Source organism: Salmo trutta, chromosome 21 (genome assembly GCF_901001165.1).
Source record: "Salmo trutta chromosome 21, fSalTru1.1, whole genome shotgun sequence".
Classification (NCBI taxonomy): Eukaryota; Metazoa; Chordata; class Actinopteri; order Salmoniformes; family Salmonidae; genus Salmo; species Salmo trutta.
The window spans coordinates 33,374,353-33,433,077 of NC_042977.1; the positions used below are offsets into that span (position 1 = coordinate 33,374,353).

Sequence of the window (58,725 nt, forward strand, 5' to 3'; positions counted from 1 at the left end):
ACATCATATGTTTACAGTAATTGATCTCTACTTCCCATTTACTGTACAAAGAATCCACCCTAGGATGAACATTTTCTGTGATTCTTCTATGGCCCTAGATATGATTAAACTGCTTCCTCTTGGTCAGGGCTTTCTAGAAAAGTACATGATTATCTCAGTCTCAGCACTAGGGTTGCAAAATTCCAGTAACTGGAAATGCTGCTTGGAGGAATCCAGATTTCCCGCTAAGTCCCTCCTGATTTGGTTAATGATTCAACTGGGATTTCTCGAAAGCAAGTACATTTTGGGTAAGTCATCAGAATTTGCAACCCTACTCGCCTGGATAAATAAAGGAGTTGAAAAATAGAATACAATTGGAACTTTTCACCCTTTTCACATTCTCCAGGTTCAGGGTTTATCGTTAAAGTAGACAGTGATTATTCACATACACTGAACCACAAGTGCATTGTTGGTTTTAGTGCAGTTTGCGTTTATGTCAGGTATCATGGGCATAAACCAGTCCATCACCACAGACACGCCAACAGGTGAAGTCCATAACCTTTAGTTTAATTTTGCAGTGGCCCAAATGTGACAAAAGGGCGATTACTGGGCTTTTCTCTGTAAAATTGATCAAATAATATATATATATATATATATATATATATATTTCTAAAACGCTCTACAACAAAGCTTTCTTAGTGTCCAACAAGCTTTCTCTACCCTTAACCTTGTTCTAAACACCTCCAAAACAACGGTCATGTGGTTTGGTAAGAAGAATGCCCCTCTCCCCACAGGTGTGATTACTACGTCTGAGGGTTTAGAGCTTGAGGTAGTCACCTCATACAAGTACTTGGAAGTATGGCTAGACGCAAGACCCACTGGTTGATGCTTATTTATAAAACCCTCTTAGACCTCACTCCCCCCTATCTGAGATACCTACTACAGCCCTCATCCTCCACATACTGTTAAAGGTCCTCAAAGCACACACATCCCTGGGTCGCTCCTCTTTTCAGTACGCTGCTGCTAGCGACTGGACCAAACTGCAAAAAACACTCAAACTGGACAGTCCAGCTGTTCATTCAAAGACTCAATCATGAACACTCTTACTGACAGTTGTGGCCGCTTCGCGTGGTGTATTGCTGTCTCTACCATGTTGTATTGTTTTTACTGTACCATGTTTTGTGCTGCTACCAGGTTGTGCTGCCATGTTGTGTTGCTACCATGTTGTTGTCATGTTGTATTGAAACCATGCTGTGTTGCCATGTGTTGCTGCCATGCTATGTTGTCTTAGGTCTCTATGTAGTGTTGTGGTTTCTCTCTTGTCGTGATGTGTGTTTCGTCCTAAATTTGTATTTTATTTTTTATTTTTAATCCCTGCCCCCATCCCCGCAGGAGACCTTTTGCCTTTTGGTAGGCCATCATTGTAAATAAGAATTGGTTCTTAACTGACTTGCCTAGTTAAATAAAGGTTAAATAAATAAAAACAAATATATACAGTACCAATCAAAAGTTTGGACACACCTACTCATTCAAGGGTTTTTCTTTATTTTGACTATTTTCTACATTGTAGAATAATAGTGAAGACATCAAAACTATAAAATAACACATACGGAATCATGTAGTAACCAAAAAAGTGTTAAACTTCAATTCTTCAAAGTAGCTACCCTTTGCCTTGATGACAGCTTTGCACGCTCTTGGCATACTCTCAACCAGCTTCACCTGGAATGCTTTTCCAACAGTCTTGAAGGAGTTCCCACATATGCTGAGCACTTGTTGGCTGCTTTTCCTTCACTCCGCGGTCCAACTCATCCCAAACCATCTCAATTGGGTTGAGGTCGGGTGATTGTGTCATCTGATGCAGCACTCCAACACTCTCCTTCTTGGTCAAATAGCCCTCACACAGCCTGGAGGTGTGTTCGGTCATTGTCCTGTTGAAAGACAAATGATAGTCCCACTAAGCGCAAACCAGATGGGATGGCGTATCGCTGCAGAATTCTGTGGTAGCCATGCTGGTTATGTGTGCTTTGAATTCTAAATACATCACTGACAGTGTCACCAGCAAAGCACACCCACGCCATCACACCTCCTTCTCCATGCTTCATGGTGGGGACCACACATGCGGAGATCATGCGTTCCCCTACTCTGTGTCTTACAAAGACACAGTGGTTGGAACCAGAAATCTCAAATTTGGACTCACCAGAACAAAGGACAGATTTCCATGGGTCTAATGTCCATTGCTCCGGTTTCTTGGCCCAAGCAAGTCTCTTCTTCTTATTGGTGTCCTTTAGTAGTGTTTTCTTTGCAGCAATTCGACCATGAATGCCTGATTCACGCAGTCTCATCTCAACAGTTGATGTTGAGATGTGTCTGTTACTTGAACTCTGTGAAGCATTTATTTGGGCTGCAATTTTGGAAGCTGGTAACTCTAATGAACGTATCCTCTGCAGCAGAGGTAACTCTGGGTCTTCCTTTCCTGTGGCGGTCCTCATGAGAGCCAGTTTCATCATAGCACTTGATGGTTTTTGCAACTGAAGAAATGTTCAAAGTTCTTGAAATGTTCCGGATTGACTGACCTTCATGTTTTAATGAAGGTTGTTTCTCTTTACTTATTTGAGCTGTTCTTGCCATAATATGGCCTTGGTCTTTTACCAAATAGGGCTACTGTATCTTCTGTATACCACCCCTACCTTGTCACAGCACAACGGATTTGCTCAAACGCATTAAGAAGGAAAGTAATTCCACAAATGAACTTTTAACAAGGCTTTTAACACCTGTTAAATTGAATGCCTTCCAGGTGACTACCTTAGGAAGCTTGTTGAGAGAATGCCAAGAGTGTGCAAGACAATGGGTGGCTACTTTAAAGAATCTCAAATATAAAATATATTTTGATTTGTTTAACACTTTTTTGGTTACTACATGATTACATATGTGTTATTCCATAATGTTGATGACTTCACTATTATTGTACAAAGTAAAAAATAGTACAAATTAAGAAAAACTCTTGATTGAGGTGTGTCCAAACTTTTGACTGGTACTGTATATTTTTTTATTTTTTTTATTTCACCTTTATTTAACCAGGTAGGCAAGTTGAGAACAAGTTCTCCTTTACAATTGCGACCTGGCCAAGATAAAGCAAAGCAGTTCGACACATACAACAACACAGAGTTACACATGGAATAAAACAACATACAATCAATGATGCAGTAGAAAAAAATAAGACTATATACAATGTGAGCAAATGATGTGAGATAAGGGAGGTAAAGGCAAAAAAAAATGCCATGGTGGCAAAGTAAATAAAGTATAGCAAGAAAAACACTGGAATGGTAGATTTGTAGTTTGAAGAAAGTTCAAAGTTAAAATATAAATAATATGGTGCAAAGGAGCAAAATAAATAAAATAAATAAATACAGTAGGGGAAGAGGTAGTAGTTTGGGCTAAATTATAGATGGGCTATGTACAGGTGCAGTGATCTGTGAGCTGCTCTGACAGCTGGTGCTTAAAGCTAGTGAGGGAGATAAGTGTTTCCAGTTTCAGAGATTTTTGTAGTTCGTTCCAGTCATTGCCAGCAGAGAACTGGAAGGAGAGACGACCAAAGGAGGAGTTGGCTTTAGGGGTGACCAGAGAGATATACCTGCTGGAGCGCGTGCTACAGGTGGGTGCTGCTATGGTGACCAGTGAGCGGAGATAAGGAGGGACTTTACCTAGCAGGGTCTTGTAGATGACCTGGAGCCAATGTGTTTGGCGACGATTATGAAGCGAAGGCCAGCCAACGAGAGCGTACAGGTCGCAGTGGTGGGTAGTATATGGGGCTTTGGTGACAAAACGGATGGCACTGTGATAGACTGCATCCAGCTTGTTGAGTAGGGTATTGGAGGCTATTTTGTAAATGACATCGCCGAAGTCGAGGATTGGTATATGTATATATATGTATTGTGCACCGGATTTAAGTTCACCCACGTATTCCAAAACATACATAAATGAAGGTCTTCATGGGTGGCCTCTTATGAATGTGAGGTATGCCCTGGTACCAGAAAGATAAACTGATATCTATAGGAATTCTTACTTCAAAGACCAGTAGCTGGACCCACATGAAGCTGTCTGACTGATTGCCTGCTCTGAGCATGATGAGTACAAAGAGGTCAGTCTTTGCTAAACTGACTAAAGGTTAAGATTTATTCAACAACATTTAACAAAGCTTTGCTAAGTGTTTCTTCACCATTGTACAGTTTCCAGAATGTGACATTTTAATTCCATGAAAATAAAGACATAATTATCCTATGTGTCTGATTGCTGATATGAGCATGATAAATTCAAGGTCATTCATTACTAGAATGACTAAAGGGGAACGTTTATTCTACATTCAATAATATTTCAATTTTAACAGCAGAGCTTCGCTAAGCAACAGTTGTTTCTTCGCTATTGTACTCTATGTGCATGCGACCCATAGGAATGGGACATTTTATAACATGAAAATAAAGACAAACATATCAAATGTATTTTTGTAAGAGACCAAACAAGAGCCTGATTCGGATGGCCCGTGTTTTCCTATTTTCTTCCATCAAGTCCAGTCTTACAATGGCAGGATGCCGTGTTGAAACAACGCTCCGCCACTACACTTTCCATATTTTGAGTTCAGACTCAGTGTTATGTTAACGTTTATGCGAAAGCTTTTGTCAATAGTTTCCTTTAAGCCTCGTTTCCTCCATCATCCGTTTTCACCAGAACGCCACCACCCCAAGCAGCTTGTTAACCACTTCTAAAGGAGAAGCAGCTCTATAGATGAACAGGCCAATTTGAATTATGATATGGAGCAATTGTCTTTACATAGACAATAATAGTGAGATGTCGCATGATGGATTACTATACTGCTGTGTTTCCCACCAGTCCTCACAGGAAGTTATAAGATGATTCTGTTAAAAGAAGTGCTGACTCCATATATTTACATATTTTGGCCAAAGACATGCTGAGCCATTCAATCATCACAGAAGGAGAAATCATGCCCTTACAGTAAAACGTTATTCACCATAATACACAAATCTCTAAATCATACAGATTCTATAGACTAATTGCACCTAAACATTTGGGATCTAAACCATCTTGAATAAGTAAAATATTACATGTGCACTACTTAGAGGGGAACTATGCAGTGTTCACCCCACCACTGAGGGATGGGGCTGGAGAAATGTAATCACTCTTAAACTCATGGACAAAGCAATGGATAAAAGGACTGACCATCCATGATAATATAATTACAGTTGTGACCATGTTTTTATGCTACGCTATACAGTGTTTAATTACATTTACATTTTTTACAAACAAAGAGGTAAAATAAGCATATATTTTGTGGTCTGATGGGGTGACAGTTGAACTAAGCTCATGAGACATCTATACGTTATATTCATCAAGAACCAATGGGTATATACAATACATTTAAAAGTCAGGAAATTGATGTAGCAACTGCAGATTGCCCCTTTAACTCTTTCAGTCATTGGCTAAATAAATCTGCCCCTGATATTTCACTTCTTTAAATGCATACATTTCTTTGTTTGCCTGGTTTGTTCTGGTGAATGGATGTTTGCTCAGACTGTACTTTAGTTAGAGAACTTTCCAGAGTTGGAGAGAAAGCTTGAGAAGCCCTTATCTGTCTTGAACACATTACAGAACCATGACATCTACTATAAGTATAATGTGTTGACATGTCCACCTCATATGACACCGTCATAACCCTGTTGACTGCCAGAATGTCAAATGAATGTCAATAATTTTTTTACTGATTTGTCTTTGTTTTCCAACTGTCTTTTATAAATTAAAAGCACTCGCACATCTGAGGGTTGCTTTAGTCGGGAGGTGCTTCAGAAATGTTCATATGTCATTCCAACCCTACAGTCTCTGGCAGGTGACATGATACATATGAACATTCACACTTCATATTCATTAACAAAAACATTTAAAAAAATGTAAATCACGTTTTATTGGTCACATACACATATTTAGCAGATGTTATTGCGGGTGTAGCGAAATACTTGCGTTCCTAGCTCCAACAGTGCAGTAGTATCTAACAATTCACAACAATACACACAAATCCAAAAGTAAAATAATGGAATTAAGAAATGTATAAATATTTAGGCGAGCAATGTCGGAGTGGCATTGACTAAAATACAGTAGAATAGAATACAGTATATATGTAGTAAGCCCCCCCCCCACAAAAAAGTGTTAAACAAATCAAAATATATTTTAGATTCTTCAAAGTAGCCACCCTTTGCCTTGATGACAACTTTGCACACTCTTGGCATTCTCTCAACCTTCATGAGGTAGTCACCTGGAATGCATTTCAATTAACAGATGTGCCTTGTTAAAAGTTTGCTGTGGAATTTCTTTACTTCTTGATGTGTTTGAGCCAATCAATTGTGTTGTGACAAGATAGGGGGGGGGGGTGTATACAGAAGATAGCCCTATTTGGTAAAAGACCAAGTCCATATTATGGCAAGAACAGCTCAAATAAGCGAAGAGAAATGACAGTCTATCATTACTTTAAGACATGAAGGTCAGTCAATCCTTATTCCCCAGAATACTGTTTTTTATTTGGTATTTATTTATTATTTGTAATAAATGTGCAACCATTTGCTTTGTCATTATGGGGTATTGTGTGTAGATTGATGAGGACATGTTTTTACTTAATCCAATTTAGAATAAGGCTGTAACATAACAAAATGTGGAAAAAGTCAAGGGGTCTGAATACTTTCCGAATGCACTGTATGTGTGATGGGATGTATAGACATTAAGGACAGTATATGGATAGATTATATAGTATATCTGAAAAATATGTGGATAGAATAGTGTATGTACAGCAATAGTTGAATAGGATGGCCTTGACTAGAATACAATATATACATATGAAATGGGTAAAACTGTATGTAAACATTATTAAAGTGACCAGTGTTCCATTATTAAAGTGGTCAGTGATTCCGTGTCTATGTAAATAGAGCAGCAGCTTCTAAGGTGCAGGGTTGAGTAACCGGGTGGTAGCTGGCTAGGGATGGCTATTTAACAGTCTGATGGCCTTGAGATAGAAGCTGTTTTTCAGCCTCTGTCCCAGCTTTGATGCACCTGCATTGACCTCGCCTTCTGGATGATAGCGCTGTGAACAGGCCATGGCTCGGCTGGTTGATGTCCTTGATGATCTTTTTGGCCTTCCTGTGACATCGGGTGCTGTAGATGTCCTGGAGGGCAGGCAGTGTATTTACATGCAACATGGCAATTAAATTATACTTACATGATAGCGCAACCAATTGTACTATTATGTGTTTTTTTCACGTTATTTGTAACGCGATCACTCACCTCGGATTAGACAAAGATTTTTTCTTCAACAAGATAGACGCACAGGACATTCTCCAAACACCCGACAGGGCCAACATCCCCGTTATTTTCAAGAGGAAGCGACGCAGGTACAGAGGACAAAGAGCCGGATGCCTGGTCAGGACCCGGAGAAGGCGAGTGGGAAAGCTGCCGTTACCGTCAATATTACTCGCCAACGTGCAATCATTGGACAATAAACTAGACGGGGTACGATCACGAACATCAAAAACTGTAATATCCTATGTTTCACGGAATCGTGGCTGAATGACGACATGGATATTCAGCTAGCGGGATATACGCTGCACCGGCAGGATAGAACAGCACACTCCGGTAAGACGAGGGGGGGGGGCGGTCTGTGCATATTTGTAAACAACAGCTGGTGCACGAAATCTAAGGAAGTCTCTAGATTTTGCTCGCCTGTAGTAGAGCATATTGTGATAAATTGCAGGCCACACTACTTGCCTAGAGAGTTTTCAGCTATACTTTTCGTGGCTGTTTATATTCCACCACAGACAGACGCTGGCACTAAGACCGCACTCAGTCAGCTGTATAAGGAAATAAGCAAACAGGAAATCACTCACCCAGAGGCGGCGCTCCTAGTGGCCGGAGACTTTAATGCAGGGAAACTTAAAACAGTTCTTCCAAATTTCCATCAACATGTTAAATGTGCAACCAGAGGGGGAGAAATTCTAGATCACCTGTACTCCACACACAGAGACGCGTACAAAGCTCTCCCTCACCCTCCATTTGGTAAATCCGACCACAACTCAAGCCTCCTGATTCCTGCTTACAAGCAAAAATGAAAGCAGGAAGCACCAGTGACTCGGTCTATAAAAAAGTGATCAGATGAAGCAGATGCTAAACTACAGGACTGTTTTGCTTTCACAGACTGGAATATGTTCCGGGATTCTTCCGATGGCATTGAGGAGTACACCACATCAGTCACTGGCTTTATCAATAAGTGCATCGAGGACGTCGTCCCCACACTGACTGTACGTACATACCCCAACCAAAAGCCATGGATTACAGGCAACATTCGCACTGAGCTAAAGGGTAGAGCTGCTGGTTTCAAGGTGCGGGACTCCTCTAACCCAGAAGCTTACAAGAAATCCTGCTATGCCCTGCGACGAACCATCAAACAGGCAAAGCGTCAATACAGGGATAAGATTGAATCATACTACACAGGCTCCGACGCTCGTCTTATGTGGCAGGGCTTGCAAACTTCTATAGACTACAAAGGGAAGCACAACCGCGAGCTGCCCAGTGACACGAGCCTACCAGATGAGCTAAATCACTTCTATGCTCGCTTTGAGGCAAGCAACACTGAGGCATGCATGAGAGCATCAGCTGATCCGGACGACTGTGTGATCACGCTCTCCGTAGCCGACGTGAGTAAGACCTTTAAACAGGTCAACATACACAAGGCTGCTGGGCCAGACAGATTACCAGGACGTGTGCTCCGGGCATGTGCTGACCAACTGGCAGGTGTCTTCACTGACATTTTCAACATGTCCCTGATTGAGTCTGTAATACCAACATGTTTCAAGCAGACCACCATAGTCCCTGTGCCTAAATGACTACAGACCCATAGCACTCACGTCCGTAGCCATGAAGTGCTTTGAAAGGTTGGTAATGGCTCACATCAACACCCTTATCCCAGAAACCCTAGACCCACTCCAATTTGCATACCACCCAAACAGATCCACAGATGATGGAATCTCTATTGCACTCCACACTGCCCTTTCCCACCTGGACAAAAGGAACACTTATGTGAGAATGCTATTCATTGACTACAACTCAGCGCTCAACACCACCTCAAAGCTCATCACTAAGCTAAGGATCCTGGGACTAAACACCTCCCTCTGCAACTGGATCCTGAACTTCCTGACGGGCAGCCCCCAGGCGGTGAGGGTAGGTAGCAACACATCTGCCACGCTGCTCCTCAACACTGGAGCTCCCCAGGGTTGCGTGCTCAGTCCCCTCCTGTACTCCCTGTTCACCCACGACTGCATGGCCAGGCATGACTCCAACACCATCATTAAGTTTGCAGACGACACAACAGTGGTAGGCCTGATCACCAACAACGACGAGACAGCCTATAGGGAGGAGGTCAGAGACCTGGCTGTGTGGTGCCAGAATAACAACCTTTCCCTCAACGTAACCAAGACTAAGGAGATGATTGTAGAATACAGGAAAAGGAGGACATTCTCATCGACGGGGCTGCAGTGGAGCAGGTTGAGAGCTTCAAGTTCCTTGGTGTCCACATCAACAACAAACTAGAATGGTCCAAACACACCAAGATGGTCATGAAGAGGGCACGACAAATCCTATTCCCCCTCAGGAAACTAAAAAGATTTGGCATGGGTCCTGAGATCCTCAAAAGGTTCTACAGCTGCAACATCGAGAGCATCCTGACTGGTTGCATCACCGCCTGGTACGGCAATTGCTCGGCCTCCGACCGCAAGGCACTACAGAGGGTAGTGGGTATGGCCCAGTACATCACTGGGGCTAAGCTGCCTGCCATCCAGGACCTCTACACCAGGTGGTGTCAGAGGAAGGCCCTAAAAATTGTCAAAGACCCCAGCCACCCCAGTTATAGACTGTTCTCTCTACTACCACATGGCAAGCCGGTACCGGAGTGCCAAGTCTGGGACAAAAAGGCTTCTCAACAGTTTTTACACCCAAGCCATAAGACTCCTGAACAGGTAATTAAATGGCTACCCGGACTATTTGCATTGTGTGCCCCCCCAACCCCTCTTTTTACGCTGCTGCTAATCTCTGTTTATCATATATGCATAGTCACTTTAAATATACATTCAATTGGCCCGACCAACCAGTGCTGCCGCACATTGGCTAACCGGGCTATCTGCATTGTGTCCCACCCACCACCCACCACCCGCCAACCCCTCTTTTACACTACTGCTACTCTCTGTTCATCATATATGCATAGTCACTTTAACCACATCTACATGTACATACTACCTCAATCAGCCTGACTAACCGGTGTCTGTATGTAGCCTCGCTACTTTTATAGCCTCGCTACAGTGTATAACCTGTCTTTTTACTGTTGTTTTATTTCTTTACCTACCTATTGTTCACCTAAAATGTTTTTGCACTATTGGTTAGTGCCTGTAAGTAAGCATTTCACTATAAGGTAAGCATCATGTAAGCATACTGTAAGGTAACCTGTTGTATTCGGCGCACGTGACAAATAAACTTTGATTTGATTTGACATTCTTACTGTGAATTCCATGATTACACATTGATAACTGGAACATTTCTATCCTGGTCAAGCAGGCTGACCGCTGCACTCATGTTTCATTTTCCCTTAAACAGAATGTGAACTATAGCAATATCAGGCTGGTTTAACAAGGCTTGGACAGCATTTTCTCTTTAGACTACACTGAAAAGAGCACATTCAAGATATTTTTCTGATTTCATATATACATCTGTGTGAATTATGTCACCACCTGATGACCATCAAGACAGGACGCCTTGATAACGCCATAGCCAAACAAAACAACCCAACCCTGATAGACCCTTAATTTGTGGTGTAAATCTGCTATGTTGCTATATCTCTGCTGCTATTGTCCACGTATGGCCTTGTCCAAACACTTTACTGGAAATGGACTGTCTGTGACTCATTTCTGTAACTCAGTGAATGTATGGCCTTTTTATCACACTGACCAATGTGTTGCCTGTTTGAGTCATGTGTACTGTGTATGGATGATCACCCAAAGAATGGTAGCTATACCGCAGGTATTACATATGTTTGGAGAAAATGTTGTGAACGGAGTAGCAATTGTGCAGGTACATACTGTGAGTGATTCAAACCCTCGCCACCCACACAGTTGACACATATCAGAACAATTAGATGAGGCATAAAGGTTATATGGGAAGTACTAGATGTTGGAGAGCGTATGTGCTGACTCAACAAGACCACGGAAATGTGCAATTAAATAATGTTACATTTCTGAAGTAATAGTACAATAACTGGACTGTAACTCCCTGAATGTGGTGCTGACTAACACAGAATAATCCTGAGAAATAAAGGAGTCACCACTCTTCTATTGGTTGAAGTTTGTCTGTGGCTTCATCGTGCTGTGAAATTGAGGCCAGGGGATGAAATAACTCACAAACAAAAACTAGGGTGCTCAATTTCAACTCAAAATGTGCTTATTTCAAGATTTCAGACAGCATCTCTTGTCCACAATCAGAACCTCTGAGGAAGGAAGCATCATGGCTGTGGACTCCGATCACACTGGATGTTTGAAATGGCCTCTTACCACACACACACACACACACACACACACACACACACACACACAGACACACACACACACAGACACACACACACACACACACACACACACACACACACACACACACACACACACACACACACACAGTGGTGTAAAAAGTACCCAATTGTCATACTTAAGTAAAAGTATAGATACCTTAATAGAAACTTACTCAAATAAAAGTGAAAGTCACCCAGTAAAATTCTACTTGAGTAAAAGTCTAAAAGTATTTGGTTTTAAATATACTTAAGTATCAAAAGTAAAAGTATAAATCGTTTAAAATTCCTTATATTAAGCAAAGCAAAAGGCACCATTTTCTTGTATTTTAAATTACGGATAGCCAGGGGCACACTTCAACACTCGGACATAATTTATAAAAGATGCATTTGTGTTTAGTAAGTCCGCCAGCCCAGAGGTTAGTAGGGATGACCAAGTGTTCTATTGATAAGTGAGGGAATTTCATAATTTTCCTGTCCTGCTAAGCATTCAAAATGTAACGAGTACTTTTGGTTGCCAGGGAAAATGTATGGAGTAAAAACTACAATATTATATTTTGGAATGCAATGAAGTAAAAGTTGTCAAAAATATAAATAGTAAAGTAAAGTACAGATACTCCCAAAAAATACTTAAGTAGTACTTTAAAGTATTTTTACTTAAGTACTTTACACCACTGCAGACACACACACACACACTCTCTCTCTCTCTCTCTCTCTCTCTCACAAGACCCTTCTCCATCATGGGGCTTGCACACAAACTCTACTCAAACAGCACCTGCAATGCTGTTTTTCTGCTTCTCTGTAACTCACTGATACATTGAGAGATATTTTTCTGCTGCTCTGTGGCTTAGTGATACATTGAGAGATATTTTTAGTGGGTCTGTGTTTTGAAAGGGGATTACAGACAGAATCTTAATTTGAGCCAGTTTGCTACAGCAGGAAAATAATCCTGCAGCAACGGGAAATGTGAATTATTATGGAGATTATAATTAATGGACATTTTTGTAGGGGTTGATATATTTTTGGGAAATGTTTTCGTAAAATCAAGTCTGAAATTTAAAACTGGAAATTAGAAAACTACAGAAGCCTTTTTAAACCTCAAATACTCTACAAATATCAAATGTCCTGCATTTCAGGAATGTTCTCCTGCAACATAGTGATCAAATTAAGATCCTACAGCTGTATGTAGGTGCAGCTGGAAACATGATACCTAGATGACGGATGTTATCTGGTACAGTATAGGAACATCTGCGGCTAGGTTGAAGATACAAAATTTAAATTTAGGTTCAACTTGGAAAAGTTTGTATTTTTAAACGGTTTCTAAAAGGCTTGTCAGTCCATCAATCGTTCTGTCTTTATGTTATGGTGCACATGTTGAACATATTTACAGTAATGCTCTAGTCTTACTTTTCTGGTAGGTCAAATTTCTGTTTGCAAACATAATGCTCAACGGGTAAGCATTTGTGTGTTACCAATAAAGCATTTACTTTCATTAAACTACAGAAATAAGACAGATACATTTTCAACTGGATAAAAATCTAAAGATAATATAATTACAATATGTATGATTGACTGCAACCAGGTTTAATTGATTTTCCTATCCTATCCCAACATGCAGCAGAATACATAGATAGATGTGTTTTATTATCAACCACCATATAGGTGCAGTGAAATGTGTTTGTTTACGGGGTCAGACATAGCAGTACGGCGCCCCTGGAGCAAATAAGGGTTAAGTACCTTGCTCATGGGCACATCGTCAGATTTTTCACCTTGTCAACTCAGGTATTTGAACTAGAAACCTTTTGGTTACTGGCCCAACATTATAACTGGTAGGCTACCTGCCGCCCATAGCTTGTGTGGCTATAGATCCTCTTTACATTAAGAAGGACATGTATTAATATGTTATGATCATCTGGGCCTGATTTCCAGATGTTGCTCTGAACTCCAAATTGCATTACCAATAAGATAGGAATTTCCCTCCAGCGTAGCATAATCTAAGACCTTGAGATAATATACGGTTGAATGGAGACACTAATTCAGGAATTTGATACAGTATATCAGATTTTTGGCTCAGAAGAGTATTCCCCCCTCCTACAAAACTGTCAAAATATTTGTCCATATGGGTATAAATTATATCTATCATGTATTAAAGATATCTCTAAATGGAATATGTGGGGTGTGAGGTACGTAATGCTAGCTCTACCATGGTATCTGCCAATGATAACAATTCTGAACAGAGTTAGAGGTGCTATGTTCGCTGAGACTAAATCAAGACGAATTTGCTCGGTGACAGATTTGGCAGACAATTATGGAGATGGCACCACATAGATGCCACCTTGACCCAATTGATAAAGGTGTCAACAGTAATCATTTGAGGGTGGTTTGAAATATGAACATCTACTATCTTCGACCACATGGAGCTCTCTGTGTGGATATCCCTGATGGGGTACTTTGTCTTCTTGGTCAAAGAGCTTGTAAGAGGAGAGAGAGAAGTCTACTCTGCATCACACTGGGTTGAAAAACTCCCAGGCCCAGGGACTGATTGACAAACACAGACAGACAAACAGACAGACGGAGGGACCGTGTGGCCGTTCATGACTTCTACACTTTCTTCAGGTTTGTTGACGACACGGTGCTGGTAGGACTGATCACTGACGACGATGAGGCATCCTGTAGAGAGGAGGTCAGAGACCTGGCAATGTGGTGCCAGGACAACAACCGCTGCCTCAACGTCAGTAAAATAAAGGAGCTGATTGTGGACTATAGGAAACACTCCCCCATTCACATCGATGGAGCTGTAGTGAAGCAGGTCGAGAGCTTCATGTTCCTTGGTGTCCACATCATTAAGGAATTAACATGGTACACACGCCAACAGAGTTGTGAAGAGGGCACAACAGCGCCTCATCCCCCTCAGGACGCTAAAAAGGTTTGGTATGGGCCCTCAGGTCCTCAAAAGGTTCTACAGCTGCACCGCTGAGAGCATCTCGATTGCAAGGCGTTACAGAGGGTGGTGAGTACGGTCCAGTACATCACTGGGCCCAAGCTCCCTGTAATCCAGGACCTCTATACAAGGCGTGTCAGAGGAAGGCCCAAGAAATTGTCAAAGACTCCAGCCACACAAGTCATAGACTGTTCTCTCTGCAACCGCACGGCAAGCGGTATCAGTGCACAAAGTCTGGAACCAACAGGACCCTGAATAGCTTTTACTCCCAAGCCATAAGATTGCTAAACAAGCCTGCTAAATAGTTACCCTGACCTGACTACCTGCATTGACCCTTTTTGAACTAACTCTCCAGTACTGACTGTATGCACACACCCTGACTCTACCCACACTCTCACACATACATACACTGACAACCCAACACACACTCACCACATACGCTGCAGCTACTGCTCCACATACGATGCTACTAATGCTCAGCCTATTATCTATCCTGTTGCCTATTCACTTTACGCCTACCTATATGTACATAGCTACCTCAATTACCTCGTACCCCTGTACATCGCCTCAGTACTGGTACTCCCTGTATATAGCCATGTTATTACCTCGTACCCCTGTACATCGCCTCGGTACTGGTACTCCCTGTATATAGCCATGTTATTACCTCGTACCCCTGTACATCGCCTCGGTACTGGTACTCCCTGTATATAGCCATGTTATTACCTCGTACCCCTGTACATCGCCTCGGTACTGGTACTCCCTGTATATAGCCATGTTATTACCTCGTACCCCTGTACATCGCCTCGGTACTGGTACTCCCTGTATATAGCCATGTTATTTTTACTCTTTGTTGTTATTCGTTATTCACTGTGTATTTATCCCTCGTGTCACTATTTCTATTGTTATGTTATATGTTATAACTCTGCATTGTTGGGAAAGGCCGCCATAAGTAAGCATTACACCTGTTGTTTACAAAGCGTGTGACAAATTACATTTGATTTAATTTGATTAGGGAGGGAGGGAGGCTGAGTAATGTTGTAGTGCTGCTTTCCAAGGAAGTGTTTGTGGAGTGAGTGTTGGCTTGACAGCGCTCCAGGTCTGTTTTGTGAGACGGTAGCTAGGCCCCCATTCAGGGCCAGGCAGCCAAACAGAACAGTGGCTCAGGGTGTCATTAGAGGGGGCCACTATAAAGACGCTGCCATAGCAGCCACCATACAGAGACATTGTTCTGCAAGCTTACTAACCACCTCAATACCTCATTGTTAACCGTTTCATAAAGGTCTATTTATCCACACAGCTGTGGATGATATCATGATAAGGAGGATATGTATAGGATAATAATGTCGTAGATAGATAGGCTTATAGTTTTAATGCAGCTTGACAATGTAATGTGTATTGTATATGTATAAAAACGGTTGAAACGGGCTAAGGCTCTCTAAAAGGCTGTGCTCTGTCCTATTGCAAAGTTGTCAGTATGTGGCATTAGCACAACCCATTGCCAAGTCGAGTGAAAGGGCAGTACTTTTACTATGCGCACGCACAACTCAACTATTCAATGGATTTCATGTAGAAGGACACAGGGCTGGTACTAAAGCTTGCCGAAGCCACCAAGAGAATTACCTTGGCACTAACTCTCGCAACTGTAGACCAAAATGCATTGAAGCTGTCTTTCGCTGCCATTATGGATTTGTTATAAGGTCAGTGAACGTAATGCAGCTCTTTAAGGTACAACAAGTAGGCTTTTTATTGCAATGGTTCATTTATGAATTTGAATCCTATTTTTTACCCTCAGTTTCCATATGAAAATATCCGTATGAGTTGTTTCTTAACTTATCCATAAGAACAACTCCAGAAGTCCAGAGCTCATACTACAGATGATATCCCCCAGGGCACTGACACAGCCTTACCTTGAGCTTACCTTACTGGAGCATATTCCCATGTCTCAGTACCAGTCAGTGATGAAGACCTGTTCTCACTTAAGGAAAGATACACACAATGAAAGGAAGCAGCTCCCAGATTGCTTCCTTCCTAACATAAGGAAAGGCAGTGATCACCAGAGGAGGGACACAGACATGAGAGTCTCTGTTTCCCCATGGTGATGATCCGTGTGAGAAGATCCTGTACTTTCTCAGCCGACACCACCATCGGCGGTAGAGTCCAATACATCACATCGCCTTTTACTGAACAACTATTTCCCCCAATCCACCCCCCGCTGATTACTCAGTAACCTTTCCAACACGGTCCTTGTCAGGATGTGCACTCTGTGTTCTTTGCTTTGTACTTCAGATTAATGAGGTGGTATTGGCTTCAGTAATGTAAACTACAGGTCAAAAATAAAGTGTCTTAATAGGGCGTTGGGCCAACATGAGCACAAATAAATATATTTAAATATACTTAAATCACGCTTCATTAATATATTTTAATATGTTTAAACAGGTCTGTGATAAATATACTAAAGTATATTTAAAATTATCTAAATTGGAACAATTTGAAATACATTTAATGCATTTAATGTCAATTTATTTGTATTTTATTAGCATTTAAGTATATTAAATACAATTAATCACTTTTTTGTATATTCCTAGTATACATATAGTATATTTAATGACTGAAAAACAATGACTTTTAAAGTACACTTTTAATAAGTGTATTGAAAGTTGATGATAGTATATTTATGGTATACTAAAAGACAAAAAACAATTAATTTAAAGCACACTTTTAACAAGTGTATAGAAGGTTGACTATATTATATTTATATTATACTAACTATGAATTTAAAGTACACTTTTAATAAGTGTATTGAAGTGTGATGATATCATATTTATAGCATACTTCAAAATACTAGAAAAGTACATGTCGTATTTAAAGTATATTATTAATTTTTATATTTAAGTATACTTTAGTATACTTGTAATATATTAAAATATACTATTTTTACGCTTGGGCAGCTTCAATGCACCTTGGCATAGATTCTACAAGTGTCTGGAACCCCATTGGAGGGATGCGACCCTTTCTTCAATGAGAAATTCCATCATTTTGTGTCTTGTTGATGGTGGTGGAAAATGCTGTCTCAGGCGCCGCTTCAGAATCTCCCATAAGTGTTATATTGGTTTGAGATCTGGTGACTGAGACGGCCATGGCATCTGGTTTACATAGTTTTCATGCTCCTTCAGTGACCACTCATGCCTTGTGGATGAGGGCATAGCCATGGTAGCCAAAATAATGGATGACCCTAAGCACGACGGGATGATAATTTCTCAATTAACTCAGAAACCATACCTGTGTGGAAGCACCTGCTTTCAATATACTTTGTATCCCTCATTTACTCAAATGTTTCCATTATTTTGTCAGTTACCTGTGTGTTGGTGCGACCAGCGGCTACTATATGAGTGAAGCTGGAGCCAGCGTCTAGATGAAGCCTCATTGATTAGTCAATTAAGGGGTGTGGAAGCTGACCGGATGCTGAAAGCTGTTGATAGTTGTCTTGGTTACATAAACACCATCATTAAAATGTCATCCATTTTATCAATAGCTCAGATCTTTGAGAGTAACCGTCAACTGTGAAGTGCATGAGTAAATTAATTTTGAACACCAAAGTATTCATGGCCATTTCTATGAGATAGTGTAGAGCATGTGAGACTGTGTGATATTTGATGCAAGCGTTCCAAATTGCCTTTCACAGTGTTTTCAGTTCGTCCATAGCTTTCCCATTGATCACAAGCCGTAGGTGGTAGACATGTTCCATTGTCGGCCTTCCCAACACTCATCTAGTGTTTCTCTCTCCACATTGTTTCAGCAGCTCCTGGACAGGGTGGCCACATCAAAGTGTTTGATCACCACCGAACACCTCCTCACATCCAGCCATGGTTTCTCAGGAGGCTGTTCCTCTTGGTCATGGGAAGGGAAGCCATTGGGCTCTCATATGGCTGGCGGCCTCCGTTCTCTGTGGGTGTATGGAAGGTCACGATCTGCCAAGTCTCATAATATTATATGACTGCAGAGTGGATGGTGATGGTTTTAGTAAAAGGAGGGGATTCCAATTCCTTGAGAGGATTTTCAATATTACAACTATTTCCCTGAAACGAATCAAATTTTATTTTTTATATTAACACCAAAAAATATATGATTAGTGCTTGGAAATGTGAGCTGTCTGCTTCTGGACATCTCTATAAATTGACAAATTAAGGAAAACCTACATTTCGTAGCTAGTGATTAAATCATTTTGGGACATTTTTTTCAGTCTGTATATTTCCAAGGTGTCAATGTCTTCAACAAACCATTTCTACAGATCGTTGCTGGGCTGCAAAGGTTAACGAGTCGAGACAAGATCAGTGTGACCAAAAGAGAAACCAAAACCTCACCTTAAACCAAATCCCTTGTGAGTCTGTACCTACTAAGGAATCCCAAATGTCTCTTTGCTTGTCTGACAAGCATTTTCAAGTGTGTCAATCCATATTCCTTTTTGTTGCAGATAAGAATCCTAACATTGTGTAGTTTTGTGTGGTTAGACTATTACGTCAGCTTGTGTGGCACCGTCAAAGACAATTCTCTTGACTCTCTAAGAATCCATTCAATCTTAAAATCCGACTGTTCGAGTTCCACTGTATCTGATGCTATGCTTCTTATAATGTCACAAATGCTTTACAATGTTTCATGCATGCATTTCTGTTTCTGTGAAGGTTTTTCCCACATAGCTTCTTTTTCATAAACATGTTGTTTTTGACAACACATGAATGAGTGCGAAAACCATATGTTGAAAAGATATCACAGGATGGACGTTCAGGACAAATATTGTCCAGAAGATATCTAAACACATGTAGAAACACGTGTGGATCATCTCTCCTTTACCGGTAGCCTATACTGTTGTAGAGCAGGGAGTTGAAGAGATACATTGTGGGATAAACATGTGGTTTTTGACAGCACCTGAGGAGTGAGAATGCCATATACAGTATTGAAGAAATGTTCAGGAAAATATTTTCCAGAAGTTATCTAAACACATAGTGTGGAAGCCCATTTCCTTCTGAGAGAACCAGTAGAATCCCACTGGGCAAAAACTGGTTGAACCAATGTTGTTTCCACAACATTTTAATGCAAAAAATCAATGTGATGTCATTGAATCAACGTGAAAAACTGATTGGATTTGCAAAAAGTCATAAACATAAGGGCATTTAGTCTTCCCCCCCAACTTTCAACCTAAATCCAATGACATGGTGACAATTTTTGTTGATTTAACATTGAACTCACATTCGTTGACAACTCAAGCAAATGTAAATCAAAACTAGACATTGAACTGACATCTGGGCCCAATGGGATTGGTTGTAGAATGGGATGGAACAGGGAAAAATGAAATAGGGAGTCCCATACAAAGACCACTGTTGTCAGAAAGATGTGCACGGTGTGAAAAGTTATTTTTACCCTGGGAACTCTATGGGATTTAATTGATAGCCCCTTGGCCCTGGGTGTGCTTCCGAGCAGAAATCCAGAGTTTCTTTGTGTAATCAGAAGCAAAGAAAAAAGAGAACCTCTGTGCTCAACTATTGTTGTCTTTCCTGCCTCACTATCTACTCTAGGAAATCAAAGCCAGTGTCAGAGGAGCATGTACAAGAGGAGGCCAAGGTTGGGACTACTGGGATCAGTGTATTCCTCTTTGATTGAAGCATTAACGTGTGTGGTGACGAAAGAGGATGTGTAAGACATATACTGTATGACGTTTGGGAATGTATTATTAGCAGTTAGACAATGAGGAGTCAAGTTTTATGGCTGTTAAGTGACCTCTGTCTCTGGTGTGGCCATGTTGTTTCCCTTGTCATTCTGTCAACACATCTAGTACACGCATATGACAGAGGGAATTAGCCATCCACGTTACACATGACATGCCCATGCAGACATACAGTATGTTACTATACAGTACATTCTCACACAACACATGTTGTTTACTCTTGATTGCATACCTTTTGATTTAGATTCTTTCCAGAAATAGTTTAACAGGATCTATTTGATAGACAAGTAATTAACCCAAAGTGTTATGAGGACACATTTCCTCCATATAATGTGCTTTTGGCAATCCTATCTATTCTAACTTCAGAAGAAGAAAATACATATATAAATATGATTTTGTACGTTTGCCACTGACAAAGAAATGATCAGTCTATAATTGTAATGGGGATGCTTGCAAGCCGAAGAACACCATTCCAACCGTGAAGCACGATGGTGGCAACATCATATTGTGGGGGTGCTTTGCTGCAGGAGGGACTGGTGCACTTCACAAAATAGATGGCATCACGAGGTAGGAAAATTTTATGGACATATTGAAGCAACATCTCAAGACATCAGTCAGGAAGTTAAAGCTTGGTCGCAAATGGGTCTTCCAAATGGACAATGACCCCAAGCATACTTCCTAAGTTGTGGCAAAATGGCATAAGGACAACTAAGTCAAGGTATTGGAGTGGCCATCACAAAGCCCTGACCTCAATCCTATAGAAAATTTGTGGGCAGAACTGAAAAAATGTGTGTGAGCAAGGAGGCCTACAAACCTGACTCATTTACACCAGCTCTGTCAGGAGGAATGGGCCAGAATTCACCCAACTTATTATGGGAAGCTTGTGGAAGGCTCCCTGAAACGTTTGACCAAGTTAAACAATTTAAAGGCAATGCTACCAAATACTAATTGAGTGTATGTAAACTTCTGACCCAATGGGAATGTGATGAAAGAAATAAAAGCTGAAATAAATCATTCTCTCTACTATTATTCTGACATTTCACATTCTTAAAATAAAGTGGTGATCCTAACTGACCTAAGACAGGGAATTTTACTAGGATTAAATGTCAGGAATTGTGAGAAACTGAGTTTAAATGTATTTGGCTAAGGTGTATGTAAACTTCTGACTTCAACTGTATATATGGAAACCTTGATGTGTTTGATACCATTCCACTGACTCCATTCGAGCCATAATTATGAGCCGTCCTCCCCTCAGCAGCCTCCACTGAGATAGATTAATATGGAGATAGGCAGACCAATAAGACAAGACCTATTTTGCACTTATTTCATAGTAAGACAATACGCGAAGGCAAGTTAGAACAAATAGTTAATTATAGCAAGTCCATACCTTTGTCATTAGCCTTTTATTATTTTAAATAGTGTAGTTGTTTTTGTAAGAGTGATACCAGGATCATAAAGGTATGATAAATGTAAAGTTATATTGTGAGATGAACACCAAAAGAATGTTGAGCATCATTGAAACATTGCCTTGTATTAAACAGCATATCAGATCTTTTGGAAACTAACTTGACTGCCTCTTTGGTTAACTAATGTTAATTTGTTGTGACTAAGCTGACACCAGTGTTGTGAAGGGAAGATTGATTTCCTTAAAAAGTAATTCTGTTGGTTTGGTGCCATGCCAAAGAAAAGGTTTGACCAGGCTGCATTTATAAACACACCCTACTACAATCTGGCTCAAGACAGGGGGTGTTTACACAGCAGAATTTTCTAGAGATTTATACCTTGTACCTAGGTTTTTCCCAGCCACCGTGCTTCTTTCACATGCATTGCTTGCTGTTTGGGGTTTTAGGCTGGGTTTCTGTACAGCACTTTGAGATTTCAGCTGATGTACGAAGGGCTATATAAATAAATTTGATTTGATTTGATTTGATACCTACAGGCGTGTGTAGGACTGTGTCTGTTGTAAGACTGGAAGTCTTACAACAGACACATCTGGGGTGTGTATATTGGGGCCCCAGACCCGCTCAATTGTCATGTGTGGCCCTTGGCTCTTTGTCTCTTAATCACTACAGTGGGGAGTGGGGATCCCATGTGTCTGAAAGGCTTGGTCGGGGGTCCTTGATGCCATGACGACTGCTCCAACAATATAGACTTCTCCCTCTCAGCTTGGCAAAACCCTATCATGTTTAAGCATATACTCTCCGATGAGATCACCCAAGTAGACCTGGGTTCAAATGGTATTTGTTTTAATTCAAATATGTTAATGTTTTGATGGAGTCTGCCTGGAGTACCAGGTGGGCGGGTTTTGACTTTTTGGACTATTCTATTAGTTTGATTGTGCCAGGCAAGCTCAACCAAGCCCAGACAAAGTTTTGTAATTAAAACACATAATATTTGAACCCAGGTCTGACTTGGCACCGAAGAGGCCTCAATAGCTATCCATCCACAGTGGGAGAGAGTGTAGAAGCACAGGCTGACTTGATCATGTCAATGGCTGGCTCTTGTGGAGACATTTGTGATGGATTGTAAAGGAGGTCAATTGAGGATGTGAAGTTGCCCGAAAAATCCTGCAGAATAATGTTTAGAGCCGTGAAAGCTCTGTTTCAAAATGTAGATAAATTGACGCTGTAAAAGCTGAATGTGATAGGTAATACTAGCGATACACTGTGTTTCAACCCCTCACAACACTGGTGTCAGCTTAGTCACAACAAATATACATTAGTTAACCAAAGAGGCAGTCAAGTTAGATTCCAAAAGATCTGATATGCTGTTTAATACAAGGCGATGTTTCAATGATGCTCAACATTCTTTTGGTGTTCATCTCACAATATAACTTTACATTTATCATACCTTTATGATCCTGGTATTTGTTAAGTACAAAAATGGTTGGTATTTTTTGTAAAATTGAGTCGGGAAAAACTTTAAAGATAAGGATTAGTGAATGTTTATGGCTGTATATAAACACTATCAAACAGACATGATTATATTTTACAAAGCTATTTATGATGAATGCAGATTTATCTTTGCTAATACCGTTACCTTCTGATTACATTTACAGGGGTCCATGAGGACATAGAAAGAATAATAATATACTGTACATACAATATGAATACTGTATATCATTTAGTTTGAGCAACCTCACAAAATCAGAAGAAATCCTAAAATAAATAGCACTATAGCTCCCTAATTGCATTCACCTCGTGGATGTCCGATAAGCAAAACACCATTTAAAAAAGCATTAGGATTGTTAATACCTTCCTGTCCTGAACAGCCACAACAAACCCCTATAGCTAGGAGGATGTTTTGTAAACAAAATGGTGAGGGGAAACACCAGAAGGAAATCCTTTGGACATGAAATTGGTCTGTTCTGCAACACAATCTCTAAAGAAAATGCCATACCTGGCCATAGCTGCAGCAACAGAGATATGGCATGGCTGACCGTTTGAAGACTGCTAGTTCAATTAAGAGTCGCAGCTTGCAGTTTAAGGCCATCCTTTAACCCCCTAGCTCATCGCAAGCCTACCGATCGCTGCAGCTGTACATAGCCCATCTGTACATTGCCCTCCCTATCTACCTACCTCATCCCCTTACTGTTTTTATTTTATTTACTTTTCTGCTCTTTTTGCACACCAGTATCTCTACATGCACATCTTCATATGCTCATTTATCACTCCAGTGTTAATCTGCTAAATTGTAATTATGGCCTATTTATTGCCTACCTCCTCATGCCTTTTGCACACACTGCATATAGACTTTCTTTTTTTCTACTGTGTCATTGACTTGTTTATTGTGTTATTGGCTTGTTTATTGTTTACTCCATGTGTAACTCTGTGTTGTTGTCTCTGTCACACTGCTTTGCTTTATCTTGGCCAGGTCGCAGTTGTAAATGAGAACTTGTTCTCAACTTGCCTACCTGGTTAAATAAAGGTGAAATAAAAAAATAAATAAATGGTAATATAGCACCTGCATTGCCCCTAGTGGGAAGTAGGAAATTGTCATGGAAATAAAATGCCATAATTTTACAATGTCAAATGTGCCTAAATGCGCCATAAATGATCAATTTTTCAAAATAAAGCGTATTTGACTATTTTCCAAAAATATAGTAAGAGTGCAGTGAATAGCACTCGTCGCGTCCATTTATATCTTTGATTCGTTTTTATTGGTCCCACCCAGGGGTGGGAATGGGTTGAACCAGGCTCTGGAAGGTTTTTTAAGTGAATTCAAGGATTTTACATTGGTGTGTTCCCTGAGTGACTTTTTTGTATTTCCACCTCTGGTCCAGTATATCTGGACCCTGACAGTTACATAAGTTTCAGTACTGTCTGGGTCAGCCCAGTCTGCACCGACATGAACCCTCATTAAGAGCTAGCCGACGATTGTAATTGGAACCTTTGAGGGAGACTGCTGGGTTCCAGCCATCTTATTGATGTGGAATGCATTAAATACCATCCTGTTCCTATATTGTGCACTACTTTTAATGGGCTATGTTCAAAAGTAGTGTACTCTAAAGGGAATAGGGTGCTATTTCAGACGCAGCCATGGTCTTTATCTGTGAGTTCTGTACTCTTTGTGACATGTCATGATTTGGCAGCCCATTCTGACATGAGGTATTTTTAGAGAGGTTTCTTTCTGATTTTGTAATCAAGTGGATCTACTCTATTCATTCGGGTCTTTGGTCTCTGTCTCCTTTTACACACTTGGAGTCCCGGGAGTGTGAAGTCCCGGGAGTGTGAAGTCCCGGGAGTGTGAAGTCCCGGGAGTGTGAAGCCCGGGAGTGTGAAGTCCCGGGAGTGTGAAGTCCCGGGAGTGTGAAGCCCGGGAGTGTGAAGTCCCGGGAGTGTGAAGTCCCGGGAGTGTGAAGTCCCGGGAGTGTGAAGTCCCGGGAGTGTGAAGCCCGGGAGTGTGAAGCCACTGTGAAGAGTGGCCGATCCTAGTCTTAAATTGTACTCTCTAAACATCATATTTTGAAGAGAATCAGTATTTTTGCCTTGTTTTTCTGTTTGTTTTTCTATTTGTTCAACTTGTTAAAAATGAGTCTCTATCGTCCTTTAAAAGAAAACATTGTTAATGACTGGACTCTTAGTAGATCACTGTCTTTGCTTTGACACAAAAACTACTAGGGTGTTGTAGGAATTTCTCTTTGAGCACCAAATGCCTCCCAACAAAATTTCTATGAACCAATTAGATAGGTTTGAGCAATTAGTCAAATTAGTTCCTCCACTGTCACAAAACGTTTCATGGGTCAGTAAGTGTCTGTGTTGCCTGTCTCACAACCCCTAACCCCTCAACATGTAGGTTCAGCCATCAACAAAAACATCTATCCCACCAGTACTCAGATTATGGTTTGACACCACTTCCCTCGACAGTAACCTTTTTGAATAAAGTATAAAGTCTCAAAAAATATGATCCTGGTCAGCATGGATAGGTAGGTTACATTCAAAATGTAATTCATTACAGTTACTACCCACTGGGCGCAAACTGGTGGAATCAATGTTGTTTCAACATAGATTTCATGTAACAATACACTGACAAATTATGTCAAAAATACATTGGATTTGAAAAAAGTAATGAAAGTAAACTGTTGTTTTGAAGGTGAAATTTAAACCCACAGGATTGTCATCATGGTAACCAATTTTCAACATAAACTCAGCAAAAAACAAACGTCCTCGCACTGTCAACTGCGTTTATTTTCAGCAAACTTAACATGTGTACATATTTGTATGAACATAACAAGATTCAACAACTGAGACATAAACTGAACAAGTTCCACAGACATGTGACTGACAGAAATTGAATAATGTGTCGCTGAAAAAGGGGGGGGTCAAAATCAAAAGTAACAGTCAGTATCTGGTGTGGCCACCAGCTGCATTAAGTACTGCAGTGCATTTCCTCCTCATGGACTGCACCACATTTGCCAGTTCTTTCTGTGAGATGTTACCCCATTCTTCCACCAAGGCACCTGCAAGTTCCCGGACATTTCTTGGGGGAATGGCCCTAGCCCTCACCCTCTGATAAAACAGTTCCCAGACATGCTCAATGGGATTGAGATCCGGGCTCTTTGCTGGCCATGGCAGAACACTGAATTCCTGCCTTGTAGAAATCATGCACAGAACGAGCAGTATGGCTGGTGGCATTGTCATGCTGGAGGGTCATGTCAGGATGAGCCTGCAGGGAGGGTGCCACATGAGGGAGGAGGATGTCTTCCCTGTATGGCACAGCGTTGAGATTTCCTGCAATGACAACAAGCTCAGTCCAATGATGCTGTGACACACCGCCCCAGACCATGACGGACCCTCCACCTCCAAATCAATCCCGCTCCGGAGTACAGGCCTCGGTGTAACGCTCATTCCTTCGACGATAAACGTGAATCCGACCATTACCTCTGGTGAGACAAAACCGCAACTCATCAGTGAAGAGCACTTTTTGCCAGTCCTGTCTGGTCCAGCGACAGTGGGTTTGTGCCCATAGGCGATGTTGTTGCCGGTGATGTCTGGTGAGGACCTGCCTTACAACAGGCCTACAAGCCCTCAGTCAGCCTCTCTCAGCCTATTGCGGACAGTCTGAGCACTGATGGAGGGATTGTGCGTTCCTGGTGTAACTCGGGCAGTTGTTGTTGCCATCCTGTACCTGTCCCGCAGGTGTGATGTTCGGATGTACCGATCCTGTGCAGGTGTTGTTATACATAATCTGCCACTGCGAGGACGATCAGCTGTCCATCCTGTCTCCCTGTAGCGCTGTCTTAGGCATCTCACAGTACAGACATTACAATTTATTGCCCTGGCCACATCTGCAGTCCTCATGCCTCCTTGCAGCATGCCTAAGGCACGTTCACGCAGATGAGCAGGGACCCTGGGCATCTTTCTTTTTGTGTTTTTCAGAGTCAGTAGAAAGGCCTCTTTAGTGTCCTAAGTTTTCATAACTGATAATAACTTAATTGCCTACCGTCTGTAAGCTGTTCCACAGGTGCATGTTCATTAATTGTTTATGGTTCATTGAACAAGCATGGGAAACAGTGTTTAAACCCTTTACAATGAAGATCTGTGAAGTTATTTGGATTTTTACAAATGATCTTTGAAAGACAGGGTCCTGAAAAAGGGACGTTTCTTTTTTTGCTGATTTTATTTTATACAAGGTTTGTCTATGTTGGATTTGTACCTTTGTCAGATCTTCAATGTTATATTCGATATTAAAAACAAACAAATGATAGGATGGGCAGCACCTCCTACTGGAGAGTTGCTCTATCTACAGCTATCCATTTGGTCTCTCATCCAGTTTTAATCAAGCCCTGCTTTGATATTTTCCAATGACTACCAATATGCTATCTTGAGAATGATTATTTCAGAGATCTCTTAATAACTAAATAGATTCGTTTTGGTTTAGACGGAGACGTGAATCCAACATTTCAATTATTAATTTGTAGACAAACTGGTTATTGAATTTCTATATCAACATCAAGATTTGAAGGAGATGTATCTTCTGCTTGGGTAGTTCTATCTGTGCCACTGACTTAGTCTGGCTTTAATTCTAGTTTGTCTACAAATTAATAAATTATACTGTAAATTTGATTCCTGTCTCCATCTCAACCAGAAATAAAGAATAGGATTAAGCCAGTAGCTCAGATGAAACGATTTAAGCATTAGATACGCTATCTCCTTTGTAAACAATTCAATGTTACTTTTGTAATACAGTAAATAGGCTAAAGTTAAGGCCATTTTACAAACTAATGTAACAGTATTTATTCAACCTTCAAATGAGTAAGACAGGTTACTGTTGGTAAATGTTTTATGTAATCATAAAAAACGTGCATGTTCAAGATAGCATGCAAGGTCACAGGTCTGTGGAGATCTTCACAATTGCTATAATAATCTGTGCAGAATCTTGAACAGCATTGATCATTTGCACTATGTACTTTTAATGTAATCTCATCTGCAATTCAGGTCATTTAGTTGTGCTATTAAAAGATGCACAGTGATAACACATTAAGTGGTTGTATAAATAAATACAAATCTGACATTGTTTTCCATTTGAAATGTGTTGTGCTTTTAAATGGTTGAAAGTGCAGTGATAACATATTTAGATGACAAACCAAAAATTAGACGTTGTTTTTCCATTGGAATTTGGTTGTGCTTTTAGATGACTAAAAGCATAGTGATAACACATTGTGAATTCAACAAACTTCTCGTTTTCTTTTTAAGTGGGTGAATAAAGATTGAAATCTCATTGATCAACATCTCAACCAAATATTACCAAAATGTCCACGTTGAAATGACATGGTGTACCCAGTCGGTAGTTACCTGTCCAAAATTGTAATCAGTAACGTAACTTCTGGATTAGCCAAACCCAGAAACGGAATCTGATTTACTTTCAGTACATTTTGGATGACTTTCCCCTTAAGAGGCATTAGAAGAAGACAAAAAGGATCCATCAGACATTTGGTGTGTCATCATAGTTATCTCTGAAAACAGAAAGGTGGCCTGAACTCAGTCACTGTCACTAGCCGGCTACCTCCCAGTTACTCATCTCTGCACCATAGAGGCTGCTGCCCTATGCACATAGACATGGAACACTGGTCACTTTAATAATGTTTACATACGGTTTTACCCATTTCATATGTATATACTGTATTCTAGTCAAGGCCATCCTATTCAACTATTGCTGTACATACACTATTCTATCCACATATTTTTCAGATATACTATATAATCTATCCATATACTGTCCATAATGTCTATACATCCCATCACACATACAGTGCATTCGGAAAGTATTCAGACCCCTTGACTTTTTCCAGTTTTTTTTATGTTACAGCCTTATTCTAAATTGGATTTAGCAAAAACATGTCCTCATCAATCTACACACAATACCCCATAATGACAAAGCAAATGTTTGCACATTTATTACAAATAATAAATAAATACCAAATAAAAAACAGTATTCTGGGGAATAAGGATTGACTGACCTTCATGTCTTAAAGTAATGATGGACTGTCCTTTCTCTTTGCTTATTTGAGTTGTTCTTGCCATAATATGGACTTGGTATTTTACTAAATAGGGCTATATTCTGTATACCAACCCTACCTTGTCACAACACAACTGATTGGCTCAAACGCATTAAGAAGGAAAAAAATTCCACAGCAAACTTTTAACAAGGCACATCTGTTAATTGAAATGAATTCCAGGTGACTACCTCATGAAGCTGGTTGAGAGAATGCCAAGAGTGTGCAAAGCTGTCATCAAGGCAAAGGGTGGCTACTTTGAAGAATCTAAAATATATTTTGATTTGTTTAACACTTTTTGGGGGGGGGTTATTTCATTGTTCTGATGTCTTCACTATTCTACAATGTAGAAATTAATAAAAATAAAGAAAAACCCTTGAATGAGTAGGTGTGTCAACTTTTGCCTGGTCCCAAGCTGCGCCCCTACCCAGTCATGTGAAATCTATAGATTAGGGCCTAATTTATTTAATTTTACTGACTCCTAATTTTGAACTAACTCAGCAAAACCTATGAAATTTTAGCATTTATATTTTTGTTCAGTGTGTGTGTATGTGTATATATAGATTTTATTGCACATAGATTTCTATCAAATCATGTTGAATAGCATTTATCCAGATGTATTCCCAAGAGGTTAGCAAGCAGTTGCCAATATGATGTGCACACTGAATCTCTATTTTTTCCCACTATGGGAACAAACTCACGTGCATGTCTTTTGAGTGACAGGTTAGGGACAGACTCTGCCCTCTTTGGAGGCTCTGCTGTGACCAAGTCACTGCTGAGTTAATGTGGAAATTCAATTATTGATGCTGTTCACTGGTATAGAGACATCTTAACAGATAAACATATCGACGAAGCGCACACTATAATATTTGAAGATGGGACTTGGAAATATGTTTCAACAACACCATAGTTAGAAATCCCAAGCAACAAACCTTGTGGACTCTCACCTTATACTGTAGTCATAAAGTCCTGCTACTGTAGATGTCTTTATGAATGGAGAAACAAAGTGCCTCCGAGTACAACTTCCCCTCTGTCCTACTACAGTCTGTTCTACACCACTACTTCTGAAAGTCCAGAGAGAAAAAAAAGAAGTAAGTGCAGGGAGTATGGGAAACGAGAGGGATAGGAGGGAGGAAAAGAGGGAGAGGGAAACCAGTAAAAGAGTGAGGGAAAGGGGGGTGAAGAAGAAAAAAAGCCTTTTGGATTTCTCCCTTCCCTTTCACTTTTTAGAACCCGCCTCCCTTCATTATCAGCAGCAGCCTTATAAATGCAGCCTGTTGATGTTGTTTGTGAGTTCCACTGACACCACTCTACATCATCTCAGATAAGACCACCATACGTCCAGGCTGCAGCCAAGATGAGAGAGTTCAAGAGCAAGGCATTCTGGAGGGCCGTACTGGCCGAGCTTGTGGGGATGACCATGTTCATATTTCTCAGCATCTCAGCTGCCATTGGGAACTCAAACAACACCGCTCCTGACCAGGAGGTGAAGGTTTCTCTGACCTTTGGTCTGGCCATCGCCACGCTGGCCCAGAGTTTGGGCCACGTCAGTGGAGCCCACCTGAACCCAGCTGTGACACTGGGCATGCTGGCCAGCTGCCAGATCAGCGTGTTCAAGGGGATGATGTACATGGTGGCTCAGATGCTGGGCTCTGCTCTGGCCAGTGCTATTGTCTATGGAACCCGGCCAGAGGCAAATCCTGCACTGGGGGTCAATGCTGTGAGTGGCTCATTTTGGCTAATTTGTTTCAGAATGCAAATTTGAATATATATGGTTTATGTGTGTCCTTTTCAATTAGAAATGTTGGCTTTCAATTCCATTTTATGGGAAGTGTTTGAACTTTGTGTGCAATTTCTTGATAAATGTATATTGCATCTCATAGTTGTTGGCGAACAGTAATGCATGTGAACCTGCGTGCACTGCATTGATAAAATAGTTGATTGAACTTAGTTTAATTTAGTTCGACTCAATGATTTTTGAAGGGACTCAAATGGGATCTCATTCATGTTTGATTAGAGTGAGCTTGGATGCACCGGCTGCAAACTATTGACTACCAGAATCATGTGATGGTTTTTTTGATCACACTAACTCATATTAAGCATAGGGGCTTCTGCTGTTCTCTAGTGAATATAGGATGTACAGCTGCATGGTAGTTACTTTCCCATGCCATAAAAATCCCTCACATGCCTCCTATAGACCCCAAGTTAAATGGTATTTTAAGCTGTTGATACAGAGGATCATCACATCTATTGCCATTAATGGAATTCTAAATTATGTAAATTGCACATTAGCAAAGTCTGTAAGAATATAATCAATTATCAACATCTTTCAATCATTTACAATTTCAATGAATGAATAAACTAAGACTTGCTCAGACTTTGACAAATTATAGTTAGACTATCAGCCTGTTGAAAGTTTACATTAGATTTCAAATTAGATTTTTTTCTCCTCACCCTGCACTTCACAAGGGAAGCCTTTGCTTTGCCAGCTATTTAGAATAGCACATAGTAGTTGAGAAAAACATCCATCACGCTGATGCACACTGACAAATTGTTTTTGTTTGTTTCCCCCTCTGCCCCCTCCTTCCCCCTCGTAGCTAAATGGTGTCAGTGCCAGCCAAGGCGTTGGCATCGAGCTCCTGGCTACCTTCCAGCTGGTCCTGTGTGTCATAGCAGTAACTGATAAAAGGCGGCGTGATGTCACCGGCTCTGCCCCCCTGGCCATCGGGCTCTCTGTCGCTCTGGGACACTTGGCAGCCGTAAGTTACTTATAGTAGTTTGTCAACAAGCTATCTCCTCTGACACATGCATCTGATTAACAAAATATCAATTTTGAATGTGTTATTGTGACAAATCACCATTGAATTAAAGCTTAATTTTACTCAGTGCAAATGGTGACTGTTGAATTTACCCCTCAGACCCTAGGCCTAATCCTATAACCATAAACTATTTATATTGATTTTACAACAGATCGTCTCATCCCTCATATTGTCCTAAGATATTTATCTTGTTGTTGTGTACAGATCAGCTACACAGGCTGTGGTATCAACCCGGCCCGATCCTTTGGACCTGCTTTGATCATGAATGATTATACAAATCACTGGGTAGGTGGACATGGTGTGTTTGCAGACACGTGTGTTTGCAGATTCCTTGCATTTAGTGTGACATCAATTCCATGACTAGTAAATTCAATAAACTTCTAAAATGATTACCAAAGCTGAGCTACTTTCAATAAAGTGGTTACTGAGTGACAGCATCTCTATTGTTTTATTGTAAAGTCTAATAAAACTATTGAGAGCAAAGTTAAAGTTAACCCTGTAATATGTGTCTTCAATCTGTTCTTCCATTGATTCATTGATTGACTTCTTTGCACCATGGCAGGTGTACTGGGTGGGGCCAATGAGTGGAGGTGTGGCAGCTGCTCTGGTCTATGACTTCCTCCTGTACCCCAAATCTGAGGACTTCCCTGAACGTATGAAGGTTCTTGTTGGTGGCCCGGTGGGAGACTATAATGTTAATGGAGAGGAGACTGCAGCTGTGGAAATGTCATCAACAAAGTAGTTTTGTCATAACAACACCATATAGTGTATAGGACTTTAGATTGTCTACCTACAGTATACTCCTGTAAAGAAAACATTGACATTTCCTTTAGAATGGCAGCAGTTGAATTGTTATTTCAAAATAATTATAAAGAATTTCAAATAAGAGGAGCATTTTTATTTTGTTGTGAAGTATTAGGCCTGTTTCATTGAAAATCACACCACTGAGCTGCCGATTTAGTAGAGAAATTGTCACTTGACTATCACAGGAGGTTGGTGGCACCTTAATTGGGGAGGACGGGCTCGTGGTAATAGCTGGACCGAAATGAGTGGAATGGTATCAAATACATCCAACGCATGGTTTCCATGTGTTTCATTCCATTTGCTCTTTTCCGGCCGTTATTATGAGTCGTCCTCCCCTCCTCTACTGTTGAGTATTCACTTCAATTTCTAAACGTCTTTAACAAGAGTTGCTGGAACATCTTGCTCTTTGTTAAAATATTTCCCATATCAGTATTCTATATAGAGCTATTTGTTTTTGTATATTTTCTGTATACCTGTTTATGTAAGAACTTTTTATTTCTTGATGTATATGTATTTCTGTGTGCACTCTTGAATTGTATTTCACTTTTGTACGTAAATAAAACACCAGATGTTAACAGATGTTCCCCTCTTGGCATTTGTCTCCTCATAAACTGCTTACTTTAGCAATATCCAGTCTCCACATCCAAACAGTACTCTTTTACTTTTTGGACTAGCCATCTCATTAGAACTTGACGCCTCTAACATCTCAGTGCTAGAGGCGTCACTACAGACCCTGGTTCGATTCCAGGCTGTATCACAACCGGCCATCTTTGGGCATCCCATAGGGCGGCGCACAATTGGCCCAGTATCATCCGGGTTAGGGTTTGGCCGTGGTAGGCCATCATTGTAAATAAGAATTTGTTCTTAACAGACTTATCAAGTTAATGAAAAATTTGGCTAACACAATCTATTTAAGTTTATCTCAGAAGGTGGGGAGAGCTTGAGATCCTGATATAAATATACTGCTCAAAAAAATAAAGGGAACACTTAAACAACACATCCTAGATCTGAATGAAAGAAATAATCTTATTAAATACTTTTTTCTTTACATAGTTGCATATGTTGACAACAAAATCACACAAAAATAATCAATGGAAATCCAATTTATCAACCCATGGAGGTCTGGATTTGGAGTCACACTCAAAATTAAAGTGGAAAACCACACTACAGGCTGATCCAACTTTGATGTAATGTCCTTAAAACAAGTCAAAATGAGGCTCAGTAGTGTGTGTGGCCTCCACGTGCCTGTATGACCTCCCTACAACGCCTGGGCATGCTCCTGATGAGGTGGTGGATGGTCTCCTGAGGGATCTCCTCCCAGACCTGGACTAAAGCATCCGCCAACTCCTGGACAGTCTGTGGTGCAACGTGGCGTTGGTGGATGGAGCGAGACATGATGTCCCAGATGTGCTCAATTGGATTCAGGTCTGGGGAACAGGCGGGCCAGTCCATAGCATCAATGCCTTCCTCTTGCAGGAACTGCTGACACACTCCAGCCACATGAGGTCTAGCATTGTCTTGCATTAGGAGAAACCCAAGGCCAACCGCATCAGCATATGGTCTCACAAGGGGTCTGAGGATCTCATCTCGGTACCTAATGGCAGTCAGGCTACCTCTGGCGAGCACATGGAGGGCTGTGCGGCCCCCCAAAGAAATGCCACCCTACACCATGACTGACCCACCGCCAAACCGGTCATGCTGGAGGATGTTGCAGGCAGCAGAACGTTCTCCACGGCGTCTCCAGACTCTGTCACGTCTGTCACGTACTCAGTATGAACCTGCTTTCATCTGTGAAGAGCACAGGGCGCCAGTGGCGAATTTGCCAATCTTGGTGTTCTCTGGCAAATGCCAAACGTCCTGCACGTTGTTGGGCTGTAAGCACAACCCCCACCTGTGGACGTCGGGCCCTCATACCACCCTCATGGAGTCTGTTTCTGACCGTTTGAGCAGACACATGCACATTTGTGGCCTGCTGGAGGTCATTTTGCAGGGCTCTGGCAGTGCTCCTCCTGCTCCTCCTTGCACAAAGGCGGAGGTAGCGGTCCTGCTGCTGGGTTGTTGCCCTCCTACAGCCTCCTCCACGTCTCCTGATGTACTGGCCTGTCTCCTAGAAGCGCCTCCATGCTCTGGACACTACGCTGACAGACACAGCAAACCTTCTTGCCACAGCTCGCATTGATTTGCCATCCTGGATGAGCTGCACTACCTGAGCCACTTGTGTGGGTTGGAGACTCCGTCTCATGCTACCACTAGAGTGAAGGCACCGCCAGCATTCAAAAGTGACCAAAACATCAGCCAGGAAGCATAGGAACTGAGAAGTGGTCTGTGGTCCCCACCTGCAGAACCACTCCTTTATTGGGGGTGTCTTGCTAATTGCCTATAATTTCCACCTGTTGTCTATATTCCATTTGCACAACAGCATGTGAAATTTATTGTCAATCAGTGTTGCTTCCTAAGTGGACAGTTTGATTTCACAGAAGTGGGATTGACTTGGAGTTAAGTGTTCCCTTTATTTTTTTGAGCAGTGTATATTTTCAGTTAACTTTGCACTACTATCTAAACTAGACCACAGCAACATCACTGTTTAGGTTCAGGACCCGTAGACCTTATCATCACCGTACTCATCAGTCCATTTCCTTAACTAGAATTGCTGTTAACAGGCTGGAGTTTTTTTCCTGGAATCCACTGCGTGCAAGAGCCAGTAAGTTTACGGAAAAAATATGAGTAACTTTTAACACACCCCAGTCTTATCTGCATTTTATGTGGTTACAACAAGTAAAAGCAGAGAGTATTAGAGGCATGAGTTTCAAAACATGATTAGAAACAATTGTAAAGTTTTTTTGTTTCTGTTTTCTTCTTTGGGTAGGATGAACCGTAAATCAGAGGTGTGGGCATGACTGGTTTCTCATTCTGACCAACCTTTCTGATATGTCTGTTGTATGAAGTGAAGGATTGTTAGTTGTTATTGTCATGACTCAACAACCACATCTCCCTACACAGATTCACATCAATCAGTTTGACTTACTCAAAATAGAGTGAATAATTCAGAGTGAACAATAACCATCTGATTTTTTGTAGACTACAAAGTTCCCCATTCGTAATATCTGAGTACCATAGTGACCAAAGCACAAATGTGTTGGTGGCTAGAGAGAGGATAGAGTTGTTCTTAGGTTATGGGAATTCATGCAAGTTAATCACCACAACATGGTGTATTAACAGAAACCATATTCTATGAATGTAATTATCTTTAATTTAACATTTATCAAAATAGATTGATTGCCCTGATCATGATAAATGTATTTCATATGCACAGCAGATACATCAATTGATCTGCATTTCCATTTCAATTGGCTGGCTCCTTAATAGAAGGGGCCTATACATTTGGGTTGAACATTCAGACCCTTGCAGCTAGAATGTAATTGTATAGAATGAATGGACACAACCCTCCATGGATAAGCATGTCCTTTCTATGCAACACTTTTCTATCTGCAACAATAGAGGAATGTTTCAGAAGGAAAACGAAAGAAAAGAGGTCGGGGAAATGTGATGTCTGTAGTCAATGCAATGGCCCTGTTCAAATCCTTTAAAAGTGCATCCTGCCTTCCGAGTGACACAGCGGTCTAAGGCACTGCATTGCAGTGCTAGAGGTGTCACTACAGACCCGGGTTTCAATCCCGGGCTGTGTCGCAGCCGGCCGCGACCGGGAGATCCATAAGGCGGCGCACATTTGGCCCAGTGTCGTCCGGGTTAGGGGAGTGTTTGGCTGGCCGGGAAGTCCTTGTCCCATCGCACTCTAGCAACTCCTGTGGCGGGCCGGGCACATGCACGCTGACTTCGGTCGCCAGTTGTACAGTGTTTCCTCCGACACATCAGTGCGCTGGCTTCCAGGTTAAGCGGGCAGTGCGACTTGACAGGACCGTGTTTAGGAGGATGCATGGCCCTCGACCTTCACCTTTCCTGAGTCTGTATGGGAGAGCGTCTGCTAAATGACGTAAATGAGTTGTAGCGATGGGACAAGACTTTAACTACCAATTAGGGAGAAAAAGAGGTAAAAATAAAGTACATCCTTCATTCCTAATTTCAGTGAAATAATCCCAGATTAGAAATGACTGGACAGGTGAAAGCCATGTGCTGGAGCCGTTGTATTCACTTTCCCAATCATGTCATGTCTAATCAGTGATTATTTCAAGGAATGGAGAAAGGAAATATTCATTCTAACAGGCCTACTTAGGGCTCTATTCAATCCGCGTCGCGGAAGTTCTGTTGTACAGCGTGATTGAAATTTAAAGGCAATGTTCCTGCTTTAGCGGAGACTGCATTCACGGTGAACGCTGTATACGTCGGCTCAATCGCAAATTGCTTTTACATTACTATTGCGGAATCTGTAACACTTCAGCTTTACAGATTGAATAGATCCCCTATTGTGACATGGCTCTCAGCTGATTCAATCAAACCAGACAGTTGAAAAAGCATACCTGATTCAAGCCAAACAATTTTCTCAAAATTAACTTTTGGGTAAGGTGCTAGTTGCAAGACTAAACCGTGTGAGGGTGTATGATACAAACTTAGCATACCAGCTTCATTTGTGCTCCATAATACCATTGACCTAGCGCCTATGCCAAGTTTATACTTGTTTTATATTGAACTAGCAAAACCATGGTGGCAGCTCCCACATAAAGACTACAGTTTTACTATAGAATACTGCAGTATTATCCACAGACACAAAAACACTGTAGTAAATACTACAGAAATGTCTGCAAAAACAATACAGTAAAAGCTACAGTATCATTTGCATATACCCTGCCCATTCCCCTCCCCCATATCCTAATTTGTGTCATCCATAAGAATATACATATGTTGTGTTCCCTACAGATTATAGAAAAGTCTATCTGTTCAGATCCTAGTCCAACAAACCAACGCCTACCTACCTACAGGCTATGGAACATTTGCTCTTTTAGTATTTATCCAGTAGGTTTTCTCAAGGAGAAACTCCCAGTAATGGACACCAAAAATGGATATATCACATTATCTGGTGTACAATCTTTAGCTAACCAGAACCCAGCCATCAACCTGGGTCTGCTGGTCAGCTGCCAGTTCTGTGTCCTCAGTAGCCTACCATGAGTTGATCCAAAAATAATTTACATTATACACAAGTTAACTTGGGATTTAAATGCAAACTGAATTTCAAAGTTGATGGTGTCCATTGTAGCGTATGCCGCTCCAGCTCAGGTCACTGTACAGAAGTTGCAATACATTGACAAGATTTAGATTTATAATGTCCTCGAAATGTGTTAGCCATGTATTGAATCAAGAGCGGCGCTTTCATCAAACAGCTCTATGCATTGAGTTAATGTGTTTTCCTCTGATTTCAGCCTTTAACATAAGCTCTCCCTTCCTGGCTGCGATTGTTGGAGCTGAAAGAAGCAGAGCCGCCTTATCTTTCAACTCCCTCTGCTTAAATACATCCTCTGAATGATCGTAATTCTATTGTATTTTCTGACAGTTATGCGGGGCGAGATTAACCAAATGCTTTCCTGTTCTCTTCTCTTGCAGTTGAATGGAATCAAGGATTTGGCATAGAATTTCTTCTCACCCTCCAGCTTGTGCTGTGTGTCATAGCAACCACTGATAGAAGGTGGAGTGATGTCGGAGGTTCTGATGTCCTGCGCCCTTGGTGATCGGGCCCTCAGTAGGTCTTGGAATAAATCAGAGCCATTATATTGTTTTAATCAACCCTGGAAACGATTCATGACTTGCAGTGCAGTGGTATAACACATTAATTGGATAACTTACCTCACTAGTCTCAACGCCAGCTGTAGACACCTGGGTCATGTTCAGTAGGGCACACCGTAGCAAAATGTTTTCAGACACTAAATAAAAAAAAAATACTATACGTATAAGATACCATTTTGTATTTGTCTGTGATGACTTGTACACCCTGCAGGATGTTTGACTTCTTGTAAGAAATAAAGCATGGTAATCCATTTAAATGTCCTGTTTTCAACTTTAACAAGCTTTTTATTTCTAAATTTAACATAGATATTTGACAAATGTAAATAATTTGAATTGCAAATAATGTGTTTTAAGACTTCCTGTATAGTAATGTTTCTCAGTCACTTTTCAGTGCAACAATTTCTGTTTACAACTGATGTACAGTGCGGGAAAAAAGTATTTGATCCCCTGCTGATTTTGTACATTTGCCCACTGATAAAGAAAGGATCAGTCTATAATTTTAATGGTAGGTTTATTTCAACAGTGAGAGACAGAATAACAACAAAAAATATCCAGAAAAATGCATATCAAAAATGTTATAAATTGATTTGCATTTTAATGAGGGAAATAAGTATTTGACCCCCTCTCAATCAGAAAGATTTCTGGCTCCCAGGTGTCTTTTATACAGGTAACGAGCTGAGATTAGGAGCACACTCTTAAAGGGAGTGCTCCTAATCGCAGCTTGTTACCTGTAAAAAAAGACACCTGTCCACAGAAGCAATCAATCAGATTCCAAACTCTCCACCATGGCCAAGACCAAAGAGCTCTCCAAGGATGTCAGGGACAAGATTGCAGACCTACAAAAGGCTGGAATGGGCTACAAGACCATCGCCAAGCAGCTTGGTGAGAAGGTGACAACATTTGGTGCGATTATTCGCAAATGGAAGAAACACAAAAGAACTGTCAATATCCCTCGGCCTGGGGCTCCATGCAAGATCTCACCTCGTGGGGTTGCAATGATCATGAGAACAGTGAGGAATCAGCCCAGAACTACACGGGAGGATCTTGTCAATGATCTCAAAGCAGCTGGGACCATAGTCACCAAGAAAACAATTGGTAACACACTACGCCGTGCAGGACTGAAATCCTGCAGCGCCTGCAAGGTCCCCCTGCTCAAGAATACATATACATGCCTGTCTGAAGTTTGCCAATGAACATCTGAATGATTCAGAGGACAACTGGTGAAAGTGTTGTGGTCAGATGAGACCAAAATAGAGCTCTTTGGCATCAACTCAACTCGCCGTGTTTGGAGGAGGAGGAATGCTGCCTATGACCCCAAGAACACCATCCCCACCGTCAAACATGGAGGTGGAAACATTATGCTTTGGGGGTGTTTTTCTGCTTAGGGGACAGGACAACTTCACCGCATCAAAGGGACGATGGACGGGGCCATGTACCATCAAATCTTGGGTGAGAACATCCTTCCCTCAGCCAGGGCATTGAAAATGGGTCGTGGATGGGTATTCCAGCATAACAATGACCCAAAACACACGGCCAAGGCAACAAAGGAGTGGCTCAAGAAGAAGCACATTAAGGTCCTGGAGTGGCCTAGCCAGTCTCCAGACCTTAATCCCATAGAAAATCTGTGGAGGGAGCTGAAGGTTCGAGTTGCCAAATGTCAGCCTCGAAACCTTAATGACTTGGAGAAGATCTGCAAAGAGGAGTGGCAAAAAATCCCTCCTGAGGTGTGTGCAAACCTGGTGGCCAACTACAAAAAACGTCTGACCTCTGGGATTGACAACAAGGCTTTTGCCACCAAGTACTAAGTCATGTTTTGCAGAGGGGTCAAATACTTATTTCCCTCATTAAAATGCAAATCATTTTATAACATTTTTGACATGCGTTTTTCTGGATATTTTTGTTGTTAATCTGTCTCTCACTGTTCAAATAAACCTACCATTAAAATTATAGACTGATCATTTCTTTGTAAGTGGGCAAATGTACAAAATCAGCAGGGGATCAAATACTTTTTCCCCACTGTACATATTTTCTGGGGTGACTGAGAAAAATGGATGAAAACCTGAAGTCTCTTGTTAGCGGTATTTCCTGTTACTTTGAATGTCAGTCTCCTCCCACTTTCACTAGGGATCTACAGTAACACTGTGGTATAAATGCTGCTTGGCTTGCATTGTTAGTAACACTGAAGACACAACACAAACGCCACCCAACACCACAGTGATGGGAGAACTCAGAAATTGGGCGTTTTGGCGGGCTGTTCTAGCAGAGTTGATCGGTATGATCCTCTTCATATTCATCGGTATATCTTCTGCTATCGGGAATACAAATAACTCCAAGCCTGACCAGGAGGTTAAAGTAGCGTTAGCCTTTGGTCTGGCCATCGCCACGCTGGCCCAGAGTTTGGGCCACATCAGTGGAGCCCACCTGAACCCAGCCATCACCCTAGGTCTGCTGGTCAGCTGCCAGATCAGTGTGTTCAAGGCAGTGTTCTACATCCTGGCTCAGATGCTGGGAGCTGTAGTAGCTAGTGCCATAGTGTATGGAGTCAAGCCGACAAACATTGATGCACTGGGGGTTAATCACGTGAGTGGATATCACTTTTGACTGTTTTCAGATTGCCACTAAGTATTAAAATGCTGAAAATATAAATTTGGAATGAATTCATTTTAAATGGAATTGATTCAGACATGTTGAAGACTTTTGTGAAAATTGTAATGTAAAGTAAGCTTAAACTCATCTACTTTAACTCAGACTGACTTAATCAACGCTTGAGCCGTCATACATCTCAGATCTCATCTCAGATGCCGCCTAATGTTTCACAAGCTCATCATATCCTCTCCGGTCTTTTCCAGCTGAATAACATAAGTGTTGGACAAGGGTTTGTCATCGAGCTCCTAACCACCTTCCAGCTGGTCCTATGTGTCATAGCAGTGACTGATAAAAGGCGTGGGGATGTCACCGGTTCTGCCCCTCTAGCCATCGGGCTCTCTGTGGGTCTGGGACATCTTGCAGCAGTAAGTGAATAATGCTACTCAAACATGTGTGCTGATAAAAATGTTTTCAGATTTACACTGTAGATCTACAGTATATTATAGTCTTGCTATAAACAAACTTCAGGAAAATCCATCATCTCCAGTGTAAGTGCAATATAGCGGTACAGTATAACATAAACATGCCATAAATGCTATGGTTAATTGTTTCTATCCTCAGATCAGTTTCACTGGATGTGGCATTAATCCTGCTCGCTCATTTGGGCCAGCTGTAATCTACAAACAATTTGGTGACCATTGGGTAATCTTTCACCTTTTTCACCCTAATGTTTGTGTTGTCATCATAACTATTATATCATATTAATGATAGCTTCTTGTCTATCAACTGCACATCTATCACTTTTGTATTATTATCTAACTTTTAATTATCCAGGTTGGTCTCATAAAAAAGAGACCTGTTCCACAGCAGCTCTTGGTTCAGTACAGATATTGAATTGTTGGCACCATTTCTGCTCCTGTACTCCAGGTGTACTGGCTGGGGCCGATGTGTGGAGGTGTAGCAGCAGCCCTTATCTATGACTTCCTCCTGTATCCTAGAAGTGATGACTTCAGTAAGCGGAGGAATGTTCTGGTCAGTGGGCCAGACAAGGAGAATGATGCCCCAGAGGAGGGCAGCAGTAGCCCCGGAACCAGTCAGTGGCCCAGATAGGACAAGTTGACTAACAATTAGCCTACCAAATGTTGGAAATTATAAGCAGAAAAATATCTAAATTGTGCTTAAAAACCTTGTTCTGCAGTCTCTGCCAGCCGCTGAAAGATCCATATGTAGAATTAATTTAAACTGTCAGTTTGATTTATGCAGTTATTTACTTTTATTATTGCTGTAACAGACATGTTGTATTGTGTTTCTGTTTGTCCTGTGTTGAAGGTTGAAACATTTGTACACCTAGGGGACAGTTCAAAATGTACTGTAAAAACTAAATGCGCACCCTCCCCCCTATAGAATTAACAAGAAATTATGTTTTACGACCACAAATAACTGTAGTGAGCCTGTGTTGTTTAACGTAGATATCGACTTTGCCACTTCAGCATGCTTCTGTGGTACAGTCGATGCCACGCAAGGCTACGGGCCAGAAGGTTGAGGATTTGCTGACCACCACGGACGATCTAACTCTCCCTGTCTTTCATTAGAACTACACTACGATCAGAGCCGGCTGCAGACAATGATCATCCAGGTGGAAATCAGATTTAACATTTTGATATATATATTTATATTTATAATTATAATATTTATAATATTTATAATTATATAAAATAAATGCAACAAATATATGCAACACGACAATCTGCACAGTTTGAATGCTGGAATTATATTTTGGAGGAATGTGCGCAGGTAGCCTACAGGAGACTAGTAGCCTAATCAGATTAAAACATTGTAGCTGGTTGTGTTGATGCCTGACATAACAGGTAATGCAGCTTAAAAGTGAAATTAACAATATTTAGGCTATGGGTTATTGAAGCGTTAGGTTCTAGGTGTGCGACAGCAGAGCTGTCAAGCTTTCCTGAATAACTGGGCCTGCTGGAAGCCTACTGTATGTGGCCACATTATTATAGGACGACTTGGGAGAATGAGGATCCGCAACAAACAGCGCATCTCAGTATCAGAACTTAAAATACAGCCAAACTGGCATGCTACTGTGTTTTGTATATCTTATAAACTGTTGATTAGACCCACAACTGATCCAAATTGAATGAAACATTCAAATCACAGGGTTTTTGCGCTGTAATTCAAATGACATTTTCACAGCAGTTTACAGCCTAGAGTAGAGTGTTGTACTCACTTGAAAACTATAATGCAAATAGGGAGGATAATTGTATGGTCCCTAATATAAGATCAATAGGGGAGCTTTTTGAGCTGCGTGTCTGTCTTCACTGTTCTTTCATGCTCAATGATGCACCCTGGCCTCTCCACTTATATTGAAAATTGATGCAGCTTTGAATGATTATATGAGTGGTATGATTGCTAGTTAGCATATTGCAGATCTGGACAAACGATCCACCTACCACTATTGTCACTATGAATGGTGGATAGAGGGCAGGATAGACAGCAAAAAGCATAGTGCATAAGGGAAGTACCAGTACACCTTGATATAGGAGAGGCGCATGCACGCAGATGAGGAAATTTGGCTAGGATGGAAGAAATTATATATTAAAACCTGCAAAAGGGCGAATATAAACCTGGGGGAAAAACACAATACCCTCCCGTAACCAATAAAAAAAACACACAACCCTCCCCAAAGCAAAAATATAAGTTACACAACGCTCCCCTATTTTGGACTGCCCCATTTAATATCGAACTGCCCCTACGATATTTACATTTTCTTTGTTTTAGTCTTTGCTTTGTGGAAATAAAGTATTTTTTGTTATTAAAGAATAAACTGTACCAGTCAAGTTTGGACACCTACTCATTCAATGTTTTTTTCTTTATTTTCACTAATAGTGTAGACATCAAAACTATGAAATAACACATATGGAATCATGTAGTAATCAGAAAAGTGTTAAACAAATAAAAAATATATTTTAGATTCTTCAAAGTAGCCACCCTTTGCCTTGATGACAGCTTTGCACACTCTTGGCATTCTCTCAACCAGCTTCACCTGGAATGCTTTTCCAAAAGTCTTGAAGGAGTTCCCACATATGCTGAGCACTTGTTGGCTGCTTTTCCTTCCAACTCATCCCAAACCATCTCAATTGGGTTGAGGTCGGATGATTGTGGAGGCCAGGTCATCTGATGCTGCCCTCCATCACTCTCCTTCTCGGTTAAAAAGCACTTACACAGCCTGGAGGTGAGTTGGGTCATTGTCCTGTTGAAAAACAAATGAAAGTCCCACTAATCGCAAACCAGATAGGATGGCGTACCGCTGAAGAATGCTGTGGTAGCCATGCTGGTTAAGTGTGCCTTGAATTCGAAATAAATCCCTGACAGTGTTACCAGCAAAGCACCCCCACACCATCACACCACCTCCATGCTTCACGGTGGGCACCACACATGTGGAGATCATCCCTTCACCTACTCTGCGTCTCACAAAGACACGGCGGTTGGAACAAAAATCTAAAATTTGGACTCATCAGACCAAAGGAAAGATTTCCACCAGTCTAATGTCCATTGCTCATGTTTCTTGGCCCAAGCAAGTCTCTTCTTCTTATTAGTATCCTTCAGTAGTGGTTTCTTTGCAGCAATTTGACCATGAAGGCCTGATTCACACTGTCTCCTCTGAACAGTTGATGTTGAGATGTGTATCTTACTTGAACTCTGAAGCATTTATTCGGGCTGCAATTTCTGAGGCTGGTAACTCTAATGAACCTATCCTCTACAGCAGAGGTAACTCTGGGTCTTCCTTTCCTGTGGCGGTCCTCATGAGAGCCAGGTTCATCATAGCGCTTGATGGTTGTTGCGACTGCACTTGAAGAAACTTTCAAAGTTCTTGAAATGTTCCGGATTGACTGACCTTCATGTCTTAAAGTAATGGACTGTCATTTATGTTTGCTTATTTGAGCTGTTCTTGGCATAATATGGACTTAATATTTTACCAAATAGGGCTTCTGTATACCACCTCTACATTGTCACAATGCTACTGATGGGTTCAAATGCACGAGGAAGGCAGAGTTCCTCTGTCCAGTGTCTGTGTACTTTTGCCCATCTTAATCTTTTCTTTATATTGGCCAGTCTGAGATATGTCTTTTTCTTTGCAACTCTGCCTAGAAGGCCAGCATCCCGGAGTCGCTTCTTCACTGTTGACGTTGAGACTGGTGTTTTACAGGTACTATTTAATGAAGCTGCCAGTTGGGGACTTGTGAGGCGTCTGTTTCTCAAACTAGACACTCTAATGTACTTATCCTCTTGCTCAGTTGTGCACCGACGCCTCCCACTCCTCTTTCTATTCTGGTTAGAGCCAGTTTGAGCTGTTCTGTGAAGGGAGTAGTAAACAGCGTTGTACAAGATCTTCAGTTTCTTGGCAATTTCTTGCATGGGATAGCCTTCATTTCTCAGAACAAGAATAGACCGACGAGTTTCAGAAGAAAGTTTTTCGTTACTGGCCATTTTGATCCTGTAATCGAACCCACAAATGCTGATGCTCTAGATACTCAACTAGTCTAAAGAAGGCATGTTTTATTGCTTCTTTAATCAGAACAACAGTTTTCAGCTGTGCTAACATAATTGCAGAAGGATTTTCTAATGATCAATTAGCCTTTTAAAATGATAAACTTGGATTAGCTAACGCAAAGTGCCATTGGAACACAGGAATGATGGTTGCTGATAATGGGCCTCTGTACGCCTATGTATATATTCCATAAAAAAATCTGCCATTTCCAGCTACAATAGTCATTTACAACATTAACAATGTCTACACTGTATTTCTGATCAATTTTATGTTATTTTAATTGACAAAAAATGGGCTTTTCTTTTTTTTTAAAGGACATTTCTAAGTGACCCTAATCTTTTGAACAGTATTGTTTATTTACATAAAAATATATATGGGAGATTGGTAATGATGCAGACAATTAGATTGTGGCTTCTATCAATCTATCTGCAATATTAAAGCTGATCTACACTCTAAAAAGACCAAGAAAATGTCATTTAGCAGACACTCTCTTATCCAGAGCGACATACAGTTAGTGCATTCATCTTACGATAGCTAGGTGGGACAACCACGTACAGTGCATTAGTATTCAGACCCCTTCCCTTTTTCCACATTTTGTTACGTTACAGCGTTATTCAAAAATGGATTGAATAAAAAAATCCTCATCAATCTCCACACAATATCCCATAATGACAAGGTGAAAACAGGTTTCTATAAATGTTTGAAAATTTATAAAAATAAAAAACATGAATTATTTACTTAGGTATTCAGACCCTTTGCTATGAGACTCGAAAATGAGCTCAGGTGAATCTCGTTTCCATTGATCATCTTTGAGATGTTTCTACAACTTGATTGGAGTCCACTTGTGGTAAATCCAATTGATTGGACATGATTTGGAAAGGCACACACCTGTCTGTCTAGATAAGGTCCCACAGTTGAAAGTGCATGTCAGAGAAAAAAGCCAAGCCATGAGGTTGAAGGAATTGTCCATAGAGCTCAGAGACAGGATTGTGTCGAGGCACAGATCTAGGGAAGGGTACCGAAACACTTCTGCAGCATTGAAGGTCCCCAATAACACAGTGGCCTTCATCATTCTTAAATGGAAGAAGTTTGGAACCACCAAGACTCTTCCCAGAGCTGGCCACCCGGCCAAACTGAGCAATCGGGGGAGAAGGGCCTTAGTCAGGGAGGTGACCAAAAACATGATGGCCACTCTCACAGAGCTCCAGAGTTCCTCTGTGGAGATGGGAAAACCTTCCAGAAGGACAACCCTTTCTGCAGCACTCCACCAATCAGGCCTTTATGGTAGAGTGGCCAGACGCAAGGCACTCCTCAGTAAAAGGCACATGACAGCCCGCTTGGAATTTGCAGAAAGTCACCTATAGACTCTCAGACCATGAGAAACTAGATTCTCTGGTCTGATGAAACCAAGACTGAACTCTTTGGCCTGAATGCCAAGCATCACGTCTGGAGGAAACCTGGCACCATCCCTACATTGAAGCATGGTGGTGGCAGCATCATGCTGTGGGGATGTTTTTCAGCGGCAGGGATTGGGAGACTAGTCAGGATCGAAGGAAAGATGAACAGAGCAAAGTACAGACGTCCTTGATGACAACCTACTCCAGAGTGCTCAGGACCTAAGATTGGGGTGAAGGTTTACCTTCCATCAGGACAACAGCCCTAAGCACACAGCCAAGACAACACAGGAGTGGCTTCGGAACAAGTCTATAAATGTCCTTGAGTGGCCCAGCCAGAGCCTGGACTTGAACCCATCGGACATATCTGGAGAGACCTAAAAATAGCTGTGCAGCGACGCTCCCCATCCAACCTGACAGAGCTTGAGAGGATCTGCAGAGAATAATAGGAGAAACTCCCCAAATGCAGGTGTGCCAAGCTTGTAGCGTCATACCCAAGAAGACTCAAGGATGTAATCACTGTCAAAGGTGCTTCAACAAAGTACTGAGTAAAGGGTCTGAATACTTATTTAAATGTGATATTTCATTTTTCTAAAAACCTGTTTTTGCTTTGTCATTATGGTGTATTGTGTGTAGATTGATGAGGGGGGAAGAAAACGATTTAATCCATTTTAGAATAAGGCTGTAACGTAACAAAGTTTTTAAAAAGTCAAGGGGTCTGAATACTTTCCGAATGCACTGTATCACGGTCTTAGTAAGTACATTTTCCTCGAAGTAGCTCTCAGTAAAGTCAGTGCCAGTAGGAAAAAAAAAGTAAAGTGCGAATGTTACATTAGTTCAAGAAAGAAAAGTGTGCTATTATTTTTTTTCTTTTTGTTCAATAGAGTACCTCAAATAAATGTTCACATCATGACATCATATGTCCATTAAACAGTAGGTGGCATGAATTAACCTTGACTTCATCCAATGTCATCAGAAGTATGGCACAGGTCATTCTATTCTTTTAAGAATTAACAGGAACCCCTCTGGAGTCATTCCATGGTGCCTACAGTAACTGCATCACAGAAACAACATGAGGATGTGACTCAGATAATGGGACGTTAAAACAGTGCAGTTTCCACCAGAAAAAATATATGATTACAGTGCAGTGGAGAGGATAGGGAGGTTTAATTTCCATCTCGGCTTGGCAGTATCACAATGTCATGTTCTTCCTATAGCAGCACACATTGCCTGTCTCACGTAATGTACCCCGTTATGGGTATTTAATGGTCCCTAGTCCACACCCTGGGCCTGTGCTTATCATTGTGTAACGACCGAATGACTTGGACTCACAGGCAGTTAATCTGAACAGATACGGTGACGTTGGACAGCTAATCTGAACAGATACGTTAGCGTTGGACAGCTAATCTGAACAGATACGTTAATGTTGGACAGCTAATCTGAACAGATACGGTAACGTTGGACAGCTAATCTGAACAGATACGGTAACGTTGGACAGTTAATCTGAACAGATACAGTAACGTTGGACAACTAATCTGAACACATACAGTAACGTTGGGCAGCTAATCTGAACAGATACGGTAACGTTGGACAGCTAATCTGAACACATACGGTAACGTTAGACGGCTAATCTGAACAGATACGGTAACGTTGGACAGCTAATCTGAACAGATACGGTAACGTTGGACAGCTAATCTGAACAGATACGGTAACGTTGGACAGCTAATCTGAACAGATACGGTAACGTTAGACGGCTAATCTGAACAGATACAGTAACGTTGGACAACTAATCTGAACACATACGGTAACGTTGGACAGCTAATCTGAACAGATACGGTAACGTTGGACAACTAATCTGAACACATACGGTAACGTTGGACAGCTAATCTGAACAGATACGGTAACGTTGGACAGTTAATCTGAACAGATACGGTAACGTTGGACAACTAATCTGAACACATACGGTAACGTTGGACAGCTAATCTGAACAGATACAGTAACGTTGGACAGTTAATCTGAACAGATACAGTAACGTTGGACAGCTAATCTGAACAGATACAGTAACGTTGGACAGCTAATCTGAACACATACGGTAACGTTGGGCAGCTAATCTGAACAGATACAGTAACGTTGGACAGTTAATCTGAACAGATACGGTAACATTGGACAGCTAATCTGAACAGATACAGTAACGTTGGACAGCTAATCTGAACAGATACGGTAACGTTGGACAGCTAATCTGAACACATACGGTAACGTTGGACAGCTAATCTGAACAGATACGGTAACATTGGACAGCTAATCTGAACAGATACGGTAACGTTGGACAGCTAATCTGAACAGACACAGTAACGTTGGACAGCTAATCTGAACAGATACGGTAACGTTGGACAGCTAATCTGAACAGATACGGTAACGTTGGACAGCTAATCTGAACAGATACGGTAACGTTGGACAGCTAATCTGAACAGACACAGTAACGTTGGACTGGAACTAAAGACATCCACATCCAGCAAGCGCCCCCCAGTGAATATTAGTAACCCACTGGCACACACTGGTTGAATCAACGTTTCCACATCTTTTCAATTTCAACCAACGTGGAATAAACAAAGAATTGACGTCTGTGCCCAGTGGGAAGTTATTCTTGGCAGAAGCACCAATCAGAGGCAGGAAAAGCTCTGTGTTTGAATGAACATCCTCTCTGACCACTCCTATTACTTTGCTCTGTGTGCGGGGATCATTAACCTTGAATGTTGTCAACCCAGATACTATTGGAGTTCCCTGGAGGACAGTAAAACGGACCAAGGTGTACAATCAGTAGCATTTACTGGATGTGTGTTTGTCTGTTCCACATCTAAATGGAAATGAGCAGTTGCCTACAGCAGAACCCGATATCAGTGGAATAACATAACTACAGAAAGTAGGCTAGTTTGTATAAGAATGTGAAATGATATAACTTATTTAAGTTTAAATTCAATTTTATTTCATTTATGTATAGGATACACATGGTGTACACAGTCCAATGACATTCTTACTTGCAGGTCCCCTCTCGATAATGCGACAACAATAATAAATAATAAAAAGTTCAAATAAAGCTCAGAATAGAATAAAACATTAGCATAAATATAAATACAGTAAGGCACTGAACAATATGCAGTACATTATTTACACCAGGGTTGGGGTTTAATTCAATTTAGATTTCATTCAATTCAGGCAGTACACAAATGTTCTAATTCTTTTAAATTCTTTTCAATTAGGAACATTTTTAATTTGAATTGGAGTTTGGTTAATTTTCAAAATTGACAGGAAATTAAATGGAATTGACCCCTACCTTTATTTACATGTGTGTTAGGGGAAAGGGGATTCGGAGGTCAAAGTGTTTCAATTGTGCAGTATTTTTCAGTAAAATTCTTATCATAGGATTCTTCCTCATAGGCCCTTCAGTATTACTGCAAGGGACAAGGAACCATTTGGTCATGTTAAGATATCATGATCCTAACCCCTCTGACAGACACACAAACACAGGTTAGAGAGATTGGAGGAGGTTAAAGAGGTTAATGTGTTTCACCTAAATCTATTTACTTCTCTTACATAAGTGGTCAGGGTGGACCCTAGCATGGAATCTTTCACAGATGGGACATTGTGTTCTTCCCCTTGACACGCTTGGTACATACAGTACCAGTCATAAGTTTGGACACCTACTTATTCAAGGGTTTTTCTTAATTTTTGTAGAATAATAGTGAAGACATCAAAACTATGAAATAATACATGGAATCATGTAGTAACCAAAACAGTGTTAAACAAATCAAAATATCTTTTAGAAACATTTTTACCCCTTATTCTCCCTAATTTCGGGGTATCTAATTGGTAGTTACAGTCCTGTCCCATCGCTGCAACTCCCATACAGACTCGGGAGAGGCGAAGGTCGAGAACCGTGCGTCCTCCGAAACACGGCCAAGCCGCACTGCTTCTTGACACAATGCCCGCTTAACCTGGAAGCCAGCCGCACCAATGTGTCAGAGGAAACACTATACATCTGGCGACCATGTCAGCGTGCATGCGCACGGACCGCCACAGGAGTCGCTACAGCGCGATTGGACAAGGACATCCCGGCCGGCCAAACCCTTCCCTAACAACGCTGGGCCAATTGTGCACTGCCCCATGAGTCTCCCGGTCGCGGCCGGTTACGACAGAGCCTGGACTTGAACCAGGATCTATAGTGGCTCAGTTAGCACTGTGATTAATATATTTTATTTGATAGATTCTTCAACGTTGCCACCATTTGCCTTGATAACAGTTTTGCACACTCTTGGCATTCTCTCAACCAGCTTTACCTGGAATGTTTTTCCAACAGTCTTGAAGGAGTTCCCACATATGCTGAGCACTTGTTGGCTGCTTTTCCTTCCCTCTGCGGTCCAACTCATCCCAAACCATCTCAATTGGGTTGAGGTCGGGTAATTGTGGAGGCCAGGTTATCTGATGCAGCCCTCCATCACTCTCCTTCTTGGTCAAATAGCACTTACACAGCCTGGAGGTGTGTTGGGTAATTGTCCTGTTGAAAAAGAAATGAAAGTCCCACTAAGCACAAACCAGATAGGATGGCGTATCGCTACAGAATGCAGTGGTAGCCATGCTGGTTAAGTGTGCTTTGAATTCTAAATAAATCACCAATAGTATCAACCGGCGTAGCACCCCCACAGCATCACACTTCATCATCCATGCTTCACGGTGGGAACCACACATGCGGAGATCATCCGTTCACCTACTCTGTGTCTCACAAAGGTACGGTGGTTGGAACCAAAAATCTCAAATTTGACAAAGGACAGACAAAGGACAGACAAAGGACAGATTTCCACCTGTCTAATGTCCATTTCTCGTGTTTCTTGGCCCAAGCAAGTCTCTTCTTTTTGGTGTCCTTTAGTAGTGGTTTCTTTGCAGCAATTCGACCATGAAGGTTCTGATTCACGCAGACTCCTCTGAACAGTTGATGTTGAGATATGTTACTTGAACTCTGTGAAGCATTTATTTGCCCTGCAATTTCTGAGGCTGGTAACTCTAATGAACTTATCCTCTGCAGCAGAGGTAACTTTGGGTCTTCCTTTCCTGTGGCAGTCCTCATGTGTACTAGTTTCATCATAGCACTTTATGTTTTTTGCGACTGCACAATTTTCCAGATTGACTGACCTTCATGTCTTAAAGTAATGATGGAATGTCGTTTGTCTTTGCTTATTTGAGCTGTTCTTGCGATAGTAAGGACTTGGTCTTTTACCAAATAGGGCTATCTTCTGTATACCACCCCTACCTTGTCACAACACAACTGATTGGCTCAAACGCATTAAGTAGGAAATATATTCCATAAATTAACTTAACAAGGCACACATGTTAATTGAAATGCATTCCAGGTGACTACCTCATGAAGCCGGTTGAGAGAATGCCAACAGTGTGCAAAGCTGTCATCAAGGCAAAGGGTGGCTACTTTGAAGAGTCTCAAATATAAAATCTATTTTGATTTGTTTAACACTTTTTTGTTACTACGATTCCATATGTGTTATTTCAGAGTTTTGATGTCTTCCCTATTATTTTACAATGTAGAGGTATGTCCAAACTCTTGACTGGTACTGTACATACCCCGGTTCTCAAAGTCACATTCATAGCTTGTCATGTTCCTCAACACCAGAAAATGTGGCAATATTTAATCAGTTATATCAGACAGTGATCTGTAAACAAACAAGTTAAAAATGTATATTAAATAAAGGGTCATTATAAACCATGTCTTCTGCACTACATTGTTTGTGTGACGGTGAAAAGCCTTGGTTATTCTATATTTGCTGAATCAATAAAACATTGATCACAAAAAAAGCAAGCTCCTGCTGCTCCTTTGTCTCGGTCCATGTGATTGCAGTAAATTTGCTCGCTGAGACCAACTGTTGCCTGGCATATCAAACATTACTGTGAAGGGAGTGGTGAGAAGAGAAACCTCACCTAGTATTATCACTACTCCCTATGATCTGTCTCAAAGAATCGTTGGTGTTTTCCAACGGGTAAAAGTCTTAACGATTCAATACCTTAACTTATATGAATTGTTCTAGTCTGCCACTGGAGATGTCCTGGTGCACCAAGTTAATACATTTAGCCTCTATGCCTCTGATCTGTTTGATGGCAGTATCTTCCTGTCCCGTGCCATGTGAAGGGCCCAATAGCCTCTACTTCCATTGTGTGTTTAACCTCTGAGGTCAGCGCATTGTGTTGGTCTCCTGTTTTGATGTTTGCCCTCGACGCCACGAACAATGTTGTTTTTGTTGTCCCATCTATCGTTTGTAGCAGAGTTTCTCTCATCAGACTGTTTGGCTCTCATGTAGAGGTCATCAACATTTGATTACTCTGGCTGAATGAATATGGGGGGTTGGTGATACTGTGGAGCTCTGACTGCGTCCTGTGCCCTATATCCCTTGTCCTTTGGCTTCACTTTTTCCTTCATGTAAAGTGCTGGTCCCATGTTTCATGAGCTGAAATAAAAGATCCCAGAAATGTTCCATACGCACAAAAAGCTTATTTCTCTAAAATGTTGTGCACAAATTAGATAATCCATCTACCTGACAGGTGTGGCATAACAAGAAGCTGATTAAACAGCATGACCATTATGCAGGTGCACATTGTGCTGGGGACAATAAAAGGTCACTCTAAAATGTGCAGTTTTGTCACACAACACAATGCCACAGATGCCTCAAGTTTTTAGGGAGCTTGTAATTGGCATGCTGACTGCAGGAATGTCCTCCAGAGTTCTTGCCAGGGAATTTAATGTTCATTTCTCTACCATAAGCCGCCTCCAATGTCATTTTAGAGCATTTGTCAGTACAGGCCTCACAACAGCAAACCACGTGTAACCACGCCAGCCCAGGACCTCCACATCCAGCTTCTTCACCTTTTTTCAAACCTGTTTTCGCTTTGTCAGTATGGGGTATTGTGTGTAGATTGATGAAAAACATTAATTTAATCAATTTTAGAATAAAGCTGTAACATAACAAAATGTGGAAAAAATCTATGGGTCTGAATACTTTCCCAATGCACTGTATCTATATGTTAAATTGGACATTCACTGGATTAAACAAGTTATTTCAACGTGACCCCGGAGAGTTGAAGTTTAACTAGCTGGAAGGTTGAGGAGGAAGACAACACCCCCAATACCACACACAAACAGGCACCACCCCAATCTCCATATTCCCAGTGCTGAGCGAATTTGAGCCCTTATCTGTGACAGCAGCGAGTTATCATGTTCCCTCCCTTTCTACTTCTCATCGGTTACTGGTGTGGGGTCAGAACCCGCTGTGGCAGATGGGGAGCAACTCTGCTGAGCTTAGTAATTGTGTTGTTCATTTGGCAGTGGTGTTCATTTGGCCATGGTTATCATCATCTGGGACCATAGGGGCGAAAGAAGAGAACTCTTGTGTTCATTCAAAACTAGGAGGAACTGCTTGATCAAGCAGTCATGACTTCTTCTTTTTTTGGACCACACTGACCACACAAGCAGAGTGAAAAGTTTATCAGCTCTTTTCCCTCTGTGAGATGTCAATCTTCTGGTCCACCGTTTCACACTTTTGCTGCTCAAACAGAAGCACCCCAACACCCAAAGTTCCGTTATAACAGTATCTCCTTTTTGCAGCTGACATTGCAGAAACCCAATAAAATGTCCCCAGTCTGTTAAACACATCAGCATACTGGAAGCTTCATACATGCTGCTCATGCTGAGAGCAAATATTGAGGCTACATCCAAGTATACAAATTACCTATGCAACAACAATTGGCAAGTCACATATCTCAGAGTATTTACCTCAAAGAATACATAATCTACACACCCAAACCCTTTACGGGCTACCCTGACCAGTAGCCCAGTATGGCAATGCAATATACAGTATTTCTCCTAATTTATTTGGTTTCAGTCAACATCCTCTTTGAAGAATGGGAACAGGCCTCAGCAGGGCTCCAGACTTTTGACTTGGCTGTGTTAGTTACAATTCTTATTGGTTGCACCGATGCGAGCCGCACATTCTACCTGGTTACCTCAATCAAAAATACCTATTTTGGGGTGGATAAAACCATGATTTGGTCAAACAGTAACGTGCATTATCTTCATGATTCTTGTAATGAAAGTCTCTGCCCTGCTGCTGTTCCTGTTTCGCTGTGGCCAGCTGCTGTAATGAGCGAGTCTCTAACACTCTTTAACCCTGAAAAATGTATTCTGATTGTATAAAATTTCAAAATGCAATTGTGCAGGGGAGGGACACACACACACAGCTTCATGCTAAAGAGAGAAGGTTCTCAGCTTTCTGTAGGTATAATGTTTATTTCTCCACTCTCAATAATGAGCTCAAAGCACACTGTTTAACAATCAAGACTTTGAAATACAGAGCGTGCAAAATGCGCATCAGCCATCTCAAGTTTTCTTAGGACATAAAATGTATTGTTAAATGGCTAAATCAAAGTACATTTTATTTGTCAAATGCACAGAATACAACAGTTGTAGTTTTTACCGTGAAATGCTTGCTTGCGAACTCTTCCCAACAATGCAGTTAAAAAAAAATATTTAAAAAACCAGAAGATTGACATCTCACAGAGGGAAAAGAGCTGATAAACTTTTCACTCTGCTTGTGGTCAGTGTGGTCCAAAAAAAGAAGAAGCCATGACTGCTTGATCAAGCAGTTCCTCCTAGTTTTGAATGAACACAAGAGTTCTGGGCAGCTCACTGATCCCAATCACCCGAATTCTGATCACCTATTCACACACCTGTATGTCATTATCACACACTATTTAGTTCAGTTCTTTGCGCCCCATCTTTGTGAGGTATTGTTTGTTTTTGACACACTTCTCTTTGGAGCGCTGGGTTTCCCGCCATTTACTCCTCCCGTGTATGATAGCTTTTTGCCTGCCTCACTAATGAAGCCTATTCCCTGCCTGTACCTTAGCCTATCGGAATGCCTGTTATTCACCTATTGTCTGATCTCCCGGACGACGTCACTAGCCTTTTCCCTGCCTGTACTGTTGCCTTTTGGACCCCCTGTTTATGACCTGCTGCCTGCCCCTGGACCCAGCTACCTGCCTCCTCCTGTGGTCCTTACATCAAACACCTGCTGTGCCCTGCGCTTGAAACCAGCTCTCTGTCTCCCTCGTGTTCATTACACTGACAGGCCCACTAATTCAGATTGATGTGGTTTAAGCATTGTTGTGGACTTAGACCATCACATTTTTGTATTTTTTTCTATTTTAAAAAAGGGTGATTTTTAAGAGTTTTTTTTTTTTCACAAAGGGTGCCTGCCGCCTTTGCTTCACTGGGCGGGCTGTTTGGGTACTTTTTGGCAAAATTAAAGTATACCCACTTCTACAGGCACCACTGCATAGGGCTGATGGAAAGACAGCTGTCAAACACAGCATGATACTAAAGGATAAGCTGTCCATAAACTCAGACATAATAAGCCAGTAGGTCCCAATCATAAGAATACAAAAACACAACCATTGTGCATTTCCCAACCGAAATGGACAACTAAACTCAGAAATGTCCTCTCACTGTCAACTGCGTTTATTTTCAGTAAACTTAACATGTGTAAATATTTGTATGACCATAACATTCAACAACTGAGACATAAACTCAACAAGTTCCACAGACATGTGACTAACAGAAATGGAATAATGTGTCCCTGAACAAAGGGGGGGTCAAAATCAAAAGTAACAGTCAGTATCTGGTGTGGCCACCAGCTGCATTAAGTACTGCAGTGCATCTCCTCCTCATGGACTGCACCAGATTTGCCAGTTCTTGCTGTGAGATGTAACCCCACTCTTCCACCAAGGCACCTGCAAGTTCCCGGACATTTCTGGGGGGAATAGCCCTAACCCTCACCCTTCGATCCAACAGGTCTTCGCTGGCCATGGCAGAACACTGACATTCCTGCCTTGCAGAAATCACGCGCAGAACGAGCAGTATGGCTGGTGGCATTGTCATGCTGGAGGGTCATGTCAGGATGAGCCTGCAGGAAGGGTACCACATGAGGGACGAGGATGTCTTCCCTGTAACACACAGCGTTGAGATTGCCTGCAATAACAACAACCTCAATCCGATGATGCTGTGACACACCGCCCCAGACCATGACGGACCCTCCATCTCCAAATCAATCCTGCTCCAGAGTACAGGCCTTGGTGTAACGCTCATTCTTTCGACGATAAACGCAAATCCGACCATCACCTCTGATGAGACAAAACCGCGACTTGTCAGTGAAGAGCACTTTTTGCCAGTCCCGTCTGGTCCAGCGACAGTGAGTTTGTGCCCATAGGCGACGTTATTGCCGGTGATGTCTGGTGTGGACCTGCCTAACAACAGGCCTACAAGCCCTCAGTCCAGCCTCTCTCAGCCTATTGCGGACAGTCTGAGCAATGATGGAGGGATTGTGCGTTCCTGGTGTAACTCGGACAGTTGTTGTTGCCATCCTGTACCTGTCCCGCGGGTGTGATGTTTGGATGTACCAATCCTGTGCAGGTGTTGTTACACGTGCTCTGCCACTGCAAGGATGATCAGCTGTCCATCCTGTCTCCCTGTAGCGCTGTCTTAGGCTTCTCACATGGCCACATCTGCAGTCCTGCTCATCAACATGTTCACGCAGATCAGCAGGGACCCTGGGCATCTTTCTTTTGGTGTTTTTCAGAGTCAGTAGAAAGGCCTCTTTAGTGGCCTAAGTTTTCATAACTGTGACCTTAATTGCCTACTGTCTGTAAACTGTTAGTGTCTTAACGACCGTTCCACAGGTGCAAGTTCATTAATTGTTTATGGTTCATTGAACAAGCATGGGAAACAGTGTTTAAACCCTTTACAATGAAGATCTGTGAAGTTATTTGGATTTTTACAAATTGTCTTTGAAAGACAGGGTCCTGAAAAAGGAACGTTTCATTTTTTGCTGAGTTTATTACTTCCCATTGTAAAAAACATTTCACGTTTAGCAGTTTAAAGTGGAACTGACAGCGTTTTTAACTACTTTGCAGATATGAAACAGACAAAAATATCATCAGTCAAAAGTATGAAATTCCCAGTTTATGCTTCAAAACCAACTTTATATGAGGTTTTAAGAGTATCTCAGAGTAACGGCACATCCCACGTTAGCTTGGCCAACCATTGGACAGATTATTATCCCAGGTAGTACAGTGGATCTGGGCCGATTCCGGCTGAGAGTCGGGGCACTCGGCTGAGAGTCAGACTCGGCCGACATCATGTGGCAGTATTACTTATGGCTAGGATGTGGGGATTGAGCTCGGGCCAATTCCGTTGTGAGTTACCTGGCCCAAATGTATTACTTGGGGCTCGGGCCGATTGGGCCTACTCTCTGGCAGATGATTACATGGGCTGCTCTATATAATTAACATTTCATTATTTATTTTTCCATATTTTCTTATTGTATCTGTGATTTAAAAAAATACAATTAACATTTAAATGAAATTCTTTAAGAATCATGCGTAGTATTTTAGTATTTTCATACTTTAAAATCTTTGTGGATGGAGCCT

General features: G+C 41.4%; 2 protein-coding genes and 1 non-coding gene across 3 annotated transcripts; all 3 read left to right on the plus strand.

The window, feature by feature from the left end:
• Positions 1–30,561: 30,561 nt before the first annotated feature.
• Positions 30,562–33,489, plus strand: LOC115157212 (aquaporin FA-CHIP). The gene is made up of 4 exons (XM_029705275.1): positions 30,562–31,007; positions 31,885–32,046; positions 32,311–32,391; positions 32,669–33,489. Exons 1-4 carry the CDS (start codon positions 30,645–30,647, stop codon positions 32,846–32,848), a joined length of 786 nt encoding a protein of 261 aa, XP_029561135.1. The 5' UTR covers positions 30,562–30,644; the 3' UTR covers positions 32,849–33,489.
• A 4,361-nt stretch (positions 33,490–37,850) lies between these two features.
• Positions 37,851–37,906, plus strand: LOC115157800 (U7 small nuclear RNA). Its single transcript, XR_003868555.1, has one exon. It is a non-coding gene; the product is annotated as a U7 small nuclear RNA (small nuclear RNA).
• A 2,921-nt stretch (positions 37,907–40,827) lies between these two features.
• Positions 40,828–44,102, plus strand: LOC115157213 (aquaporin-1). The gene is made up of 4 exons (XM_029705277.1): positions 40,828–41,223; positions 41,493–41,654; positions 41,851–41,931; positions 42,157–44,102. The coding sequence occupies exons 1-4, from the start codon at positions 40,861–40,863 to the stop codon at positions 42,337–42,339; spliced, it is 789 nt and encodes a 262-aa protein (XP_029561137.1). The 5' UTR covers positions 40,828–40,860; the 3' UTR covers positions 42,340–44,102.
• The last annotated feature ends 14,623 nt before the right edge of the window (positions 44,103–58,725 follow it).

Bases quoted from the DNA above. Each gene is read 5' to 3' on its own strand.
- LOC115157212 (XM_029705275.1), top strand. From the start codon at position 30,645: ATGAGAGAGTTCAAGAGCAAGGCATTCTGGAGGGCCGTACTGGCCGAG. The intron at 31,008-31,884 runs GTGAGTGGCTCA...TCCCCCTCGTAG, and splicing joins CTGCACTGGGGGTCAATGCT to CTAAATGGTGTCAGTGCCAG. The intron at 32,047-32,310 runs GTAAGTTACTTA...TGTTGTGTACAG, and splicing joins CTCTGGGACACTTGGCAGCC to ATCAGCTACACAGGCTGTGG.
- LOC115157213 (XM_029705277.1), top strand. From the start codon at position 40,861: ATGGGAGAACTCAGAAATTGGGCGTTTTGGCGGGCTGTTCTAGCAGAG. The intron at 41,224-41,492 runs GTGAGTGGATAT...GGTCTTTTCCAG, and splicing joins ATGCACTGGGGGTTAATCAC to CTGAATAACATAAGTGTTGG. The intron at 41,932-42,156 runs GTAATCTTTCAC...CCTGTACTCCAG, and splicing joins AACAATTTGGTGACCATTGG to GTGTACTGGCTGGGGCCGAT.